The 72,089-nt window shown below is 45.2% G+C and overlaps 1 long non-coding RNA gene across 1 annotated transcript; it reads right to left on the bottom strand.

Annotated features, from left to right (window-relative positions):
* Window positions 1-21,860: 21,860 nt before the first annotated feature.
* On the bottom strand, window positions 21,861-66,290 carry LOC118552142 (uncharacterized). The gene is made up of 5 exons (XR_004925376.2): window positions 65,908-66,290; window positions 65,482-65,550; window positions 51,665-51,910; window positions 36,895-37,003; window positions 21,861-21,985 (listed from the first exon to the last, which is right to left on the bottom strand). It is a non-coding gene; the product is annotated as an uncharacterized LOC118552142 (long non-coding RNA).
* Window positions 66,291-72,089: the final 5,799 nt, after the last annotated feature.

The following is a 72,089-nucleotide window of genomic DNA, read 5'->3' as shown; positions in this document are numbered from 1 at the left end:
AGAGCTAAATTAAGCCTGTGGCACTCATACTTTCCCTAGGGTGGGATGGGAACCCAAGACCCACTTCACAGTGTGGGGTGCCCAGAGTGAGACATTGTAAAGAGACATTCTTCTCTATCTTGATAAAGCTGTTCTGAGATCTAAAGATGCAAAAAACATGAGATGTGAACTAAACACTTGCTATTCATTCATTCATGCATGCATTCATTCATTCATTCGTTCATTCAATCACTTTATTTTATTTTTTATTGTTATGTTAATCACCATACATCATTAGTTTTTGATGTAGTGTTCCACGATTCATTGTTTGTGCATAACACCCAGTGCTCCATGCAGAACATGCCCTCTTTAAAACCCATCACCAGGCTAACCCATCCTCCCACCTCCCTCCCCCTCAGAACCCTCAGTTTGTTTTTCAGAGTCTATCGTCTCTCATGGTTCCTCTCCCCCTCCGATTTCCCCCCTTCATTCTTTCCCTCCTACTATCTTCTTTTTTTTTTTTCTTAACATATACTGCATTATTTGTTTCAGAGGTACAGATCTGTGATTCAACAGTCTTGCACAATTCACAGTGCTCACCATAGCACATACCCTCCCCAGTGTCTATCACCCAGCCACCCCATCCCTCCCACCCCACCCCCCCCTCCAGCAACCCTCAGTTTGTTTCCTGAGATTAAGAATTCCTCATATCAGTGAGGTCATATGATACATGCCTTTCTCTGATTGACTTATTTCGCTCAGCATAATACCCTCCAGTTCCATCCACGTCGTTGCAAATGGCAAGATCTCATTCCTTTTGATGGCTGCATAATATTCCATTGTATATATATACCGCATCTTCTTTATCCATTCATCTGTCGATGGACATCTTGGCTCTTTCCACAGTTTGGTTATTATGGACATTGCTGCTATAAACATCGGGGTGCACGTACCTCTTTGGATCCCTACATTTGTATCTTTGGGGTAAATACCCAGGAGTGCAATTGCTGGATCATATGGTAGCTCTATTTTCAACTTTTTGAGGAACCTCCATACTGTTTTCCAGAGTGGTTGCACCAGCTTGCATTCCCACCAACAGTGTAGGAGGATTCCCCTTTCTCCGCACCCCCGCCAACATCTGTCGTTTCCTGACTTGTTAATTTTAGCCATTCTGACTGGTGTGAGGTGGTATCTCATTGAGGTTTTGATTTGGATTTCCCTGATGCCGAGTGATGTTGAGCACCTTTTCATGTGTCTGTTGGCGACATTCAATCACTTTATTAAATGCCTACTCTGTGCCCCAAACTATTCTATTTTTTTTAAAGATTTTATTTATTTGCGAGACAGAGAGAGAGAGAGAGAACAAGCAGTGGGGAGGGGCAGAGGGAGAGAGAGAGAAGCAGACTCTGCACTGAGCAGGAAGCCCAATGTGGGGCTTAATCCCAGGACCCAGAGATCATGACCTGAGCCGAAGGCAGATGCTTAACTGACTGAGCCACCCAGGCGTCCCCCAAACTATTCTAACTGGTAAAGATGCTGCAATGGAAAGAATAAGTAAAAAATCCTTTTCCTTGTGAGGCCTACTTTCTGGTGAAGGAGACAAGCAATAAGATAAATAAGAAACCTTTATAATTACTTCCTTGAGCTAGCCATTTAACTTTTCTTAACTCATTTTCACCTAGAAGATAGTTTCTTGATTGTGGTTAATGTTATGTGTCCACTTGACTGGGCCATGGTGCCCAAATATTTACTTGGTCAAACAGCATCATGGATGTTGCTGTGAGGGTGATTTTTGGGTAAGATTAATGTTTTAATTGGTTGGTTTTGTGAGCAAAGCAGATTATGCTCTTGAATGTGGGTGGGCCACACCTAATCAGTTGAAAGCCTTACTAGAACAAAGACTGACCTCTTTCAAGGGAGAAGGCATTCTGCCAGCAGACGTTCTGTGGCCTTGAACTGCAACATCAACTCTTCCCTGAGGGCTCCAGCTTGCCAAACCATCCTGCAGATTTGGGGCAGACCCATTTCATAGCATGGAGGTCTGAAGTGAGGCGTGCGTACACATCCTGTTGGTTTTGTTTCTCTCAAGAATCTTGGCTAATATACCAATATACAGACATTGTGCAAAGGACTGCCCAGTAATTGTTTGTATTTCATGCTCATACAGCCCCGTGAGGTAAGTCTTTTTATCTTCATCGCTACTTTGTGGATGAGCCAAGTGGTCTCCAAAAGGTTGAGTAAATCACCAAGGCTACACTGTGGGCAAACAACAAAGTCAGGATAGGAACCCAGAGCTATTTGGCATCACGGTCTATACCTGAAACCCAACACACCCACTAGGGCCCAGTAGCCACATGCTGTGGCCACATCACATGCTCAGCAAGTATTCCCATGTGTGAAAACGTAGATTCCTCCATGCTGACCCCTGGGGAAAATCTCTGGCTATAAGAGTCAGGCCGAACAGAAAGTCAATGAGTCAAAAGCTATTCTGATCTGCTTTGGCAAAAAAGTCCTGTGGTGAGCTTCTACCGAAGGTGTGCACTGTGACAGGCTTCCTACAGTTTTGTGATGAAGCCTTAGGGGTTGTACTGCCCGGCTCCAAATCCCAGCTTCCCCACTTACCGGCTGCCAAGAGGCAAGAAGGTCCTTAAGTACAGTAGTCCCTGTGAAGCTCTGAGTACAGTTCATGGCAAAATGTGTTTCATGAACATCAGCTCTTGTTTTAGGGATAACAGGGATGGATCCAGGTTTTATGGTAGGTGACGCTTACAATGTGTGTGTGTGTGCGTGAGGTAGGGGTCCAGGGTCAGTATGGCCATTGTCTGTGGCAGCCATATCTCTTCAGCATCACCAAGCCCCCAAACAAACAACTGTCTTAGTGTGGGGTCCTTTCATTTCCAAATGCCACCCGATTATTTTCCTGACAGTGGGGCATCTCAGGGGATTAGGCCATGTGTCTTGCAATGAGGCAGTCCTTAAAGAATGAAATTGTTGCCCGCACCTTCTCTGCAAAGAGGCGTCTGTGGCCTCCTCTTTCAAGGCCCCCAGAACAAACAGTACCCATGATCTCACCCAACAGCACCTGTGATCTCTTCACCCAACAGCACCTGTGATCTCCTTACCCAACAGCACCTGTGATCTCCTCTCCCAACTGGGAATTAGACAGGCTTAAGAAATAATTCCTGAAGGGACAGGGCTGGGCTGGGGAGTGGATTTTTTTTTCTTTCTAAGAGTTGGTTGCAGTTTTGTAATATTTTTCTCCTGGGAGTGATGGAGGTGTGTCCTTTTTTAACTGGATTCTTGACAGGGAGTGAGGCAGAGAAAAAAAAAATAAAAGAAAAATGGGAGAACACTTCCACTCCCTGGTGCTCATGGTGATTTTAGTTATACGGGACTGTTCGCCGTTCTTGGCACTTGCATTCCTACCTTCCCAGCTGACCCTTGCCAAAGTCTTGTGACATAAACGAGGCTGGGGTTGGTAGTCCTGTGTGACAGGTGAGGCAGCTGAGGTCCACACGGCTCAGGGGCCTTCTTTCATTTCCACAGAGTGACAAATGAAGCAGAAACCACATCTCTTAGTGACTAATCTTAGGCATATCCCATTAAATCACAGAGATCCTTGAGACGTCTGGGTATTTTTAGCTCCGTTTTACAGATGAGAAAACTGAGCCCCAGAGAAGTAAAGTGACTTGTCTAAGATCACTTCTATCATCATCATCATCATCATCATCATCACTTGAATTATAACAACCACAATAGATATTATTATTATTATTAATAGTAGCTGGGTGGCTACTATTACTATGTCTACTTGCTTGAAGTGCATGAATTAGTTTACTCCTTATAAGAATTCTGTGAGATGGATATTGCCATGATTCCCATTTTATGGATAAGGGAACTCAGGCACAGAGAAGTTACTTGCTATAGAGTGGCAGAGCTGGGATTCCTACCTAGCAGCCGCCTCTGGAACAGCTCTTACCTACTTCATTAAGCTGGTTAAGTACTGAGTTGCTACTTAAAGAGCCTGGGTCTCCAGATTTGTAGCCCAGAAGATTTCCTACCACTTCACTAGGTTCCCCTTCTCCTTCCTTCTGCACCTGACAGAACTCCCTTTCCTGCCCTCTGCCCATTGGACCTCTTGCTAAAGGAGCACCCATTTTGCTAGGGGAACATGTTCCTGCCCATTGGCTTAACAGCCAACCCTACTAACTCACTAGCTGTTTGGCCTTGGGTGAGCTGTTGAACTTGTCTGTAAAATGAGAAAAATGATGGTAACTAGCTCCTTGGGTGTTGTCTGTATCATGAGAAAGGAGGTGTATAACACCAATACTTCAGCACCAGGCATGGAGAAAGTGCTCACTATGTGCTTAATCAAATATCCCGAAATTGGGCTTTAAGAATAAGAATGTGTATCTTTTAGCTTAGGCTATGTTATGTTGCAGTGACAAGCAAGCCCCAAATCTTAGAAGTACGTTACGGTATTCCTCAAATACGCCATGGCTACTATGTGTCAGCTTCAGCTCGGCTCCCTACCATTTTTATTCTGGACCCAGGCTAAAGGGGCAGGGTCTATCTGGGGTAGTATTCATCTTTTGGCATAAGAAATAGGTAGGTGGTGACAGACCATTGAGGGGCTCTGAAAGCTTGTGCTCAGTGTGGAATGCATCACTGATCTTTCATTGGCCAAAGAAAGCCACCTGGATGAACATGGCATCAATGGAACAGACAGTTAGCATTCTCCTATATGGAGGGTCCCTTGGGGAGTGAGATTCCATCAGGAAATATTTTTAATAATGGCAATTCTTCCACAGTGGGATCCAAACAGGTGCTGTGAAGGACCGATGGGGTACCAGCCCCAAGGATCCACAAGAGCAAAGGCAAGGTGGGTGAATGTAACACAGACTGGGGAGCTGTAGGACTAGTCTGGCTGGAGGAGAGGGTTCGTGTGGAGTATTGGACTGTGGGTCAGAGACTACTCATTAGGTGGGGCATATTAAGCAATGATTGAAGGCAGGGACAGTGGGGACATGTCTTAACTAACACAATTTACTACATCTGGAAAGGATCAGCAGTCAAGTTCCCTTAGATTGGATGTTGTAGGCCCCTTGTGTTAAATTCATTCATGGTTCTCAATACTTCTTGGGTGGTCTTCCAATTTAGTTATTCCATTATCACCTTTAAGAATTTTACTGGAGGCCCATGTTTTCTTTTTTTTTTTTTTTAATTTTTTTATTGTTATGTTAATCCCCATACATTACATCATTAGTTTTAGATATAGTGTTCCATGATTCATTGTTTGTGCATAACACCCAGTGCTCCATGCAGAACGTGCCCTCCTCAATACCCATCACCAGGCTAACCCATCCTCCCACCCCCCTCCCCTCTAGAACCCTCAGTTTGTTTTTCAGAGTCCATTGTCTCTCATGGTTCTTCTCCCCCTCCGATTTCCCCCCCTTCATTCTTCCCCTCCTGCTACATTCTTCTTCTTCTTTTTTTCTTTCTTAACATATATTGCATTATTTGTTTCAGAGGTACAGATCTGAGATTCAACAGTCTTGCACAATTCACAGCGCTTACCAGAACACATACCCTCCCCAGTGTCCATCACCCAGTCACCCCATCCCTCCCACCCCACCCCCCACTCCAGCAACCCTGTTTGTTTCCTGAGATTAAGAATTCCTCATATCAGTGAGGTCATATGATACATGTCTTTCTCTGTTTGACTTATTTCGCTCAGCATAATACCCTCCAGTTCCATCCACGTCGTTGCAAATGGCAAGATCTTATTCCTTTTGATGGCTGCATAATATTCCATTGTATATATATACCACATCTTCTTTATCCATTCATCTGTTGATGGACATCTTGTGGAGGCCCATGTTTTCATGTATCCCTCTCATGAGTTTTGCCTCATCCTCATTCCACCAATAAGATGACCTATAACATTAATCATGTAAAGGTGCTCGTTTTCATGACATCAATGAATCTATGTTCTGTATTAGTTTGCTAGGGCCGCTATAACAAAATACTACAGATTGGGTGGCTTAAACATACAGTGATTTTCTCACAGTTCTGGAGAGTAGAAATCCAAGATCAAGTGTCAGCAAGGTTGGTCTCTTCTGTGGCCTCTCTCCCTGGCTTGTGGATGCGGCCTTCTTTCTCCCTGTGTCCTCATGTGGCCTTCCTTCTGCATGTGTCTGTGTTCTAATCTCCTCTTCTTATAAGGACACCAGTCCTATTGGATTGGAACACACCCTAATGATCTTTTATAACTCACTTACCTCTTTAAGGGCATTATTTCCAAGTGCAGTTAGACTCTGAGGTACCTGGGGTTAGTCCTTCAGCATATGACTTTGAAGGGGTGGGGGAGGGACACAGTTCCGATCATAACATGTTCCAAAGAAATATCATACCATAATCATATTATACCATAATACCAGTATCACCATAAGTAGAAGTCACTCTAACTTGCCATAAATAGAAACACCTAGAACAGTGCCTGGTAGACGTTCAATATTGTTGAATAGATGATCTAATGATAGTAAAGTAAGTGCAAGAAGACAAAATCATTTTATAACATTCTGAGTAGATACGGGTGCTTGTTCAAGGCTCTGAGCCTGAGGTTCCTCTCTTTTTTTGCAGAAGGGAGATTGCAGGTTCTAGAAAGGAGTCAAAGACACATTAACAGTGACCGAAACTTCCCGCTCTATTCAATTAGAAGGACTGAAAAAGAAAGAGAACAACTTTCTTTATAGATGATTTAGTTTCGCTCTTTTACCTCCTAAAACCGTCCGCCATCCCACTGATGGCTTATGTTCCACACCTCAGGAAACATTGGCCTGCCCACAGGACAAAGGTATGCTCTGGCTGGGGCACACAGAGTTCTCCTGACCTCTCTTCTACCCCACCTCTCTAGCCACATCCTCTGCCTGTTTTCCCACCACCTTATATTTCAAGTTGTCCCATCCTTGTCCATATCTCACATATCCCTCTACTTCTGCTTCTATCCTGCCAGCCTGATGAAGTCCTCTTCATCCTTCGAGACCCATCCAAGGATGCCCCTGGCAGATGGGTAAGTTAAAAAAGTAGAATACAAGCTAGCATTTATAGTACAATTTCATATTAAAGGGAAAAAATACAAATATTGTTCTGGAAACCATACATATGAACTTAATAAAAAGTGATGGGAGGATGGTGATTTATTTTCTTTTTGCTTATCTGTGGTTTCTGGTATTTTGACAGCCAACATGTATTCTTCTGTAATTGTAATAAAAAGTCACTTTTGATGTTTTAAAAGAGCAAGTGTCTTCATGTTTTCTTTTGGGAACTCTTTTCCAATATTATCCCGCAGGATACATGCGCATGCACACATGCCCAGACACGCCCCAGGCAGGTGAAGATAATAACATTCTGCTACCTTTACATTTTGCACATAATTCTGTCATTTTATTAATCACGTTGATTTGACATTATCTATTTACTTATCTCCTTCCCACCCCAGTCTACGAGGCAGTAACATTTAGACGTTAAGAGCATGGATCCCAGAACCACAATTTCTGGGCTTGAATTCTGGACCCGCCCCCTCACGCATTTCTTTACTGACTGCTGGGCATGGACCCCGTATCAGGTACTGTACTTGGCAGACAATGGCCGTGCATTCCTGGGACTCCCCCCAAGACAGGTACCGGGGAGTATAATAAATCAGCAAACTCAGCAGGAAATTAGAAGGTGTAAGCGCTGAGCAGAAATGATGATGTAGAAGACAGTGAGAGAGACCAAGTGTGGAAGAATGTGTGAGGGGGACAAATACCCTTCACTGGAGTGGTCCGTCGAGGCTTGGCAGAGAAGGGAACTTTTGAGTAAGAACATGCAAACAGTGAAGCTGTGATCCGCACAGATCACTGGTGGAAAGACATTCCAGGTGCAGGGGATAGTCAGTGCAAACAGAACATGAGTATGCCTGGTACTGGGGACTCAGTTGTGGCCCCAAACCCCATATATTGAAGTCCTAACCCCCAATGCAACTGTATATGGTGACAGGAATTAATTAAGTTTCAATGAGGTCATAAGAGTGGGCCCTGAGCTTCTAGGACTCGTTCTTACAGGAGGAGGAAGAGACACTAGGGGTGTGGGTAAGATGGGGAGCAGATCCCTCAGGGTCCAGATTCCTAATGGATGGGCATGGGGGTCGGGGAGAGAGAAAAGCCGGGGGTGAGTCCAGTGTTTAAGGGATGAGCAATCAGAGGAGGTAGCAGCTGTCAACCAAGTCGGGAAGGTGTGGCTCAGTGGTTCCCAACTATGGGCGATGTTGCCCCCAGGGGACACTGGGCAGTGTCAGGAGATGGTTTGCGTTGCCACGAACTGGGAAGTGCTGTGGGCATCTAGTGAGTAGAGGCAGGAAGACTGTTAAACACACTTGCACAGGACAGCCCTCCTTCCGCAACAGTGAAGAATGATCCAGCCCAAATGTCAGCAGTCCTGAGGTTGAGGAACCCTTGTATGGTACGCAGAGCAGGGTTGGGCTGGGCATGAGACAGGTCACAGAAAAGATCAGTGGTTCAGATTTGGACATATTAATTTCCCTTACTGGCTCTCTGTTTACTGGTCGGGTGATATTAGGACATTATTTGACCTCTCTGGACCTCAGTTTTCTTATCTGTAAAATGGGGATAAAATTTTCACTTACCTCCTAAGGGTTTCATGTATAAATGTAAAGCACTTGGAATGGTACCTAACACAGAATAAGTGCTCGATAAATCTTATCCATGATTATTGGAAGGGACAGTGTGCCTTATTCATTGCCAGCACCAAGAACAGCCCTGGCATGCAGTAGCACTCAATGAATGGTTATGGACTGAGGCACCAAACTGATCCCAGGGTTACTGTCCGACTATACATGGCTTTTCTTCAGCACCCACTCAAGCTGGAAATTAAAGGTGAGCGTCAAATGTCAGGTTGGTCAGCTTATTTCCCCAGAACCCGGGTAAGGACATGCAAAGTAAAGTTTCAGTTGAAACTTACTAGCAGAAAAGCATAGAGAACGAGGGGCCAGGTGTAACCAAACCCTCACTGTCAGCTCAGGTAGGCTTTCCAAGAACCTCCCACTGGCTCTCCCTGAAGCCTCGGCTTTGTTTTTTTTAATGCAATTTCACTTATTTACGGTTTTATAATTTATCATTCAAGTGGCTTTACCTGTCAAATTTTGTTAACTTATTAGTTAACAGACAAAAGTTTCATTAGGTCCAACCAAGCAAGAGGTCACACAACCTTTCAATCACGATGCATGCAGCGTTAAGCTGTACTTTTGTTACTGGAGCTCATCGATTCATTTCTGCCCAGTGACCTGAGAGAGTTTCTCTTGGACTCCAATCCATCCTGCTGGGACATCTTCTGGAGCCTGCAATGGCTTCATTGTCCTCCTGTCCCTCTATCTTGTAGCCTATAGGGATGCTTTCACATGGACCAAGCTTCAACCTGATGTGTGACTATATGCCAAACACATGGGGTGTGGGGATCTCTCCATGAGCCAAGCAAGCATGTTGCTCGCATTCCTTGTGTCTACTAGGATGACTTCAGGTGCAAGCAGCAAAGTTAAACTTCATGTCCAATATCAGAATGTTCGTATACATATGCATCTGTAAGATATAAAATCTGGCAGAATAGATCACTCAGCTGTAGAGCAATCCCAACGTTGGTTCATTCAGTGGCTCAAACTCATCATCAAAAGCCTTGGCGTTACTCACCATTGTATTCTTGACAGCTAGCGCCATGCTGGGTAGATAGGAGCTCAAAGAACTTTTGTTAAAAGGATGAGAAAAAAAAGAGTAGATTTGATTCCAGCTTAAGGCCCTCTTATACTCGCATATTTCTTAGCCTCCCACCAGGACACAATAATGTCCAGGTAGAACAGATTATTTTTTCCCCACGTTGGGATTTTTTTCATATTTTTGTTTTAAAGTATTTCCTATAAACAAGTACAGACATACATATATACATATATTATGATTTTATTTAATTATATGTTACTTACACATCATGTACCTAGTAGGTTTCAAGAATAGTAAAATTCATGTCCATGTAACTTACTGATCAGTGTTAGAAACAGGACTTAAACTACTGGATCTTTCTGTGTATCCACCTCCAATCACATTTCTCTCCCTTCTCACTCCAGAGAGCTCATCGTTAATCTGCGTGTTATATCACTGCTTCATTATTGTCCTTTCGGTGTTCCTTTTCAAGAGCAAGACAGCATTCCCATGGACACCCAAGACTTTCCTCATGTTTTATTGGCCAGAACGGGGCCACGTGCCTGTCCACTAATTGATCACAGGAAAGAGGTTGAGGTTGGTTATCATCTGCTTGAGTTAATCAGGATTTTTAGTTTTTTAGTCTTGAGAGGAAAATTCCAAAGGATGTATTAAAGATTAAATCGTAACACATATGTTACCCTGTCATGATGTTAAGTTACTCAATTATCAAGAGCTATTTCTTCCGATCTATAGGTCAGCTTACCCTGCCAACTGCCATCCTGAAGCTACACACACACACACACACACACACACACACACACACACTTACACACAAGTCTGGAATTGGATAGTCCTGAGTATATATGTCCCAGCTCAGTGATCAGGCATATTTTTTTTAACTCTCTTTGCCCTCATTCCGTTGACAGTGATTTTTATATAGCTGTTATGTGCCAGACACTTAGGTGCCCCAAATATAATGATGAGGAAGAAACCGAATCCTGTCCAGGGGAGAGAGTAACCATGATCCAAAGACTCATACAAATAAACACAAAATCATAATTCTAAGGGTCCATGATGGGCGCTCCGTGGAGGGCTTTGCTACAAAGTGATTGCAATGGGATCCGGAGGAAGAAGAAGCATTGGTGAGACTGCAGTCGCCATGGGCTGGACCTGGCCCATATGCTACGTGAGCAGAGAGAGTTCTCGTCTCAGGAATTTTGCAAGCTGCTCATTGAGCACTGTCATTAATAAGAACTAAATTATATATACATAAAATTAAATATGCTATATTAAAAAAAAGTAATACATTCTCAAAACTCATCACTTCCTCAGTATCCTACTACCTCTGTGCTCTCAGGATCATTTGTGAGTGTTATAGTCAGATGGTGGGGATGCTCCTTAATGACCAATTGAGCTGGTGAGGCTTCTCTTCCCGACCCCGTGTTTCGGTGACGTCATGTGTATAGCTGGACATTGGCCACAGTGGCCATATTTACACCACAGAAACTGGCAAATGCTACAGATCAGGTTTTGTTTTTTGTTTTTGCCTCCCTCCCCCGGAGAGCCAGTTATTAATCACCTACCAGCATGCCACGGGGCCAAGGGATCTAGAACATTCTAGGCAGTAGGCTCAGCCTGTGAAAAGACACTGTGATGGAGAATAACACAACACATTTGAGACATTGAAGTAAGGTCACCGAGAATATGAAGAATCTCTACTCCAAAGAGTTTTTGGGACTAAACGAAATAATCTGTGTAAAAAGGCATTTAACACAGTTCCTAGTACATACTAAGTCCTTGATAATCAGAGTTAATTTTTTTAATGCTCCTTGGTGCTCTGTGTCTTCAAATGGTAGTTGTGTATATTTGGGCCCAGCAGTTTGAACAGCACGGTGGTAGGGGCTACTGGCTGCCCACCCCATATCCACCCCCAAACTGCAGGGCAGTGGGGTGCTCAGTTAGTAATATTTGTGATCTCAGGCTCCAGGAAACGAGGGGCATCCATGTCGCTTAGTGCTGACTAATGTGACATAAGCTGAAGGTCTCTGAAATAGCTCGCTGTTTGCTCATACTTCCTGGGATGCTCCCACATACCTGGAATGCGGATGTGAGCTTGAAGGTACAAGAGGTGCTTTGCATGGGGTTACAAGCATGAAAATGAACAGGGAAGGAAAAACAGAAGACCCGGATCACCGATGCTAGCAGTGAGCTATTGGAATTGCCCTAGATTTTTTATGCATTTGCTCTGAAACCCCCTATCCAAGCCACTGAGGCTAGATGTTCTGTTACTTACCGCCAAACACATTCCTCACTGCTGCAAAGTGGATTTTCCAGCCATATGGTATAAAAAGCAATATGGCACCAAGAGGTCGGAAGACTCTAGAAACCTGCTGCAGGAACGGTGGGCGTGAACAAATAGGATCAGCACCACGTGAGAGTTTGCTACCCATGTCCTCAGGCCTCACCGCTGTCTCCTAATCAGATTTACCTTAAACAAGATCTCCAAGCATTTCATTAGGAGATTCTCACAAAGCGGAAGGTTCCCTGAACTTCTTGATTTGCGGACTCCTGCCTGCGGAAGATGCCCTAAGGATGCAAAGCCAGAACCTACCATGTAAGCAGATTTTTTCAATGCTATGTGGACCCCATCCGAGGCCTCATAAGGCAATCAGCGTTTGCTCTGAGCAGCCATCCAAAGTGATTTCCAGATTACCCAACACCCAGAAATGAAGCCTAAATATCCATTCCTTGATAAACACACTCAGGCCCTTGAAAGTTCAAACTCTGTGTTGGGTCCTGACCTCTGAAATATTTATACACAGTGATGCACCTTCCAGATAACATCTCCTGGAATCTGCCTAGCAGCCAGGCTGCAATGGGGCCAGAGTTAATAAATGCTTGCCCTGTCTATAATTCAGCAAGAGAGCTTTCGCCGAGCCCCCAGACGCAGCTAAGAATAGGCAGGTTCCTTCTCGTCTTTGAGAGTGCCAACATCAAAAATAAGTTTCCCGTTTCTCTCCTTCCTCCTCCAGACTACACTTTAGAGGCTCTCGGCGTTGGTGCCACCCTGGCCTATGCCCAAGAAATACCCTTGTTTGTTGGAATGGATTCAGCTCTTGGCTGATTTCTTCCTTGTACTATTCCTTGCCAGACTAGTTCAAGCTTGGGTCATCCCTGTTTGGGTTTCTTGATTAACCCCAAGTCTCCCAGGGAAAGGGAGAGACAAAATGCTTTGTTAGAGGAACAACGCCATGGGCCAAGCCAGCCTGAGCTTGTCTTCTCTCCCCATGCAGACTCTCTAGAACAACTCTCCTCTTTCCTGCACTTGGCCAGTTCTATGCTCTGCCCCTGTTGTGGAGCTGGGTTTCCCTACCTGTCCCCCAGACTGAAGGAAAGCCTGGAGACCAGGAGCCTCAGAATGCAGCAGACTGAAATCAAATCTCAGCTTCGAGGGGCGCCTAGGTGGTTCAGTCGGTTAAGCGTCTGCCTTTGGCTCAGGTCATGATCCCAGAGTCCTGGGATTGAGCCCCGCATCGGGCTCCCTGCTCAGCGGGGAGCCTGCTTCTCCTTCTCCCTCTTCTGTTCACCTTGCTTGTGTGCTCTTTCTCTCTCTCTCTCAAATAAATAAATTTTATTATTTATTTATTAAATCCTTAAAAAAAATAATCTTAGCTTCAACTCTCACCAGCTGCGTGACCAGGAGTAAGTGATGTAAACTTTCTGAACCCCCACGGTCCCTGTCTGTGACATGGGGGAGGATGATGCCTGCAGACGGCTCATGCCAAGAACTTTGTACCCACCCACTAGAATATGTCTGGAGAGGGGCAGGATTGTTGCTTGTGTTGGCTGCCTTTGGGTCTCCAGAACCTAGAACAATGCCTGGCCTGTTGAAGTTACTCGAAAACTGTGTTCTGGATAACCGATCCTCACAACAATCCTATGACGTAGGCTCTATAACTCTTCCATTTTGCAGATGTGGACACTGAGGTTCAGAATGCTTAAGTCTACCGTCCAAGGTCACATGGCCTGCATGGGACAGAGCCAAGATTAGAACACACACCCAACTGGCTCCAAAGCAGCACCGGCCACCCTACTGAGCGGCAGACATTAGACAGTTGAACAAATGTGCATGCATATTTCATAGGCCATGAGGCAGTCAGGAAGGGCTGCTCCCTCTTCCTCTTGACCTCCCTGCCCCACTCTGCTTTCTGCCCCCCCCTTCCCCAAATGCTCCTTCATGTTGGAGAACAATATCATGAAGGGAAAAAAAAATATCCCTTGGCTTGGCTTCTTCAGGTCCCACAGGTGATAGAAAGCAGGCCTTCAGACCCAAGGAAGCGTGGAAATGGGGCATATTCATCTCCAGGACATTCTAAGGACTTGGCATTTTTGCCCAAGACCATAGCCTTCTTTTTCTCAACCTTGACTTTTCCATCACAGGTGAGTTGTGGCCATACGTCTACATAGTATGTATGATCTTCTCAAAGTGTGATCTGTAGACTAGCTGCTTGTTAGAATTCAGATCCCTGGGCCCTGCCCCCAACCCACTGAATCCAAATCTCCAGGGGGCGGCGTGGGGTGGCGCCAGAGTGTGCATTTTCCACAACCTCCACAAGATCCCCGTACTCTTTCCCTCTGAGTCTAGATGCAGGTCCAATACTTGTGACAATGCTTCCAACCCAAGGAAGCATGGAAATGGGGGCATATTCATGACTTGTGGTCCCTATCTTTTACTCATCAACTCTCAGTTGAGGGTCTCAAATGTGCCAGGCACTATTCTAAGGGTCGTACAATATGGCGTTGGATAAAAAGCAAACTCTACCCTCTAGCTGCTTACATTCTACTGGAGCTAGCAGAAGAAACGAAACCCATTTGCCACCTGGGTCTCCCTGGACTGCCAGAGTAGGGGTCTGGTCTGAAATACCTCCTCCCCAGAGGTCAAGCATTGCTGTTTTATCTCTCAAATGGGCACATCACTCTCTGTTCACGCCCCATGTCTGAGTGTCTGATCAATTGCTAAGTCCTATCATGCTTACATCCTACCATATTTTGAATCTGGTCACCTGTCTGCATCGTCACTGCATGGTCCAGAACACCATGAACGCTCACTGGGCAACAGCAACAGCCCCGCTCCCACCAGCCCCTCTATCACCAGCCCTCACCTTGTGATCCACACAATGGCCCTAGCACAGGGCACTGGAAAGTCCTGCTTAGTGCTTTCATTTGGACAGCAGAGAGCCAATACAAGGTAGCCCAGTGCCATCATTTCTGCAACAACCACTGAGACCAGTATATGCAGACCCTGGAGTCAGATCGCCAACATCCAAATGTTGGTTTTTGCCACTTTCTTGTGCATTTTTAACCTTGACCTTGACCTGTCTGAGCCTCAGTTTCCCCATCTGCCAGACAGAAATAAAAGTTACACTCACCTATTTATAGGCTTATTGAAAAGTTTATGCACATGAATATATGTAAAAGGTTTAGAACCGTGTGAAGCATGGAGCAGTGAGCCCGCTAGAAGTGTTATCCATTATTGATTTGTTCATCTGGCAAAGTGTTGTGGGGGCAATTAAAAGACACAAAGTACCTTAAGTGCGGTACAGAGTGCTCTTGCATCTGAACAGATAGAACTGTTATTTTCCCTGATCAAGCCAGTTAGCATTTTTTTTAAAGATTTTACTTATTTATTTATCAGAGAGAGAGGGCGTGGGAGAGTGAGAGAGCACAAGCAGGGGGAGCGGCAGGTTCCCTGCTGAGCAAGGAGCCCAATGTGGGGCTTGATCCCAGGACCCTGGGATCATGACCTGAGCCGAAGACAGGTGCTTAACCGACTGAGCCACCCAAGCATCCCCAGTTAGCATTTTTTTAATGAACTACTCACACACAGGACAGTGGGCACAATGAGCCAACTCTGCAGGGACATGGACTTCCAGATGCCCACCCTTCCTATCTGTGTACCTAAACCAATGTATATCTCTGGAGTTCTCTCCCGATTAACTGCAGGAAGGATGTGGCTTCATGCTCACCCACTCCAAGCCTGACAAATCTTTAAGCTCCCTCTCTCTGCTCACGAGCGTCCTGGCCCCTGACCATTGTCCGTGCAATGGGAGAAGGCCCCTGGTTGCTGATCTCTACCTGTGGCTCCTGGCCCAGAAAGTCGGGCACCTCATCCCCTCCCCTACCAACCTTCCCCCCCACCCTCCTGACTATTCCTAAGTCCTCTGTCAGTGTCTGTTAGATTTTTCACTGAAGGGGAAAAAAAAAAAACCTACTTCCTAAAATGTTCAAAAGTCTTTCCTCAGTTTGTTATTAAAGCAATTATGTAGCATAACACACCGAAATCGCAAAAGGTATTCTAATGGAAAACAAATGCTCCAGACAGGCAACCGACTGGACTCAGAATCTTTATTGAAAAATGAGGGGAAGGCGATTAGTGGGGGAAAGGCAGGGGAGGAAAGATTTTCCACCTGGCCTTGGACAGTACATCAAACGGCCGTCAAAAGGATGCTATTTATAATCATTATTGCTCTGTCTTTGGAGCCCTGTTGGTCTGACCATTCCTCCTGCCTGTTCCTTCCTTCCCTATCCGTTCCCCACTCCCCACCTTTGCACGCAGCCTGGTTCACATGGCCACCATCTTTTAGAGCTGGGTCACTAGGGGCCACATCCTGGAGGAAGCTTATATGGTTTGAGGTCCACGTGCCAGCCAGCCAGCTTCCCATGTGTCTCCATGGGGTCCCGACATCTTTACAAACTCATTTCAACTTCCCTAGACGTAACTGCCAACAACACAGCTCAACACCTAGGAGAGAAGCCGGCCCGCCCGAATGTCCCATGGAAGCTAAGTGTTCTGGGGATATGGGCCCAAGTAGAGTGAATGCCACAGGAAGAAAAAAAAAGCCAAGGGGAAGGTACATTCATTGCACAAACATTTATCAGGCCCCTGTGACATACCCAATGCTATGCTCGGCACTGGAAAGATGTGGGTGAAAATAAAAGTGGCACAGAGCTCCCTTTGAGGGTTGACATTAATGGAGACGGTAGATTTAAGCTTGAGCCAGTGCTGCTTGGAACCACGACTTGGGAGGATTCTGAACTCAGAAGAGAACAACTCTGTGATGGATTATGGATGCCATAGACACAGCAGGGAGGCATGGCAGCACTGTACGTGTTTGACAAAGCGGTCTGCTCTTCTTCAACTTGAACGTGCATGCAAATGAACGGAGATCTTGTTAAACTGCAGATTCGGATTCAGTAGACCTGGGGCGAGACCTGAAAGTCTGCATTTGCAAGCTCCTCCCAGGTGACGTGGATGCTTCTGGTCTGTGAACCACACTTGGAATGGCGAATGTCTTGTGGAGCTTACGGATGAAACGACCACGTTCCAGATCAGTCATTCTCGGGGTCAAATAACTTTGTCTAAATCGTTGAACTGGGGAACAAGAGATTGCAAGGTAGATTCTGAAAGAGCAATTTGGCATCTGCTCTCCCAGGGTCCCCAAATTGAAGGCAGGGGTCCAGCCAGCTCAGACCTTGAACAGGCGGCTTCCGTTGGTCGGTTGAGAACAAATGAAGGCTCCCAGAGGGCGGCAGCCTCGGCTCAGATCCCCAACCAGGAGTTCAGATGTTTTTCCAAACCAACTCCAAAGCTTCCACATGTCTCTGGGGGCCTCCTAGGCGCTCCAGCTAAAGCTCCAGAAGGTTACATTCCTGGGTGAGCCCTTGGGCAACACAACCTCCCCCTTGGCTGAACAGACGATCACTTCAAAGGTCTTCTTTCTTGTGGTATTTTAGTACCTCTGACCTTGGCCAAGAACCACCAGCCCAGAGGCGTATGAAAGTGAAAAAGAAAAGGGGAAACATCGTTCATCGACTTCCCCACTCCCAGCCAAGCAAACTCTGCCAAAGCTTTTTGCTTGGACTAAGTTTGAGTTTGCATGAAGATCCAGTGGGACCTTACAAGGTCAGTTACCCCTCAACTTAATTCCGCACCTGAACCCTCTTTTTCTCAGAGGAGCAGAAGGCCCCCACCAGGTAGATGATGTGGTATTTTGTTTTATTTTGAAAGATTTATTTATTTACTAGAGAGAGAACATGAGTGGGGGGGAGGGGCAGAGGGAGAGGGAGGATCTCAAGCAGACTCCCCACTGAGTGTGGAGCCTGATGCAGGGTTCGATCCCACGACCCTGAGATCATGACCTAGCTGAAACCAAGAGAAGGACGCTCCACCAACCGAACGACCGGGGTGCCCCTGATGTGGTGTTTTACTTTTTATTTATTTTTATTTTTTATTTATTTATTTTTTTAAAGATTTTATTTATTTGACAGAGAGAGAGACACAGTGAGAGCGGGAACAAAAGCAGGCAGAGTGGGAGAGGGAGAAGCAGGCTTTCCGCCGAGGAGGGAGCCCGATTCGGGGCTCGATTCCCGGACCCCAGGGTCAAGACCTGAGCCGAAGGCAGATGCTTAACGACTGAGCCACCCAGGCGCCCCCTGATGTGGTATTTTAAATACTGCAGTTGCTCAAAGAAAATCTTGTAACCATGCAGTGAGAGGAGTGACACAGTGTACAGGAAATCTGTCCTTGGTGACCAGCTACTCCTCCGCTGAGCATGGGTGGATAGAGAAGAGGTAAAGAGCAGAGGACTTAGAAATCCAACTCTTGGGGTTGAGATCCTAGCTTCACCACTTACATGCTATTATCTCATACTCTTTCCTGCTCATGTGCTGTGGCCTGGCTATACTGCCAGTTTCCTGTTCCTCTAAGCTCATTCCTACCCCAGTGCCTTTGCACCTGCTATTTCTGCTTAGAAGCATCTTCCACAAATCTTCATGTGGCTGCTTCCCTCTCATCATTTGAATTACACCTCCTATATCACCTCTTCAGAGAGGCCTTAACTGATCATACTGGATAAAGGAGCCCTCACCCCACTCTGGCCATTCTTTAGCACATTGCCCCAATTCATTTGTTTCATGGCACTCATCTCGATCTGAAGTGGAATTGTAGCTTTTCATCTGTTTATATGTTAATTGTACATATTTTCCTTTAGAATAGAAGCTCTGTGAGTTTAGGAATTTGTCTTCTGTTCACTGATGTATTTCCATACACTTTGAAGAGTTCCTGACACATAGAATGTATTCAGTATGTATTTATTATTACTATTGAATAAACAATCTCTCGGCCATAGCGATTGGCTCAGGGGTAATTTTGTGATTCAGACTAGGCCAATAAGAGTGTTCAGGGCTGTTAATAGAAATGTTCTCAGCTCTTGAGTTAATGAAAAGGAATGCTATTTTCCACTGGAAGGGTGTGGGTGTTGACTGTCAGAAGTTATCTTGCCTATTGGGTAGAGAAAGCCTGTCCAAGGGATAGGTTAAGCCCTGACCACAAAGCATGAGCCATGCTTGAAACCCAGGAAGATCTACCTTTGGCCTTTTCAGTTACAGGGACAAGACGTCACCTACTTCCTCCCCATAATCAAAGCTTAAACTGAGCTCGGTTTCCGTCATGCAAAATTGACAGAATCCTGAGCAATACATGCTGGACTAGGGTAGGATGGGGGTTATGTAACCTCTCTACCGCTCCCGAGCTATGGGACATTATCATAGGTCAAATGATGGTTCCCCCCCGCAAAAATATGTTCACCCAGAATCTGAAAATGTGACATTTGGTAAAAGGTCTTTGCAGATGTAATTAAGTTAGGATCTTGCAATAAGATCATCCTGGATTATCCAGGTGGGCCCTAATTCCAATGACAAGAGCCCAGTAAGAGATGGGCAGGGGAGGTTTGAGAAGAAGGAGAAGGCCACACGAGACAGAAGCACAGATCGAAAGGATGCTGTCACCAGCCATGGAATGCCCAGAACCCTCAGAAGTTGGTAGAAGCAAGGAACAGATCCTCCGCTAGAGCCTTCTGAGATGTGTGACCCTGCCAACATGTCCATGTGGGCCCAGGGATACTGATCTCAGACTTCTGGCCTCCAAAAACTGCGAGCAAACAAATTTCTATTGCTTGAAGCCATCAAGTTGGTGGTGAGTTGTTCCAGCAGCCACAGGAAACTACTAGAGACCTCCTATAGCCCTTTTTTAGTCTCAGTTCCCTTTTATAGGAAAATAATAATTCCTGCCCCATTCCTATCAAAGAAGGGATCAAGTGATGCCAAATTAGCCTGGCCCCAAATCCCAGCTCTGTCACCTGCCGGCTGTGTGTGTGATCTCGGGCAGCCCTTGTTTCCCGAGAGCCACAGTGATTTTATTTGTGAAACGAGAGCATTTGCGACACTCTTCCCATACATTTGTTAAAGGATTAAATGAAGTAACACATCTGAGGTTCTTTGTGCCTCGCCTGGCACATAGCTAGTGCTCATTGAATGACAATTTTCGATGAAAGCATGCTTGTATTTGCTCGCAGTGATGTTGCCCCCTTACGGGGTTCACTGTCAAAGAAAACCTTGCATTATTATTGCAGGAGGCTCCGTGAAACGCCGATGAACAGTACCATCATTATTGTTAGACCCGTGATTTTCGAATGTCATGATTAGTTACCAAGGTGGCTGAATAGGAATTATTTGGAGAGATGACTGAAGGCACCGATGACTGGATTCTGCTAGACGCTCCTTAATTGAGAGTCAGGAAGCAGGGCCAGGAACGTGGGTTTCAAATAAGCCACGCAACATGTGGGAGCCCCTCTTTTAGATCAACATGTGTATGATTATTACTTAGGAAACAGTTGCTGAAAAGTGCCAGATACAAGCTACCCGGTGCGCCCTTCTGAGAGTCCACGCCTGGATCTCCTCCTCACTCCGGCGTCCAGGGCCAAGGGCACCGCAGGGGTCAGCCGGAGACAGCCGCTCCCCGAGGGTGCGTCCCACCAGGACCATTTTCAGGAAGTCAGTGAGAGTTTTCTTCAACTCCCACAAACCCTGTGATGTGGTGTTCCCTGTCGGGCAGGGCCGAGGGAACACATGCGAGGAATCAACAGCATAAAAAGCAATGGAATCCATAAATCTCGGGCATGTTGTCTGCTTCCTTAATTCCAGTTGCAGAACACCAGCCAGGACCTGAAATCACAGCCAGACCCGCAAGCCGCCCCATCTGCCTTCGAAGGCCATTTGCTGGAAGGGGAGGCTAACGTTTGGAAAAGCTTTGTATCTCTCTGTTATTTATCATCTTCTTTAACCTTTGTTGTTGTTGTCGTTTTTTAACGGAAGAAGCAAAAACTTGAGAAGTTAAAAGACAGTGTCTAACGTTCTTGCCTATGACCTTGAGAACTACAGGTCATGGGCGATGCTGAGCATGGTGGTGGAAACCCCAAGTGTTTCCCAGAGGCACACTGTTTGGGAGGGGAGCTGCCCCCTGAATTCAAATTCTGCCTCTGTGTCATCCACATGGGATTCCGGGCTCACTCAGAGCCAAATTAAGAAGAGAATAAAATATTTCTTGTATCCACGTCTTTAACTGATAAAGAACAACTGAAAGAACACTGAACAGGCCCCCTGTCTCAGGGACAATAGAAAGTTTCCATTCTCTTAGCCCCTTGTCACTCATTTACATGCCAGATCTCTGGAAAGTTTTGAGTTTGTAAAAACTGTTCAACTGTGCTCCAAGCACAGGGCCTAAAAGGGGCCAGTTGGGGCTGATTCAAGCCCCAGCCTCAGGACTGGATTAAGTTCGTGGGCTCCGGCGCCGACTGACCGACTTTGAATCCTGGCTATATCACCGCCTGGATCACTGCCCCTCTGTTTCTCCATCTGTACAATGGGCACGGCGGCAAGACTTCTGACTTTGCATTGGTAGTTGGTAACTGGTAAGTCAGCCCAGAAAAGCATTTGAAAAGGAGCAGCCCAGCATGCAATCAGTTCTCCCTGTGTGTTAGCTTGTAGGATCCTTTTGCGAAGCTAAAATGGGGCTAAATCTGTCTGATTCAGAGGCATGGAGGAGACGGAACACCTGCATGCATGATAAGGTGACTGGACCAGAGCACAGGTGCTCGGTCAAAGCCAGGTGTCCATTTTCCTGTGGGTGGGTGTAAGTTTCACTTGCAAGCTTTTTTTTTTTTTTGCACGGAACGGTGGGTATCACTGGGCTGCTAGCACATAGAAGGACAAGGACTCTCTGCCCCTAGACAGAGAGACACATCACTCAGTCATCAGTGCTTGGGGGCAGCCATGTGGCCGTGATGGCAGAAGCACATGACAGAATGGAATTTGCCAGAGTCTTGGGCCACACTCTCCATGCCTGGCGCTGTCCTCCCGGGCTGCAGGGACACGAGACGTTGCTGTCATGGAACCAGGTTGCAATTCTCCCCGGACGGGAGGTCCGTCAGCACTGTGTACTCGTTCTCTCCTCATAGGCTGTCCTCAGCCTCCTCGAGTGATGATTTAACACTTCAAGCCTCTAAGACCAGAGCCACAGATGGCAGGGGCATTGGGCTCGGGACTAGACACGGCAATGTGTTAGGTGAACAAGAACATTCGTTCTGCCCATTTTAAGAGTTCCCTCGGCTTTTTTAGGGGCCTGGTGCCAACGGCTGGCTGGGAAATAGAAGCTTCTGAGCATTGCCAGGGTGGCAGCAAGGTGTAACACTGTAAGTGATTCTTCCCGCATGTGGAGCACCTCCTGCGGACAGACGGGAGCACAGCCGTGAATGAAACAGACAAACCACCCCGCCCTCTTGGAGTTGGAGAGGAGGATCAGGAAAAAGATGAAATGACATTTGTCACCCCTCCTGGTCCCAGCTTTTCTCTAATGAGAGGCACTGAGCAGAGGGTCTGTGAATGGTTGTTTCAGTTGTGCACTGCACAAGCCCGGCAGGGGTGGGGGTGGTGGTGGCAAATCACTCTGAAAACTATCAGGGGCCCTGCCTAGAGTCCTTCACTGCCCAACCTGTTGGACAATAACCTGCAGCCCTGGGGAATGGGGAGGGTCACAGTGTTGGGTTATATTTACACGGAAACCAAATGTGTCAAGCGGGAAAAAAATGCATACAAGAAAGCTGTTACTAGTGGGTCTAGTTACGAGTTACTAGTGGATCTAGTTACTAGTTACTGGTGGGTCTAGTTACTAGTTACTAGTTACTAGTGGGTCTAGTTACTAGTAGAGTAGCTCTTCTGCCTGAGTTGGTCTGAATATCTAACACCTACGAGAACAACATCCATCTACGGAGAAGTGACAATGTGTCATATTTGGCATTAGTTTAAAATATATTATCTCACTTAAGGTCACCACATGAGGTGTGGCTGTGCCAGATGCTATAACAAATACCATCCCTTAGTCTGAGCGGCCCCACACAACGCATATTTGTTTCTCACTCATACAAGTGTCGGATCAGGTATTCCTGGCAGTTTTTATCCACCCAGACTCCATCCAGATTGTGGCTCTGCCCTGGTGTGAGGCCTCACCACACCCTGAGTCTATTCAGCAGAAAGGGAATAAGAACACCAAGATGCAATACACGCGCTATTATAAGAGCCTCGTTCTGGAAATGGCGCGCATCAGCGCTGCTCACATTCCATTGGCTAGACTTCAGTCACATGACACATCTTACTACAAGGGAAGCTGGGAAATGTAGTCCAGCCATGTGCCCAGGAAGCCAAGGAGAGCATGCGCTGCAGTCTCTGCCTCAGCTGGCTTCCTTATTCCCATTGTGCAGGCTGGAAAGAGAGGTTCAGAGATGTTAAGTGACTTGAGTGAGGTCACACAGATTACAGGAATTGGCAGTAAGATCCACATGATTTAGCAACCAAGAAGACTCTTCTATTAAATAAGGACGTGAAATATTGAAACTGAGAAAAGTGCTTTTCCATTCATGTCCTCCGGTCTTACTGTTAACTCTCCACGGAGCACTATTTCCTGTCCTACTTCCTCTCTCCCAGTTTCTCTCTCTCTCTGTCTGAGATTCTCCCCATACTCATGTCGATTTCAAATGTTATTTCCTCTTTGAAGCCGAAAGCCTCCTCTGATGCATGAAACAAATCCTTATGCATTTACCTCATCCCCCAAATTTTTTAAAGGGGAGGGGTCCTGCATTTCACTCATCCCTGGATTTTTGTAACATTCAGCAGGTACCTGACTCCCCATGGAGGCTCAGAGACTTTCCTCAGTGTGAGGTCAAAACAAGCAGAAAACTTTTAGGAACACATCTTCCTTATCTATATATCTTTCCAAAAGTGATGCTTGATCCTAATCTTTGTAAAAAAAAATTCCTGGGGCGCCTGGGTGGTTCAGTCGTTAAGCGTCTGCCTTCAGCTCAGGTCATGATCCCAGGGTCCTGGGATTGAGCCCCGCATCGGGCTCCCTGCCCCGCAGGAAGCCTGCTTCTCCCTCTCCCACTCCCCCTGCTTGTGTTCCCTCTCTCGCTGTGTCTCTCTCTGTCCAATAAATAAATAAAATCTTAAAAAAAATATTCCTAGTCTTCTGTATGCTTTAGAATTAAGTTTAGTTGTAACAGAATCCAAAACTCACAGTGACTTATACTAAGTAGAAATGTATTTTTCCTTCACATACAAATCTGAAAGTAAGGAGCCCAGAGCTAATACGAATCTTCTGCATCTCAATGTCCCAAGGGGCTTAGGCTCCTTCCAGATTTTTCCTCTGCCTTCCCTAGGAGGTGGCCTGTGTTTGCATAATCTCAGTCGGCTGCCAGGATGGCAGTTATTTTATTCACCCTCCAGCCAGCAAGAAGGTGAAAGGGACAAAATAAGGAAACAAACAAACAAAGGTCTGGGCTTTGGGAGAAGGTTCTCATGACTGATTGGCCAAAACTTAAGACTCAAGGCCAAACCTCGTAGCGAGAGAGGCTGGAGTGTTTATTCTTGGTGAGTGAGTATGTCTGAGGAAAATGGTGTAGATGTATGCTTGGGGAGGAGGGAGCTGCTGATGGGAATGACAGAGATGAGAAGGCATGTGGAAGGGAGGTAGCAGTCTCCGACACCTGCCCAGCTGGCCTTATAGGAGAGGCCACCCTCTTGTTCTAGGTATCTTTCTCTGACTCTTAGGGCAAGAGCTTCACTCCTTCTCCTCACTTCTTACCCTCATTAACTCCTCTGTACCACTCACCTTAACTATATGTGTGAATTTCTCATCTGAATAATCTAATCGCCAGATCTTTTCATTGGGTGATATTTACTGGAGTATGGTGCTACCCCACCTGCATGAGCCCCCTCTTGTACCTCCTTGTCTCCATATGATAAGACTATCATATTCTATCATGATAAGAAGAAGAGGGTCAGCTTCTACAAGGTGGCCTTAGCTAGATCTCTTCCTTTTTAAAAAAATTCTTATTCTGATTCTTCCTTATCCAAGAGGAGGAAGCAAGTCCGATGGGGACTTGTTATTAGGGTATAGGATCAGGAAGCTCATTTACATCCGAAGCCCCAGTCAAGCTCTACCAGAAAGCTCAGTGTTTGGTGTCCTTGAGTGCTGGCTCAGTTATTAATTACTACTGTGTATTAATAAAGCAGCACGCTATTTCCTCCTTGCTGTGTGAACAGCCTCCTCTGGAAGGAACCTTTCTGGGAGGAGAGGTGAATGTCAATGCATTGTGGTCTCAGGCTTGGTACCATTCGCCTCCGGTGGAAACTTCACCCTCACCTTTACTAAGCACCTATAATGGGGAAGGTATTTCATGGTGCTGCTCTCATGCACTCATCACAAAATCCCCATGCACTTTTTCTTAGCTCCATTTTATAGATAAGGAAGCAGCGATGCAGAAAGGTAGACCCTTTGGCCCAAGCTCATGAGTTCGGAAGAGGCAGAGGTTCCAAAGCTAGCCTCCTGATTCCAGCCACTCATTTCACCTCCTGGCTACATCTTACCCCTTCTACTCTCCTTTCCCCCTTGTTTCATCCTCTTGGTGCCTTTATATATTTTCTAGCTCATTTAATCTTACTTCATTGTTCATGTTACTTAATTGTTCTTTTTTTTAATAATCCCATCAAATTCTTACCAGAACAATAAACAAATTAATAGTTTTATTTAATTGTCTGTGGATTTTAATTTCTTCCTCCACTAGACGTCCAGTTCTTTGAATTCCGTGACTGGATCTCCATTTCTGCAACCTTGGGACGCTCTTCCCTTGACACATTGCCAGTCCTCAATGCATGTTGAAGGAAAGAACACAGTTCCACCTCCTCCCTCTCCAGAGCTAACCAGCAAATTGGAATTCTGTTCCCTGGTGGAACAGTCACTGGCCTCTTGAGCAATCTCTGTCTGGATGAGGATGGGTTTTCTTTGATCTGTCTGGGTGATCTTGGGGGACTAATGAAGTCAAGCTGGGCCAGCAGATTTGGTCAGCATCTGGGTCTATGGTCCCAAGTGGTATTTGGAACATGATTCCAAAGGAGATGTGTCTGCCATCCCTGAGCCCAACATATCATGATGGCAGCTGAGCTTCTAGAATATCACAAGCCCTGACATCTTACCATCACTCATGTGGGACAGTCTCAAGTCATTGTCTTTCCTTGTGTTTGGTTTGGGTAGAGCAAAATAACTTACCTTTATTGAATATTGTTCAATAAGTCTTTTAAACATGTATTAATTTGGAGCACCTGGGTGGCTCAGTCGGTGAAGCGTCTGCATTCGGCCCAGGTCATGACCCTAGGGTCCTCGGATCGAGCCCTGTATCAGGCTCCCTGCTCAGCGGGGAGCCTGCTTCTCCCTCTCCTTCTGCCCCTCCGCCTTGCTCATGCTCATTCTCTCTGTCTCTGTCTCTCTCTCAAATAAATAAATAAAATCTTTAAAAAATAACCCATGTATTAATTCATTTGATCCTCACAATAACCCCTTGAGCTAGAAACTACTATTATCTGCATATCTACAGATGAGAAAACTCAGACACTTAACTAGGGTGGTTAGCTTTCTCAGGGTCACACTGTGATGGTGTTGGGGCTCCGATCCAGATATTCTGACTCCAGAGCCTGTCCTCTTAACCATTCCACTATATGAAGACAACCAAAATGTGGTAGCAACATGGAGCATCCACCCCCTGCTTAGTGGGCTTCCTGGAAATGCAGAGTTGACCACATGGAAGGCACAAATCACCAAGTCCACGGGTTCCCTTGGCCAATCTTGTGCTACTTTGAAATGATACAGGGTGAGAAGGTGGTTGCCACTGTAGTGTTATGAGTTAGGCTCACTGGGGTCTGATTTCTGCAACTATTTCTGGGTGAGACAGCATCTTTCTAGCTATATCTGTCCCCCTTCTAAAGGCCAACTGAGTCATTCCCCCACAGGGTTGGATGCCGAGAGAAGACATATTATATAATATGAGTACACCCACCCCCAGGCCCTGGTGTTTGCTCAGAGTTAAACACTTGACTCCAGCTAAGCCAAAAGTATTTCTTGCCTAGGAATCTGGACTTGAGGTTGAGAGAGAGAGAGAGTTACTCTATTTCAGTGTCTTAATCTCAATGTAAGAGTTTACTGATGGTCATCTTTGGTCACTGTACTGTGGGGGGGGGGGGCGGCGGGGAAGCCATTCAACTAAAGGGTAGAGAAGAGGAAAAATGTAAGTCACATTTTTCCAGCTCCTCATTCCTACCCCTTTCCCAAACCCACCTGCATCCTTGCCTTTGGGGTGTGATGTAGAACTTTATTCTTCCTGTAAGGTAGCTTCTGGATTCCATTACTTGCAACCCAAACACACACACTCTGTTCCCTCCACTGGAACATCATATCAATAACTTTCTGAGAGGGTGGCTCTTCCTTTAACTCATCTTCTAAAATGTTGTCTTTAATTTATCATGTACACGGTGTCCTTGGCACACTGAAGGGCATGCTAAGTGAACGAATAAATGAAAAGACATCTGATGACTCCCTAGCGTCACTTTGAGAAAATTGGTTCCCATCTTCGAGCCTCACTTTCCCCAACTGTGAAATGAAAACCAGAGGGCAAGGGGGCCACGGAAGACTAAAGGTAAGAAGGGCAAAGTGTCTGGCACAGAGGAGGTGCTCCATGAATGGCGGCCACTTTGGGTGGTGGCAGTGGATGCGGACATCCATCTCTTGAGCATCTCCAATGATAGGCATTGGATTTCTGCCTCAGGTCACGTCCCCTTCCTAGGTTTTGACTCAAACCCCCAGCAGGGTGAGACTGTGGAAAAGGAGTAATCTGAAATTAGATTTGCCACTACGATTCCCAAATCAGAATCCATTTTCATTGACTGTGTCTCTATGCCCTGAGCCGTGCAGCTGTGCTGGAGATTAAACAAAGGAGCACAGATCTGTCTCCTAAAGAAGGGAGAATTTCCTGTGCTGATCTGTCAAGATATTTGCTTTCCCACCATTTGTCTGGGTTGGATCCCAGATGCCTCCTCTCACTGGCCTCCTCCCTTGCAATAACCAGAGATAATATTAAGCATCAACTCATGGAATTGAGAAGAGAGATAGAAACGCATGAATGTCAAAATCTCCAGGGTGCATCAAAAATAAATATAATTCCTCTGTCCCCACTCCCCGTTCCACATGCCGGGGATGCCCAGCATTTATTTGTCAGCTGTGCCGGCAGGTCTGGGAGGGGAGACCATTGAAGAAAACAGATCAGGGACATGGAACATATCCCTGGGGTGGGGCGGGGGGAGGGGCAGTTGAGGGTCCATAGCTCAAAAAATAACAAGTGAGCAAAGCCTGTCTCTTGAATGTCCCCTGTGAAGGCTTTATCCCTGTTTCATAATAATTTTAATGCAACTGTATACATTCAACAAGTTCCCATGGTTTGTGAAAGACCGATACCAAGTGTCCCATTAAAATAATGGAGGCATTGAGGCCATTTGCAAAGAAAATGAAATGGGGGGCTTGGCTTTAAGATGAACCGCATTGTGTAAGTCACCAATATGTCAGATATTGGTGGAAGCAATAAAACAGAACCCATATTGTGACCATGTACACAATCTTTTTCTTCTTGAATCAGCTTGCTCTTCTCTCACGGGTAATGGGAGCTGAATCTTAAAGCAGTGTGGTGGACAAGACACCAGACTGGAGCTAATGTAGCATGTTACATAACTTGGGGCAAGTAACTGTTACAGTAGCAAGTAGCATGTTACATAACTTGGGGCAAGTAACTTTTACTTGGGACTCAGTTTATCCATCTGGAAAAGGAGCTAATAGCACCGTAGGTCGGGAAGTGCACCTTTGGCTTACAGGTCAGAACTCTTGACTGTCCCACCCATAGCAGATGCCATTAATCCATCCTGTTATTCTTTCCTGTTGATTCCAGATGGGTCTCAAGATCCATCTCAACCCAGAGATTCAGGAAGCCATCGCCAGTTGATCAAAGATAAACTCTAAGTTTCTCCGTCATTCCTACACCAGGAGATTTTAAAGATCTACATATTGGGCAAGCACTATATTCATGTAGGGCAATTGTATACATCGCCACCACCCTAAGTAAGTTTGTAGAGTTAATTTTTACTCTCTTACCTTCTGCCAAACTCTAAGCTGTCTTCAAAAGAATATCATTAGGGGTTAACATTTCCAATGGGTTGAATCCTTCATCCCATAAAAGCTTCACAAGAATATGGAAGAACGAACTGGGGATGACCTCAAAGTGATTCAGAGGACAGTTCCAAATTATCAGTAAAATCTGCCCTAGAACCATAAGACAAGGATGCTTCATTGGACTCATATGTGAGGTTTCTCCACAGACCCAAGCTCAGTCCTACCCACTGGGTAATGACTCATTTTTCTTTCAGATTATGCCTGATAAAAACATTTATCTGCCTCTCGGAAGTCCTTGGAAGGAACATGTGAAATTATGGCTTGATCTGAGAAGGTTTTTACACAACATCTTAGGAGCAATAAGTCCATCCTGAAGCTTGCTCATCTGCTGAGGCTGACGCTTCCCCAAAGTACTTGCACTGTGGACAAAGAGAAATTGGTCCAATGAGGAAAAACCATGAGCCTCACCCACATTCATGTGTGCATGCTCGTGGACATGACTATGCCTGGCCTCAGGGGTATTAAAATATACATATGAGTTTTTTCTCCACCAACCCCAGTATTAAAGGTAATGAAACTAGAATCCCATAGAAGGAAGCTGTCTGGCACTATTCCTTGGGGACACAGGCCATGAAACTCACAGTGGCCCATCATCCAAGTTCCCATAGTGCAGAATCTTCTCTGGTTTGGGCAAATGTCCAGCAAAGTAGGGGTATCAGAATAAGGCTCAAGATAGCAATGGAAGCAGGGTTTGGGTTGGAGTGGGGGAAACTATTTTGAATTCTGCTTGCTTTCACTTTCATCTGATGTACCTACGTCTCCGAGTAGGATGTCACCTGAGATATTGCACACCCAGCACTTAGCACAGCGCCTGGCAGGTGGAAGGAGCTCAGTAAAGGAAGGTACTCAGCAGATAATTACAATAGCATCGTAATAGGCTCCCTGCTCCTGACTTTATCTTCTCTGGTCCTCTCTCCACATCTCAAGAGTGATGGTGACAGTGAAGATGACAATGATGATGATGATGATGATGGGGCAGATAAAAGGAGCAAGGGTTTTCCCATTACCAAGCGCCCACTGCGTGCCAAGTAATGCCTACATCACCTCACTCAATCCTTTTAGTGGTTATAAATACCATTATGCCAATTTTAAAGTTATGGGAAATGATTTGCTAAAATCTTAACAGCTAGCCACTGTGAGAGTCAGGATTTGAGCCCCAACCCCTTCTCTTAGTCACTCACTTGGCTATACTATCCTGCATTCACTCACCCAATTATGAGTTACTGGGGACTTACTGCTATAGTCTAGGTGCACCATTTCTGATTCTGGGGACACAGCAAGGGATGAATGAGACAAAGAAGGTCCCTACTCTCATACAACTTACTCGATTTTCATCAAGGAAGACAGACAATAAAGAAGAAGAGTGAACTAGATGATTTCAGATAGCAGTAAGGACTCCAGAATAAAGAAAAGAGTGAGATATAATACAGTGATGGAAGGAGGAAGGACAATTAGATTGGGTGCCAAGGAAGGCCCCTCTGAGGAGGATACATTGAGAGCTGAACATAGGAAGTTGGTCTCATATATGGGTCTCAGGGCAGATCATACCAGATGTGTGCAAAGGCCCTGAGGCAGAAATGACCTTGGCATGTTTAGGGAAAATCAAGGCAACCAGAGTGGCTGAAGATGAAGGAAGTGATCATTCCAGCAGTAGATGAAATTGAAGAGGGAGGCACGGGTTAGTTCCCTTGACTATCCCTAGCATTCGACACAGCACTTGGTACATACAAGATGGTCAATAACTGGGTAACGTCTCCTTTTCATTAAACTGGTTCCTGACCAGACTTCCTTTCTCTTTACTGTGAGGATTGCTTTTCCATATTTCTTCTTGTTCAAAAAGCAGTTTGGGCTAAGAAAATTCAACAGTTATGGTTAAGCAAAGAGGACTGGAAAGAACTTTCCAAGCAGGGCTCAGATGACCTCCTTCACGCAACGAACATTTCTTGAATGCACACTTGGTTTCTGCCCAAGTAACTACAGCTCCCATTTGGAAGGTAAAGTTGGTCCTGTTCTTCCTCAGAGCTGAGGAAGCAGAGTCCTATCCATGGGTCACCCTGGGCTCAGGCAAGATCAAAGTTCCAGATGGATGATAAACAAACATGAGTCAGAAACCCCCAGAGTCACTAGATTAGTAGTTGAGGAGGTCAGTTTAAAAGTCTCCCAGACCTTGGCTGGAATCCTGCGTCTGCCGCTTTCTAGCTAAATTATCCTGATCCAGCCACTATACTTTTCTCAGCCTCAATTTCTTCATCTGTATGATGGGGATAATAATAATACCTTACTCATGAAAGGATACATGCCCTCTTAGTTTATGTGTGGTCTACTCTGCCTAAGCCTGGCATAGAGTGGATGTCACTAAGACAGGAAATATTACTGTTACTCATTGTTACTATTATGTAGATAATTTTTCCTCACAATCCTTTGTGGAGTAACTATTTGTCCTGTAAAGTGTAGCCAGAGTGTGATTTGAAAGAACAATACATTAGAAGCCATGAGTCCCAGCTTTGCTTGCTGCCTTATCTTAGGCAAGTCATTTCTCCCATCGGAGCTTGGAGGTACCATGCTTTGCCTCTCAGATCTTTCGAGACCTCTCACACCTAGAGCAGAACATGAAAGCAAGCAAAGGCTGTGCTTCGCCAAACCTACAGTGCCTTTCCTGGTAGAGCGAAGATCCGTGCAGCAAACCTCACACATTGATCCTGTGTATATTGGCATATGTACAGTCTCCACGTGGGGATGACTATGTCAAAACAAGCTTTTTCCTCTGCCCCACGGGGTCAGCCTCACTTCTGAAAAATCAAGCAGCTGACCGATCCTGGGTGCAAGCATCGTGGGAGTCAGAGCCTGGAACAAAGCACGCACTCACATTCCATGATGATTATGTCCAGTGATGAATGAACCAGCTTCTCGACAGGGAGGAAGTTTCTACAGGTTGGGGTGACCTTCTCAGCAATGTGTTTATTTGACAGCCCAAGGCAACAAATTCGCAGAGAGGAAGGGAAGGGAAAGAAAGGTTATTTAAGCACAAGAGCATCATGTCAAGTCTGCCAAAAATGTGTAAAACCGTAACAACAGGAGATCCTATGTGCACGTTGAGAAAGAAAAAGAAGACAGTCAGAGATGTAAGGTCCAAAAGAGGAACCGAAGCCAAGAAGCTCGTATTTTGTCCATCTTAGCACTTAGATGTATTAATTGTTATTGAATCCCCGCGGCATATAATAAATAGTCGAGAATGATTTGTGAAATGAATTATAGACAGGAAGTCATCCTTGTTGGCTGGAGCTACTAGGGAAGGTGTTACAGGTTAGATGGGTTGTGGGAGATGGGTAGGATTTGAATTGCTGGGGGCGGGAAGTAACTCAGGAAAGACGTTAGCTTTAGCAAAGATCCTCACGAGAGATGGAGCTAGAGAGTGTTGGAGGATGTATTAGTCAGATGGGGCTAGGCTAAGCTGCTGCGGTCAATTTCCCTGGAATCTCAGCAACTCAGTGTAATAAAGGTTGATTTCTCCCTCATGTTGGATGCCCAGTGCAAGCTAGCCATGGGCTCTGCTCCACACAGTACTCCAGGACCCAGGCTGATGTCAGCACTGACATCTGTTCCCTGCATCATCCGCAGCATGAGTTCTCTAAGGTCCCCAGAGTAGGGGAAGAGATCTCATGGAGAACTCACACCTGCTCTTTGGTGCTTCGGCATGGCAGTGACATAGGGCTCCTATGTGCACATCCTACTGGACAGAACTAGAGACCTGGCTCCACCTGATTCAAGGGGGCTGGGAAATGTAATAAGCTCATGGGTATCTGTGAGCCATAACTCGTTCTGCCCATGGTTGGAACAGCTTACCGAAGTGGCAAGCTTATTCTAAGCGAGGTAGAGAAGAGTTAAATATCTGTAGCTTTGCTATGGCCAATGTATATCCTGGAAGTCTCTCCAATCACATAGGAAATCTCTTTCTGCAGTGTCCTGAAATTTGTCAAGACATTAGGAAAAGATGTCTCCATTTTTTTTAACCTTACGATGCCAGAAGTATTGGAAAACAACTCCACCATTTTGTCTCTTGGACTCTTCTCAACAATATAGGAATGAATTCAGATGCCTGCAGAATGGAATTCTTAAGAAGGGCAGACATTCTAAACTTACTTAGAACTGAGGCCAAGTCCTAGCACCACCATATTTGTCAAGGTCCTCAATCTTCATTTCTGTGTTCATTCCTTCAGTTAATAATTACTGAGTATCTACTACACACCAGCCCATTAGGCGGGAAAGATTCAAAGGGAATTCATTGATATGGTTCTTGTTATCAGTAAGCTTTCAGACTAGTGGATGAAGCTTGCATTAAATGGGCTGACAATAAAGCAAGAAAGACAGACTTTAGGGAAAAATTCCTTGGTCATTGTAATTGCAAAGATCCCTGAAATGGGGGAAGGCAGTGAGTCTCCCTCCTTAAAGCCATCAAAGCACAATAAGACTATTTCCCTGTGTCCCTCAAATTTTTCCAAAATATGTGGGGATGGGAGTGACTGGGGACAGTTAATAAAACATCCAGTCTCTTTGCCATTGGTCAGATTCCCCATTTCTAGAAAGATACCTGCTCCTCTTAAAACACCCATGAGTCACCCTAAAGATCTTTGATAGCACCCAAGTTCAAGACCATTGATCTCAAGAAAAAAAAAATGACTCTAAAATTACTAGAAAACCACTGGGTGTGATAATCATACTTAGGGAATAAGAATAAAGAAAATATAACATATCTCACTGAACAGAGATGAGCATTAAGGGTAATCATGAGTCTCCCAGACTTTCCAACATATGACAGCTACTATGGCAGACTGTATTTTCCAAAAATAGTTCCAACACCATCCCTAGTCTCGTCAGTTATTCTTACAATATGACTTTGGCCATCCTCCCATTGGAAGGAGGTAGTGAGATCCCTCTGTGTGAATCTGGGTAAGCTCGTGACAGTAGTGAAATGACATGGTATGACTTCTGAGAATAGGTCACAAAAGGCAACAAAGCTTTGCCTGCTCCTCTTGGGATGTCCACTTTTGGAACCCAGCTGCCATGCTGTGAGGAAGCCCAAGGAGCTTTGTGGGAAGCCCAAGTCCCACGCAGGCTTCCCAAGCTCCTGGAATGAGCTGCTATGCTGTGAGGAAGCCCATACTCTATCCCCACCCAGACAGATTGTATGGAGAAGCCATATGCATGTGTTCTGGCCAATAGTCCAGCAGAGGTCCCTGACAATAGCCTGCACCAACCACCAGATATGTGAATAAAGATCTTCTAGATTCTTCCAGTCCCCAGCTGTCAAGTCACCCTTAACCTTCGAGTCTTCCCTGATGAAGCCCAGGCATCCTAGAACTGAGACAACTAATTCCGTATCGCCCTGTCTGAATCCCTGACCTCCAGAATGACAAAATGGCTGCTTGACACCACTCAGATTGGGGGCAGTTGGTTCTACAGCAATAGTAACCAGAACAGCTACTCAATATAGTTGAATCATCTAAATATTTAGCCCAATAATAACACTCTGGTTACAAGAGCATTCTAGTTAGGTGACTGACTCTTGGCTAAGACACTCCCAGGCCAGGATTTCAGAGTCAGGTTGAAAGTTTATCGGTTCTCAGTAGTGAAGTCTTCCCAGGTTTGCTACATCCAAGGGTAACATTCCCTGAAAGATCACCGCATAATGTTTTGTGGCCTGAGTTTCCCCAAGACGCTGCAATGCAGGATAGAGCTTAGGTCCTATTCGGAGCGATATGCCTAATTTCAGTAGGTGGAGTCACTGTTTGCGTAACATCAGATCTTCCATTAACTGGTCTTATTGTTCCTGGGAGTCTCTGGGAATGTCTTGCATCTATTTACAAAGAGTCTTCTTGACTTCTTCCAGAGCTAAGCTTCCTTATTAATACTGGCACTGAATTATTACTCATACTATTGGCTGTCCTTCATTTCAGATCCCACTCTCTGGGAGAATTATACCTTCCTGTCCTGAGGATGTCAGCCTCAGGCTTGTGACTTGCTTGGCCAATGGTATATAGACAGAAGTGCCATAGCTCTAAGATCCTCGAAGAGCCTTTGACTGGTTTCACAATGTTCTTTTTCTCCCCCTCTACCATTAGGCCATGAAGGCCCAGGATATTATTTATTTCACAACCTTCAGTCCCCAAATAAGGAAGACATGCAGCCAACACAACACATGTGAGCAAGAAATAAATCTTTGTTGTTATAAAGCCCTGGGGTCGGGGGTATTTCTCACTGCAGCGTAACTTAACCCAAATCAATTGATACACCATCAGTGCCTCACTCCTGAGACAACAGTGATGCTAATATCAAGAGTTAGCTTTCTGGCACTTCCAAAGCTGATACTTGGCTAGTGTCAACAGGGGTCCTTTGTTCCTTGCTATCTCCCTCAAGCCAGGTCCATGTTGAGTTCCAGAAACGATAAGGAGAATACCCTTCACCTAGGCCTACATACGGCCACATCTTGTCACCTAGGACCCAAATCACATTGTGCCTCACAGATTACAAAACCTTCATGATATCAGTTGCCACAGCTTTGCTTCTGTCCCCTTTGCTCCAAGGAGGCAGAAATAGATTCCAAGGAGCTGTTCTGAGAAACAGACTCTCTGCCATCTTTGACAGTCTTTCAACTTTTCCCCAACACGCACTACTTCCTAATCAAAGTTCCTTTTCTCCCATGCACATCAAGCTATGCAAAATCACTCCTGTGGGCCGATGCCCTATCACTTTATCAGATACCCCCAGACACATCTGAGTCTCAGGTTAGTTGAGACAAGACCCTATCTCCCCTTCAAGAGCAGTCTAGAGCTCTCTTGCCACGTATCCTCATGGGTGGCGCCCTGGCTTTCATTGATAAGTTTCCCATATCAAGGAGATGGCGATCTCTCCATTATCCTTTATAAGTAGTAAAGTTCATGCCTCTTTCAGTCCATTCCACTCCTTTGTTTTCCTTCTTCTTAACATTTACCATAGGCTGACATTATTCATCTGTTAACGTTGTGTCCCCCGCCAAAATGTGTCTATGTTTGTTTCTTTCTCTGTTACTAGCAATCTAGGATAGTCCTTGGTATACAGTGTGTGTTCAATAGATATTTTTGAATAAAATAATGAAACCCCAGTAGATTTAAAATAATATTGTTGGGTGAAGCCTGGGGTTTTCAAAGAGGAACTGTGGAGGACCACGGTCCCATGTGGAGAGAGTGTTTCACTGCTTTGGAGCAACTCGGATTCTATTTGCTCTGTAGGGTCGGGGTTAGAGGGAAGATTTTGTAAGAAAAACAGGTTCAACCTAAGAGGAGTTTGGAAATCACTGGTACAGGCCAAATCGGTCAGGTCATTGAATGGAGGCATAAACTGAATTCTTGCAAGGTGAAGACTGTTTACCAGAGTATTCAGCCAACAAATGATACAGTCAGGCCTGGAACATAGCTCCTGTGTTGGTTTACTTTACATTGTTGGCATATAAAGATTGGGCAAGATTACTCATTAGGTGCTGCTTCTTCCATGAACTATGAGTCAGAACACTGATAGGAAACTGAGTTCAAGGACAGGAGTGGCCCCTTGTTAATAAGCCCTCCCTTGTGAAACCAAGGCATTGTTCCAAGATCTGACCCTTGACAGCTGATTTCATACACACGTGTGTGTACTTACATGATCTGTAAGTATTGTAGATGGCGGAATCCATCCAATCATGACCACCTCTTGTTAGACAGTCGGCCACTTGTGGTGTGGGTCCTTGTATCAGTGAGGGTTGCTTCTGCTACAAATGAGAACCACCCAAAAGGATATTTATTAGCTCACAAAGGGGAACTGGAAAAGGAAACTCCCGGGGCTGGTAGATTCAGCAGTTCAAGGGCATTATCAAATGCCCAGGTGCTATTTATCTCTGCCGACATTTCTCGGCAAGTTAGTCCTCATGGCCCCAAGATGACTCCTAGCTTGTAAAGAGGCCAGTGAGTAGAGGCATAAAAGGGAACATCTCTTTCTTTGTGCCCCCCCCCCACCGCCTTATGAGCAAGGCACGGTTACCTAGAAACCCCACTCTGAACTTCTCTCCACGTGCACATGCTGGAACCAATTTGCATGACTCACTTCCTGACGGTCATACTGCTGGAGGGCGGGTGAACAAAATCAAAATTCTGTTGGTGTGATGATTAGTTTTTCATGTGAACTTGGCTAATAAACACTAATCTAGGTGTGCTGTGAAGGTATTTTGTAGATGGGGCTAATACGTACAATCAGTTGCTTCAAGGAAGAAGGCTGATCCTTGATAATCTGGGTGGGCCTCATCCAATCAGTTGAAAGGCCTTCTGAATAAGAAGGTTATTTTGGAGATTTTCCTGAAAAAGAAGGGATTCCGCCTCTAGACTGCATCATTGGCTCATGCCTGAGAGTAAACTGGTCTGCCCTAGAGATTTGGACCTATAATCCCTATAGGGGGATCCCTATAATCTCATGAGCCAACTCCTTAAGCACCCTCCTTCTCTCTCTCCCCTATTTCTCTCTCTAATAATGGATCTATTTAATATACACTATATATATAATCATATATATGTGCATGTATCATATATGTTATATTACATATACAGTTGACCCTTTAACAATGTGGGATTTAGGAACACCAAGTCCACACAGCTGAAAATCCACCTATAACTTTTGACCTCCCCCCAAAACTCAACTACTAATAGCCTACTGTGGACCAGAATCATTATGTATAAAATAAACAGTAGATTAGCACATATTTTTTGTTATAGGTATTATATACTGTATTCTCACAACAAAGTAAGCTAGAGAAAAGAAAACGTTACTAAGAAAATCATAAGGAAGAGAAAATACATTACAGTCCTGTCTTGAATTTATCAAAAAAATCTGTGTATAAGTGGACCCGTGTGGTTCAAACCCCTGTTGTTTAAGGGCCAACTGTATATTTCACGTATTATATGACATTTATGAATATTATATAACATATCACATACACGTAGAATATATATAGTCTACTGATTCTGTTCCCTCTTTTAGAACCCTGACTGATACAGTCAGCTAGGAAGAAACTGGGGAATGGCTATTACGTAGATCATCAACATCCTTTTTTTTAAAACAAAAGGTGAGATTTTCAAGAACACACCATTGATTCAGTTACTTATTTAACAAGCACTTTGAGCACTCACTTTTACATTTATTCACAGATATTTTGAGTACTTTCTAGGTACTTGAGAGATATTACTGAACAAAATGGATAAAAAAAATCCTGCTCTATTCTAAATTTTTTTTTTTAAATTTTATTATGTTATGTTAGTCACCATACAATACATCATTGGTTTTTGATGTGGTAATCCACGATCCATTGTTTTCGTATAACACCCAGTGCTCCATGGCAGTACATGCCCTCCTTAATACCCATCACCGGGCTAACCCGTCCCCCCTCCACCCTCCCCTCTAAAACCCTGTTTGTTTCTCAGAGTCCATAGTCTCTCATGGTTCATCTCTCCCTCCAATTCCCCCCCCCCCCCAATTTTTCCCTTCCTTCTCCTAATGTCCTCCATGCTATTCCTTATGTTCCACAAATAAGTGAAACCATATGATAATTGACTTTCTCTGCTTGACTTATTTCACTTAGCATAATCTCCTCCAGTCCCATCCATGTTGATGTAAAAGTTGGGTATTCATCCTTTCTGATGGCTGAGTAATATTCCATTGTATATATGGACCACATCTTCTTTATCCATTCATCAGTTGAAGGGCATCTCGGCTCTTTCCACAGTTTGGCTATTGCAGACATTGCTGCTATGAACATTGGGGTGCATATGGCCCTTCTTTTCACTACATCTGTGTCTTTGGGGTAAATACCCAGTAGTGCAATTGCTGGGTCATAGGGTAGCTCTAGTTTTAAATTTTTGAGGAACCTCCACACTGTTTTCCAAAGTGGCTGTACCAACTTGCATTCCCACCAACAGTGTAAGAGGGTTCCCCTTTCTCCACAACCTCTCCAACATTTGTTGTTTCTTGCCCTGTCCATTTTTGCCATTCTAACTGGTGTAAGATGGTATCTCAATGTGGTTTTGATTTGAATTTCCCTGATGACTAATGATGATGAACATTTTTTCATGTGTCTGTTAGCCATTTGTATGTCTTCTTCAGAGAAGTGTCTTTTCATATCTTCTGCCCACTTTTTGACTTATTTGTTTTTTGGGTGTTGAGTTTGAGAAGTTCTTTATAGATCTTGGATACCAGCCCTTTATCTGTAGAGTCATTTGCAAATATCTTCTCCCATCCTGTGGGTTGCCTCTTTGTTTTGTTGACTGCTTCCTTTGCTGTGCAAAAGCTTTTTATCTTGATGAAGTCCCAAAAGTTCATTTTTGCTTTTGTTTCACTAGCTTTTGGAGATGTATCTTGAAAGAAGTTGCTGTGGGCGATGTCAAAGAGGTTACTGCCTATGTTCTCCTCTAGGATTTTGATGGATTCCTGTCTCACATTGAGGTCTTTCATCCACTTTGAGTTTATCTTTCCTATTCTAAATTGACATCCTCTGATATATGCTTTCATGCCATCATAAAATTTTCCTTTATAGCACTTACCAAATACATTCATAAAGTATTTCCTTTTTTTAAAAAATTTTTTATTTAAATTCAATTAAGTTAACATATACTGTATTACTTAGTTTCAGGGGTAGAATTTAGTGATTCATCAGTTGCATACAACACCCAGTGCTCATTACATCCCATGCCCTCCTTAATGTCCATCACCCAGTTACCCCATCCCCCCACCCACCGCCCCTCCAGCAACCTTGTCTGTTTCCTAGAGTTTGGTGTCTCTTATGGTTTGCCTCTCTATTTTCACTTTATTTTATTTTTCCTTCCCTTCCCCTATATTCATCTGTTTTGTTTCTTACATTCCACATATGAGTGAAATCATATGGTATTATGTCTTTCTCTGACTGACTTATTTCACTTAGCATAATACCCTCTGGTTCCAGCCACGTCATTGCAAATGGCAAGATTCCATTCTTTTTGATAGCTGAGTAATATTCCACTGTATATGTATACCATAGCTTCTTCTTTTTTTTTTATTAAAAAAATAAATGTATGGCTTTATCACTAGACCTTAAGCTTTGTTTTGAAAAAGAGCAAACTTTAAGAAGCATCTGGAAAATTAAACACCAGAGTAGAAGTGATAGACTCCTAGTGCTCACACATCCTTGTCTCTCCTCTTTTTCCTGAACACATGGGAGGATGGTACTTTCTAATCCCCTTTAAGTAGGTGGGGCCTTTTGACTAGTTCCATCCTATGTTCATCAGATGGAAGGAACCTGGATCAATGAGTCACTTCATGGACAGCAGCTGGCCTGGAAAGTTGTCCAACCTGATAGAGGAGTTGCCTGAATGAGAAGTAAACTTTTCTTGTGTTATGGAACCAAGGTTCTGGGGTTTGTGTGTTACTGCAGCATAGCATAACCCATCCTGACTAACATGTTAGAGTTACAGCTCCAGACCAGAGGCCAATAGGGCCCATCTTGTTCTCATTCACCTTATGTATCCCCACTGCCTGGCTTATTACCTGGAACAAAGTAAAAGCTCAGTAAGTACTTTGAAAAATAACATTGTTGAACCCCATTCATGAAAAGATACATAGGATAATTTACAACTTAATGGGTAAGTGATCTTGTAAGTGAGCTTGATTTAAAAAACAAAACCAAACAAACCCTTTTTGACTCTCCTGTCAACCTAAATAAATTCCATGAATGAAGACAATATAATTCATGCAGACGTGATTCATCAGCCAGCAACCTGTTGTCCTTGTCATTCAAATCCACACGAATAAAATCCTAACTTCCTCCAAGTGCAAGAGAATGCATGGGGCCCCATAAGCCATTTTAAATTGTTCTGTAAAGTGTGGGTTTCTTATAATTTAGTTATAAGACAAAAAAACACAAAAGTTCAATAGAAGAGGTCTATCGTAGTTCATGGAACCATCCTAAGGCCATCTGCTGGCATGGGAGGACAACACCCCAAGTCTGATGCAGAAGAAGGGAGAGGCCTATGCTGGATGGAATTTAGATCAGAAAAGAAATGAAAGAGCCATATTATAGATAGAGGGACTAGCATGAGAAAAACTTAGAGAGACAAGACAATTGTGCGAGGATAGCAAGAGGGACAACCCAGGGATGATAGTTTGGCTAGACTGAACCAAGTATCAGTTCAATCTCTTTTGTCAGAGAGAACCTGAAGATGAGACCACAGAGGAGTGTCGGTGCGTGGGGTCCCTGAGAAGCTGACTCTGAGGCAGAGACTCATGTTCAGGAAGTTTATTGGAGGGCGTCCAGACCACAGATCTCCCATCATTCATTCCACAGCTTTTTATGGAGCACCTACTATGTGCTGGGTATTTGCTAGGTGGTGAGTATACAGACGCGACCACGGACCTCCAAGTTTGGGAAGATAAATACGTACACAGGCAACCTCAATATGCAAGATGTTTTAAAGAAGCATCTCGTGCTAATAATAATAACAATAATACCAATAATGGCACAGTGGAATGAGGGCTTATTCTCTGCTAGGCACTCTTTTTAGGTTCCACATGTCTTGCTTTACTTGATCCTTTATAACAAACCTGCGAGGCACATACTAATCTTATTCCCATTTTACAGGTCAGAAAAAAAAAATGAGTCTCAGAGAATAAAATGGTCTGCCCTACTTAAAAAGCTAGAAAGCCTAGGCTGGGATTCATAACACAACTTCCGTATTTAAAGTCCTTGCTGCAAATAGCTACATAGCACTGCCCCGTACTGCGTGGCTCATACAGACCCAGAGCCAGGCGAGTGCCCTCAGCAAAGGATGGTCGACTGAAGAAGGAACTGTTACAATAATGTCCGTACAGGAAATGTGGGAGGCCGGTAAGGGGGCACTATTGAAGCAGTCCAGGCCGGCACCTCTCAAAATGTGGTCTCCCGACCAGCCGGGAAGGGATTGCCTGGGAAATTGTTAGAAAAGCAAAATCTCAGCTTCCCAATCCAGATCCCTTGTAGCAGAGAGTCTCAGGATGAAGCTCAAGAATCTGCCTTTTTAAAAAATATTTTATTTATTTATTTGAGAGAGAGAGCACATGAGCAGTGGTAGAGGGAGAGGGAGAAGCAGACTCCCCTGCTGAGCAGGGAGCCTGATGTGGGGTTTGATCCCAGGACCCTGAGATCATGACCTGAGCCACAGGCAGATGCTTAACCAACTGAGCCACCCAGGCGCTCTCAAGAATCTGCATTTTAACAAGCGTTTCCAGATGATTCGGACACACAACAACGTTTTGAGAACACTTCCTCTAAGACCTTGTTTATCAAAGTGTGGTGGGTGGGCCCGAGGCATCCTTGTTATCTGGGAGCAAATGAGGAACCCATGGAGCTTGGATCCCCTCCCTGATGGATCTACAGAATGAGAACCGCCATTTTAACAACGTCCCCAGAGGATTCAGTGGCAAGTGAAAGTTTGAGAATCACTGGTCCAGACCACTGGTTTTCAAACTTAGCTGCTCCATCAGCTGGAGAGTTCTAAAACTGGCCATGGCCTGGGTTCTACCTCCAGGGACTCTAGCTTAGTTGGAATGGAGCATGGCTTGGACATTGGAATTCTTTAAATTTCCCAGATGATCCCCATGTGCAGGGAAATTTGAGAACCAAGGGTCTCCAGGACTCTAAGAAGGCTTCCCAGAAAGGCAGCATCTAAGCTCAGCCCTGGGCTCCCAAGGTGGGGTGCTTCCCGGAGAGGAACAGAGAAAGCCAGAGTGTTTTTGGTTCGGCAGCCGCCACTGTGGTTACCTGTCTTCAGTCAAAGAGGGAGGCCTCCTGAATCAAGGGCTGTCAATCCACTCCCTGTCAACAGCCTCAAATTCACTAAAACACTCAAGGCCCGGGTTCAGAGGCAGGGCAGAATGAGGGAGAGGTTTTATTGCAGAAAGCCTGCATTCTCCGCGCTTGTGCATTAATTAATTTCAAAGTAGGCCAAGTGATGAGGGAGATTTGGGGCAGCAGCATGGGTAATAAAAAGACCTTCAAAAAGTCCCTCCTTGCCTCTTGGAATGCCTCCCACCGGGACCCACCCCATCACCACGGGAGAGGGAGGCCAGCCTGTGAGCATCCCGAGCCTGCTGAGGCTGGCCAGGGATGCCGCTAGGAAGGAGGCAAACCATCCCCTCTTCTGTTTGGAAAAAAAGAGACGGGGGTCGGGCCAGACTTGGTGGGGCAGGGGAGTTCAGTGGGGGGGTGCCCGAGAGGGCAAAGGTGAGAAGGACACGGAGGCAGTCTTTTTTAAGAAAGAAGGATCTAGAGTCTTCAGAGTTGGCCTTCTGGTCTCCAACTCGGGGACTGTTTCCGTTCCATCCACTTCCCCACCTCCTCCCCCTATCATCTATGACTAATGATTCTGACCCTTCCCCAACCCGATCTGCAATATCTCAGGCCTCTGTCATAGTCGGCTTCCGGCCATCCGCAGGTCAGATGGCTCCGAGCACGGGAGGGCCAGCCTTGCAGCAGCCAAATGGCAGCGGAACTCGGCCAAAGGCAGGTCCCCCAAATATCCCCAGGGCTCCTTTTTTTTTTTTTTTTTTTTTTTGCTGCCTTTCCTTCCTTTCCCTTCCCCCTATCTTATTACAATTAATTAACTTAATTGAAGATTCTTCTGTCACTCTTTGGGGTCTCTGGTCCAGGCACTAGCCCAGGGGGCCCTCCGAGGCAATGACAAAGTGACAACGTAGGTTCTTACTTACATTACCTGAATGAGCTCATCACGTGACGACTCTGAGAGAGAGAGAGAGAAGAGAGAGGGAGAGAGAGACCCCTGCGGCACATTTTTGCAGAATAAATATGGTGCCATCAGCCCAGATGCTCCTTGAATTCCTCTCAGGGAATGGCCTTTGGGAATGTCTACAGGGGCATTTCAAAGTGAAGTAGCAGAAGCATTATTATTATGCTATTCGTTCATTTTTCTTTTATAAAAAAAATCATGCTTGCGTCTCAGTCTTTTGGCCCCAAATCAGTGTAACCAAGTGAATCACCCATTTTATGCCTAATGATTATCCCTGAGTAATATTCGACTCTTTGCCCAAGTTAAAACTACCCTCCAAGTTTGCAGACCTGGCCACCGATAAAGAAATTGCTCAAAAAAAAAAAAAAAAATGCAAGCAAGAATCTGAAGATGACACTCTCTTGCCATCCCCGCCTTGGCCCCAAAAAGAACTTCTAAAAATACTCTAAATAAAGACAGAATCTTCAGGAGAAGTGTCCAGCCTCTGGAAGAGACCTTTTGGCAGGGCAACACTGACTTGAGGGGATGCTCTCTAAAATCACAAACTGAAAAAAGCATGAACGGTTTTTAGTCACGATTAATGAACTCAGTCCCACTTCCCTTTTTATCTGCTAATAGTATCTGGGACAATCCCAGCTCCTAGCAACTCAAATTTTCCAGGCATCTCTCCTCCTCGGGGTAAGCAACAAAAGGAACAAGCACATACTTGACTCAATATTATAGGATGTGGTTTTCTCCTCTGTTTTATTTTTCCTCTTTGACTCCTCTCCTCTCCTACCTTGAAAGGAAAGACAATTTTAATGCCAAGTGAAATCAATTCGACAAGTATTTTCAGCATGCAAGGCCCTGTTTCACATGGTGTGTGGGAATCCCTGGCCATGTGAGATGTGCTTTCTCATTCATATCCTCCAGCATGCCTGTTAGGGAGAAAAGGATTTAGGCTGTCCAGGAAGCTGTGTTGAGAAGGATTCTGAGGTCCAGATTCAGTGGAAAAGTACACATATGGCTTCTTTCTCTTTACACTTAATGCACATTCAAATATTTTGAATGAATAACTGAAAAAAAAAAAAAAAGAGTGAGTGAATGCATCCATGAGCGATGAGACCCACCACTTGGGCAAGAGGAAATGAATCACATTATGTCCATGCATTCAAGTGAACTTTTAGAGTAATATCCATCCCAGATGGTTGCCAGAACACACTCCCTGCCTATTTCCACCCAGTGTTGAGAGTCACAGTGTAGGTGGGATCCCCACTGAAATCATTTATTTCTGCTGAAAGAGATTGGCTACACATGAAAGTCAAGGAAAGACAGAAGAATTGCTCCAGACTGAAGGACAATGAAAGACACATGAAGAAAAGTAACCAGTGACTCTAAACTGGATCCTCTGGCTATGAACACATCACTGTATGGAATTTGAATGGGACCTGAGAACTATCTGGTAACAATTTACCAATGTTAGTTTCCCGATATTGATGGTTATATTGGCCATTGCCTTTGATTTTAGGAAATAAACATTAAGTAGTCAGGGCTAAAAAAAAATTTTACCTTGTCCACAAATATAAATGTATATCTTCCCCTCTTGTCCCCATGATGAAGACAGGATTTACCTCCAGCAAATATACTCAGAGTTTCCTAATAAACACTGGCCAAAAAAAAGAAAAGAAAATAGTACACACAAATATGTAGGAGAACTGAACGACTGTATTTAGGTCCAGCTTGAAGTTCTTTGTGGTTTGTGCTAAAAAGAAATTTTCCAGCTCCCATGAAAAATGCGCCAAAAGGAGAGTGTACTTTCTAGATGCCCATCAAACAGCAAAAGAATGGATTTAGAGTCTTACGAGGTCTTAGGTCTTAGAATATTATGAGTTGCCACATCCTGGGGCAGTCAGAGAAATTTCATGGCTTTTACCCCTAGAAGAGCAAGAATTCCAGGCATGTTTCTAAAATAGTATCTGACCATGGGATACACCTGTCAAAGTTCCTGATTCTTTGAAAGATGTGCTTTAAAAAAAAAAAAAAAAATACCCCAATGGAAGAAATGTTATCAACTCCGAGTTCTCAGGGTCAGGTTTGTGTAAGAAGGTTCTGGTGTACAAATAACTGAACAGATGCCGGAAAACCTAAGACTTTCATTTGAGTAGAAGAGAGGGATTTATTAGACCGCTAGATTAAAATTCCTGTATTTAAGACATATTTCACAAACACTTAATGGGGTTTTCCCACCCGTTAAGAGCAAACCAAGGGCACAATGTTCCATTTTAATAGGGGCAGTAACTTCATTTCATTTACAGACTAAGCTGACAGGAAAAAATATACATATACTGGTAGTTCTCGCCAGAGAAAACACGACTTAATACAAGTGTTCAGGCAACATATTAGAAATAAACGTCTGTCTGTAGCTTTGGCAATTTCTGTTCCTTTTTCTATTTCTGGGAGGGGGTGATGATGTGGAAGAAAAAAATCCCGTGGTTGGTATCCAATGAAGTTAACACTTCTGGGGCAGGACCTCTATTACATGCAAACATCATGAATTATAATTAGAGAACAGCCTATTTACACATGAAGGTACAAAGGGTCAAACAGAAAACTCTGCCAAGAATCTCGGCGTTTGGCCAGGAACTATTGGCGATTGGCATAAAGCAATGGTCCAGGAATAGGGCAGAGCCAGGAGGCACACTGAGGTCTGGTTTTAAATCCACGTGACATTGAGCAAACACACATCAAGAGATGCATCATAAAAATCCATGAAGATTTATCATTTTGAGAGAGAGGCCTCAGCAGAGGGCCGCATCTATTTCATAGAATTCAGCACACTCCTATGGCTGGTGTGGATATAAAGTGAGTCAAACACTTTCTCAGGGAAATTTGGAAAAATCTGTATTAAAACCTTTAACAATCTAAGTACCCATGTGCAGTAGTACATCCTAAAGAAAGAACTAAAAAATATCCCAAAACAATACCTATTTAAGTGCAAGGATGTGTATCACAGAGCTGTCTACTGAGTGTAAAATATTGATCTAAATGTTCATTGATAGGAAATTGGGTAAATCAATTACAGCAAATCCATAAATGGGACACCATAGAGCCTCTGAGGAGGATGACATATATTTATATGTATTGACTTGGAAAGATGTTCCCAATATATTAAATTAAAGTGGCACGATATTAAGAAACGCACAGTATGATTTTATTTATTGTTAAGAAAAAAAATGAAGGTAGGTGTATGTGTGTATCTAAAAAATCAGACTAATACGGAACTACCAAAAACAGTTATTCTTGGTGGGTAGAATTACCAGAAAATGTCCAGTTGCCATAAATGTCATATTTCTATATTGTTTGGATTTGTAAACAAATATAGATCACATTTTTTATTTAAATTCAATTAATTAACATATAGTGTATTATTAGTCAGAGGTAGATTTCAGTGATTCATCAGTCATATATAATACTCGTGCTCATTACGTCACGTGCCCTCCTTAATGTCCATCACCCAGTTACCCCATCCCCCCAGCCCCCTCCCCTTAATCTTAATGGTTTGTCTCCCTCTCTGACTTCATCTGGTTTTATTTTCCCCTCCCTTCCCCTATGCTCCTCTGTTTTGTATGATGTGGATGGAACTAGAGGGTATCATGCTAAGCAAAATAAGTCAATCAGAGGAAGACAATTATCATATGATTTCCCATTTTTTATTAGAAAAGGCTATCAAAGTATTTCCAGTAAAAGAAAAGATGGTTGGGATGCCTGGGTGGCTCATTCGGTTAAGCATCTGCCTTCCGCTCAGGTCAGGATCCCAGAGTCCTAGGATCAAGTCTCACACCGGGCCCCCTGCTCAGCGGGGAGTCTGCTTCTCCCCCTGCTTGTGCTCGCTCTCTCTCTGACAAATAAATAAATAAAATCTTAAAAAAAAAGAAAAGAAAAGAAAGGAAGGTATATTCCAGAGACTGGGTCTCTTCCCTAGAGGAAAACTGGATGTTGAATTCAGGACACGGCTTCTTCTTAACCCGGTTCTGCCATTTGCCAGCTGATGACTCTGGGGAAGTCGCTGAGCATCTCTGTGGCTAGCCTCCGCTGTTATGTAAGGACATTCCTTTCTTCTAGGCTGATGATGAGCATCAGGTGAGGTAATGTTTGTACAAGGCCCGGCCCAATGCTTGGCTCACAGAGGTGTTCCATTAAAGAAAACGGGTGCTTTGTCTATTGAACGGGTACAAAGAACATCATCCACACTTGAGCCACGAATGGCCATGATCTAGGGGAGGCAGAGGGATGCTTACTCGGTATCCCCCCTGCTGCATGGCACTGTCTGGATGAAAAGCACCCCAGACGATGTGTTATCTCTACCTACAGCACTTGCCCTCCAGCTGGGAGACAAGTAACTGATTAGTAACACGGCTAGAGCACCTACTATGTGCCGGGCACTGGTCAGGCTCTTGAAGGTGTTAAGTCATGGAATCATTAAAATCCCTGCTGATGGTGGACTAATCTTATGATTCCCATTTTGCAGGTTCAGAAATCAAGATACACCTAAGGTATGTGACCAGGATCAGGCCACTTAGATGCTTAGGAATGAAGCCAAAACTAGAAATCAGAACCACCAAGGCACACTTGGTGTCAAATAATTTAGGGTGAGGTCAAGCTAGAGAGTGGAGTTCAGAGAAAAGGGGGTGCTTTTGTGGCAAAGAGTCAGCCACCGAAACCTTAGAAAAGACCAGATGCTCAGGATATCGTTGGAATGTGGACAACTGCACTCTGCACCAGAGCTTCTGATTCAGTAGGTCCAAGGTGGGGCCTGAGCATCTGCATTTCTAACAAGCTCCCAGGCGATGCTGACGATCCCAGGACCCCACCTGGAGCCACGGGGCCCTTGGGGAGCGAGGACAAGGCATGCCAGAAACAGAGCAGCATCTAAATATGCAGCCCCCTCCCTATTTTCCATTTAACAAAATGTCATATCACAAAGCATTTGAAAAGAAGTGTTGTTAAAAACACTTGCTCACAGATCCAACCCTACTGCCCTCTGATCTCCACCTCTGAGTGACTTGGCATTCAAGAAGTGTCCTTCAAGGGCTGATGGATGAAATGAAAAGGAATTTCCTTCTTTATCCGAGTCTTTCAAAGGACATCACTGAGGCCCCGACTCAGCACTCGCCCGACCTTCCCGTAGACCCTGTCCCCTCCTTCTGACTGTCCTCCTCACTGTACCCGTGCAGGGACCTCTCTCCTCCAGACCCTCCCCCAAACCTCTCTCTTCAGCCCTTGGGGAGGCACGCATCCTGCTGCCTTCCGATTTCCCTCCCCAATTCTGTATCCATAAAACTCAAAGGACCAGGGCAGCAAGAGAAACACCACCGAAGTCTCAATCCTCATGATTTTGCTTGTTATTACTGCCAAAAAGACTGCTCCTAATGAACCCAGGACGTACATGCTTCCTGTTTTTGTCAGTTGATTTTGTCAGATAATCCTACCCTGGTCATTTATTTCTGCAAGACCTACTGTAAGACTTTTTTCTTTTTTTAAAAGATTTTATTTATTTGACAGAGAGAGAGACAGCGAGAGAGGGAACACAAGCAGGGAGAGTGGGAGAGGGAGAAGCAGGCTTCCCGCGGAGCAGGGAGCCCGATGAAGGGCTCGATCCCAGAACCCTGGGATCATGACCTGAGCTGAGGCAGACACTTAACAACTGAGCCACCCAGGCACCCCCTAAGACTTTTTTCTTTTGGTTGCTGCAGTCTTTCGAGACTGGGACAGGGAAGCATGAACTCTACCAAATTCCAGAATAAAAGAATTAACAAGTCTCTGTAGCAGTGTAAATGATGCCACTTAAAGAGAATTAAAAAAAAAAAAGAAGATGAAAGAGAATTTTTAAACGCAACTTGTAATTCCAATTCATTAAAATAAATGTAGTCTGAGATTTACTATCATGTTGAAAAATGTGAACGCTGCCGCCATGTGACTAATCAAATCTTCTCGAATAATAACATTCTGGAAGGGGGAAGGTAGTGCCAATCTTCTCATTAACTTTTTTGAGAGGTCCAGAAAGTAGGTTCATAGTCTCCCTCTCTGTTCCCAAGGAATGCTTTTACTGCTTTCAACTATCAATGGGAAAATGACCCCCTTACTTAAGCTTTAGCTCTTCCATGCTCTTTAGCCAGAGTGACCTTTCTTTAATATGTTATACATTAGAGTTTGGATATAAGACTTCCCTTGAGAAAAGAGTTCTGCTGCTAAAAACAGACTGAAGACCCCTGACAGAGGTCATTTCAATTGTAAAAACAGTTGTTTCTCTTTGTGGGACTCAATAAAACTATTTTCAATTTTAATGAAAAAGCTAGGTCATAAACATTTTTATTTTTCCTGAATTATCTCCTGTAAAGTTTTTAAAAAAAATGATCACTGTCGCTGCACTACACCTTGGTTTTGTATCTTTGGGGTTTATAGGAAAATAAGAAGCTCTCTCACCGGCCCTACCTCCATATCAGCACCCCTGACAAATCCCCTGTTGGGGGCCCCAAGGATGATGTTACTGCAGAAAAGACTACTCCTTCCTAGGAGCTGCTTGTCTGTCTTCCCCGATGTCTATTTCAAAGCTGATAGACAAAGCCCTGGTTTCCATATTTCTCTGAATACACCGTGACATAAACACCGTGAACGAATTCAGGTAAATCAGTCGCTCTCCATCTTCATTGTACATCCGAAGCTCCCAGGAACTTCTAAAAAAATTTAGATTCCCAGCATTCAGGCCAGATCTACTACGTCAGAAGCTCCTGGGGTGAGTTCTGGGCATATTTAAGGAATAGCAGCCGCATGAACACAGCTTTGTCGCCCTTTATCCTGAAATCGGACCACAGTCAGTATCACAGAGTGAAGTGGGGTTCCCCGGGGTCTGAAAACTAAAGGCTGCTCGTCGTCCGTTTAGACCCCAACCAGGAGGCATGTTGGGAGGGCCCAGGACCTTTCTCCCCAGGAGCCTCCTCTGAACTGGGCAGCATATATCATAAAGTGAAGAAGCCAAGATGATGCTCTGTAGACAACATTGACCCTGAAGGGACCTATGCATGAAGGGGGAGCGCCTTCCCAGTAGCTCCCGGGCAGTATTCCCAGGTGAGCTCATCCTCTGCAACGCCCGCTAGAAAATGCATTTCTGTGGTCGAGTTCGGGACATGCTACCAGCATGCACTCAGGTTCTGAAAAGTCCTGTGATAAAGAAATCTGTTCCCTCCGCATTCTCCACTTCTCCCATATTCCAGACTGCAACCCTTTTCCTAGCAACATCCCTCTCAACATCAGAGGAATTTGGCAGATGCTGATCCAGACTGTGACCTGCTGGACAAAGAATCCAATGTCCCCTGCTCTCTGTACCCCTTAAAGTATCCAGAGAGCGAGAGGAGTCTAGGCTAAGTGCAGGGACAGGAAAGATGTGGGTTGGCAGAAGGGATTTAGAAGCATGATAGTAATCAGAGAACTTGAACGTGATTGCTTATATTGCTCCTGAAAGCATCTCAACCAGGCTGGTGGTCCAACGTCCTAATTAGCTAATGGGTACAGGAGGGTTTTACTTAGAAAGGAGGCTTATTGGATCAGCATTCAAAGACACTCGAGTTTGGGCTTTTTGTTTGTTTTTTCTAACTTACCATTTTCCTCGAAGACTGTGATTCTCAAACTTCAGGGTGCACGAAATCCCCTGGAGGGTTTATGACAACCCAGATTGCTGCCGCCCCTCCCCGAGTGTCTGATGCAGCAGGTCTGGGGTGTGATCTGAGAACCAGCATTTCCAGTGAGTTCCCAGGTGATGCTGCTGCTGGTCTGGGGACCACACACTGAGAAGCACTGTTCTCGAAGGTGGAGAAGGACACCAGAAGAGAAGACGAGGATGGGGCCTGTTGGAGGAACAGGGGGCAGAAGAGAAAGAAGGGAGAAGATGTAAATAGAAGAGAGGGAGGGAGGATGGAGAGAATGACAGGTGAGCGGGGAGAGGGGAAAGAGACTGAGGGCACAGAGCTAGGCAAAGGGAGGTCGGCAAGAAGGGAGACGAGCAAAAAACAGAGGAAGAGACGGAGAGAGACACACATGGGGCTGTTTGAAAAAATGCGTAACACTTGCCAAGGTGTCAGAGCTGGAATCTGGGCAAAGGACCAGCGGCGGCTGAGCATCGGGTGTTTGTGGGACTACCCGCTGTATGCACAGCTAGACTTGGCCGTCCGCACCTGCACGGATAACCCTGGGTTGCCAGCTTCCCGGTCTCAGCTTGGTGACACCGGCTGATCTTGAAGCAAACCTGGCTCCAGCTAAAGGGGAAAGCCATGAGAAAGGAGGACAGAGTTCTCCAGGGGCCTCCTCTCCCCCTCCTGTGTTCTTGTTGGATCCTGGATCTCCTTCCCAATTCTCCCTCTGACCCAGAAGCACTGCCAACTCAAGCTAGAACCGACTCTTGTGCTCCACGCTCCCTGCTGCTGGCCTGGACACGTCCTCCAGCTGTCCTGGGCCCAAGACTTCTCAGGGTTCCACATTGAGGCCAGGCTGGTCCCCATCCCCCCCCCCCGCCCCCGATCAGGCAAACACATGGGACCTGGAAGGTCAGAGGAGGACCCGCCAGGGGCTGCCGGTGAAATTCGCATGTTATTCCCGGGGCCGCCTTCCCAGCAAGGAAAGGTGCATCACCAGAACCAGGGGCCACCTCCATGTGAGGAAATCCAAGTGGGTGGAGAGGTCCCAGGGCTTGGCTCTGTCACCTCGTTCAAAAAAGGCACACAAGGGCCCCTGGAGATGGACCGTGTTGTAGCGACGGTGGGGTAAACAGGCTCAGGAATTGCGGGCTCAGCCCGCGAAGCCAGCAGGCTGGCAGTGCCTCTCCCCCCTAGAGGTGCGAGAAATCCTCGCTATAAATCAAGGAAATTAAATAGAGTGCAGGGCTTAAGGGCATTGCTCAAACCCCTAATCCGGATCCCAGGGTTGCTGAAAAGGCCGCCACGCCCAGCAGTTCAGAAAGAGGAAAACTGTTTCACAGGCTTTGCTCTCCCGGGAGCCCAGTGGGGAGACCTTAGAGCTGCCCTGCAGTCCCAATGCAGACGAGTGTCAGAGTTGGAAAGGAGCTCGGAGAGCCTTCCCCCTTGCTGCCTCCTTACAGGCAGAGAACCTGAGGCCAGATGAAGAGAAGGAACTTGTATGAAGGCATATAGGGATCAGTTATTAATGGAACCCACAGGCAAATACAATCTCAACTTGGGGGGGGGCGACTGGCAACAGTGTCAGGGAACCATTCCCAAGTGGTTTGCTTTTAGCATCATGAGACCCTGCGAACGATACATGGTGGCAAAGGAAAGTTCCCACACGTGGCAGGATGCATCTTGAAAACATGTAGGCAATCAACAAGTGCACTTCCTTTTACAGCGTCGAGTTTCGCAAACTCGAGCGTCATGTTTTGTACAATTTTGCAAAACCTTTAGAAGAAGAGGGCAAGCGAAGTGGAGAGAAGGAAAACCCTGCCACACAGTGACAAGAAGCATGGCTTCGGAGTTTTGATCGGTTATGATGCATCCGACAGCAAGCAAGCCCTTGACTTGTCAACTCCCCTAATCCTTACAAATGCCCAGAGGAAGTGTTTTGGTTGCAGCCGTTTTTCAGATAAGGAGAACGAGGCTCAGAGAAGTTAAGACAATTGTTCGAGATGGAAATCTGGCCTTTCTGTGTTTTTCACTTAATTCTCCAGTATAAGTCCTTTTTAGAGGCAGGAATGACTCTTCTATGATCTCGCTTGTCATGGCTGCTTACAGTTCCACTGTAAGGGCACCAAATCTCTGCTGGCAGGGGCTGTGGCTCACCCTTATGGCAGAGGTCTATAAGTTTTCTGTTAAACAGCCAAAGAGTCAATACCCTCTACTTTGCTGACCCTGTGATGGTGCACTAACTAGTCAACTCTACCTCTGTAGCCCATGAAAGTAGCAGCAAGCAAGGCATAAGCCAATGGGCGTGGCTGTGTTCCAATAAAACTTTATTTATAAAAACAGGAGGTGAGCTGGCTTTGGCCCGCAGGCTGCAGTTTGCTGACCCGAGCCCTGCAGTGTTGCCAGCACCTTGCTATAAATGCTTACTGATAACAGTCACTCTTGTTATATATCCAAAGAGCTGTAACAAGATCTGGTGGCAGGTTTGTGAACCTACTCACCAGGCACAGACAGTAAATCCAGGACAGCGGTGATTCTCAAACTTTACTGTGTATGAGAATCCATGGAGCTTATTAAAAATGCAGAAGTGGGGGCGCCTGGGTGGTTCAGTCAGTGAAGCGTCTGCCTTTGGCTCAGGTCATGATCCCAGGGTTGTGGGATCAAGTCCCATGTTGGGCTCCTTGCTCAGCGGGGAGTCTGCTTCTCTGCCCCTCCTCTGGCTTGTGCTCTCTCGCTCACTCTCTCTTTCTCTCTCAAATAAACAGAATTTTTTTAAAAAATTGCAGAAGTGGGACCCCACACTAGAGAATCTCACTCAGACAGATCTGAGTTAGGGCCCGAAAATCTGCAATTTTAATGAGCGCTTTCAGGTATTCCCTAATGAACATGCTGGGGATGTGGTTAGAAAAGCACAGTTGGGTGGCCCCTGGGCTGGGAAGGAAGAAATTGTGAGGAGGCTGGCAGCCATCTTGTCATAGGAGAGCAGCCAGGGACGCCCCCAGCACGACAGCCCTTGGAGCCACGTGAGGATGCCCCAGGAAGGGACAGTGACTGGATAAGCGAGAAGGAGTGGTAAGGACAACAGACCTCATTAGAAGATCACCTACAACCCAACAACTCTTAGGTCCCTGTTCTCCATATTCAAATGGCGACAAGGGGGGCAGAACTTGCCTACAGATGCTTAGCTTGGTGGCATCCATCTGTAATCTTGCCATACAATCGCAGAACCTGGACAAAGACCTGAGGATTTGAGAGACTGGAAAACCGGGACAAGGAGGAAGAACCAGGCTCGGGTTGGAGGAGAGTCTTCCCAGGGGGTTTGAAGTTCAAATAGACCCGTAGGGGGAAATGAGGGGCTGCCGAAAGAGCTCCTGATTCTGGTGACTGGCTGCTTTCCCAAGAGCCTCTAGGGCAGGTCCTAGGATTTCCAGTTCCATGCAAGGGAGTAATGGTTCACAGAATTAAGGTCCCATGACTCACTCTACCCATGCGCACCTGCACCAGAATTCAGGCTCCTGACCCCTAGCTTTCCTGCTATAGTTGGACAAAAAGAACCCAGCTACCTCCTATCCCAGGGAGTGGCCAACCTTCAGTCCACAGGCAGCATGAGTAAATGTTTGCTGCATTCTCTTGGTGCCTAAATAATTTTCTTTTCTCTCTTACAGTATTTTAGCACAGATAGTAATTAAAGCATATACATTTGACCCTTGAACAACACAAGGGTCAGGGACACCAACACATCAAGCAGTTGAAGATTTGCATGTAACTTTTGACTCCCCCAAAACTTAATTACTGGCAGCCTGCCTTTGATCAGAAGCCTTACTGATAACATACACAGTCGATGAACGTATATTTTGTGTTACACGTATTACATGCTGTATTCTTACAATCAACTAAGCTAAAGAAAAAATGTTAAGAAAATCATAAGGAAGAGAATACATGTATAGTACAGTCCTGTATTTATTAAAAAGAAATCCATGTAGAAGTGGACACGCACAGTTCAAACCCATGTTGTTCAAAGGTCAACTGGATCTACGGTAGGTCTACCACTCATGGACAGCTTCTGTACTCAACAGGCCGCATTCATTGGAAATAATATTCACGGCGTCCCCGTGGTACCCACTGAATAATCTGTGTGTATTTCACAGATGCCCCACATCTGTAAAATGCTATACCCATTTTAGAGATGTGGAAACAAAGGCTCAAGAAGGGGGAGTGATTTTTTTTTCTCCCCCAAATTGTAGAGTTTTTAAGTAGAAGAAGTAGGATTTGATGTTTAACCACCATGCCACAACCCTCTCTAGCTTCAGAACGCTCTCTTATGTAAGGTCTCCTTTGCTCTTCAGAGCAATCTGTGGTTTGTTTTGGTAAGATGGTGGTTCTCAAAATGTGGCAAATTAAAATAAATAAATAAATAAATAAATAAATAAATAAATAAATAAATAATAAAAGAAAATTGAAAAAGTGTGGCTCATAGCCCAGCAGCTTCAGCAACCATGAACCTGTTAGAAATGCAAATTCTCAGGCTCTCCCTGAATCCGATGACTCAGAACTATCTGTGAGGAGGAAGACCTGTGTCCTAACAAGCTCTCCGGGCAGTTTCAATGGACACTCAAGTTTCAGAACTAGCACATAAGGAATCTTATTCTCTGATTATAAATGAGGGAACAAAGGAACAGAGAGGTTTGGCAGCTTGTGCAAGGATGCACAGAAAGTGGTTGGAGGGCTGGGCCTATCTCTGGGGCTGGAGCCCCCAGATCTGCATTTTAACGAACTCCCAGGTGACTCCAGAGTTTGAGAACTTCCCCCAGAGAATCACATAGCTCTTGCCTCTTCCCACACCCCTAGACAGGGTACCAGAAACCAGCAGAACTCAGGTGCCCTGCCTTATACCTCTCAGTTGTTAAGCTGTTTAATTTTTTAAAAATCGCAAGTCAACCACAAATATGTTTATTGTAAGACTTCAAATACTACAGAACTTTATAGATTTTTAAAAAATGAAAGCTGATTCTCTTCTGACCCTCCCCCCAAATCCAGACCACCCCCAATTACCGTTAACAGTTTGGTGTGTAACTTTGCAGACATTTAAAATTCTTATTTAAATACATATATGCACACATACACTCAGATGATAATTCAAACCAGAAATGGGACTGTACTATTATTACACTCTGGCGTGACCCACTTAATGGGCTATACTATACATCTCTGTGTGTGGTGTGTTTTTCAGGACACGGAAATATAGCTCATTCTTGCTAATGGTTATAGAGTATTCTGCTTCTGAAAATATCTTGACTGACTTAATTAGTCACCAATGCATAGAGATTTTTGTAGCCTCTTATTTTTCACTACTACAAACAGTAATAAAATCCTTATAGGTATACTTTTTGGAACATGTGTCTGTCTAAAAGGTTGACCACCTTGAATAGGAAATACGGGGATCCTTGCCTTCGGTCCTCTCGACTGTTCTACTCTATCCCTCTCCAGCCAGTCTTTTCTATGCCTCATGGGGAGGTTTGGCACAGAATGACTGCTACTCACTACTGCTGTTCATTTCGCTTTTGACTGGCTTCTGGGGGGAACGGGAGCGTTGAAAAAGGAAAAAAAAGTTTTTCTTTCTTTCCTTCTTCCTTTATTTCCCAAGGTGGGAAGATTATCCTGAATGCCAATTTGAGCTTTAAGATGGAAACTACGGGATGATGCTCTCCTAGAGACATTCCTAGAGGGACAGAAGGAGTGGCCGTTCCCAGGACCCGGGGAAAGTTCGTGACTTTTCCCAGGTTGAACGTGCATCATGACAGAGCTCGGGTCAGCTGTGCTCTGACTCGCTGTGGCTGGGGACGATTTTCTGAGGTCTCTCAACCCCGGGTGATTTCAGTATAAGCCCCACACGGCCATCCGCACCCCACCCCCCACCACTTCCCCAGCTCTCTGTGACTCAGTCACATACTCATCCCGAGTCATCAGAGAATGGAAATCATGAGCAAAGCCTGGCTCGCACCCAGGGAGTGACAGAGCACATCCAGAAAATCAGGGATTCCCTACTCTGCCAAGGAAGCATGAGTGGAGACAGCTGATTCTCCACGGTCAGGAGGGAGATACTTCAAAGCGCCAGGCCACTGTGCTTGGCAGAGAAGCCTGTTGTTTTGGAAAACTGGGCATTGAAGCAATTGCGAATTGCTTTAAAGCAAGAGGAACATGAAATATGGCACGCCACAGGGAGGAACTATTATCTCTAGTCTCCTTGGGGTCATCCTCTTAAGCATAAATAGTATTTAAAACCCATTTTCTCCCTGGCTAATTATAATAGCTAATTTTGTTGTTGTTGTTGTTGTGAAAAAGCCACTCTGTTTGGGATACTGCGCTAGGCACTTAGAATACTTTATTCCCTCTAATCCTTAGGACAGCCCTTTTGATAGGCAGGATTATGATCTGTATTGTTCAAAGAAACAGAGACCCTAAATAGGCACCTTGCTGCCCAGTTACAAGAATCTGGACCCCAGGCCTGGTGAATGATTGTGATTAGAACAGAATAAAAGGTCCCAATGCACATTAACAATCATTATCATAAAGCAGCGAAGTTTGTATTTACTGATTGCCGCTGTGTTATGGAGAAGCCCCCCCCCTCCCCCCCCCCCGCCCAAATTAGTGGCTAAAACTAGAAACATCTCTTATCTCACAGGTTCTGAAGGTCAACAATCTGGGAGCAGTTTAGCAGGATGGTTTGGGCTCCAGGTCTTCTGAGAAGTTACTCTCAATTGCCTGCAAGGCTGCAGTCTCATCTGATGACCCAACAGGGAAATCCATTTCCGAGCTCACTCATGTGGCTGTTGGCAGGAGGTTTAGGGAGTGAGAGAGAGAGAAGTTGCAACCTCCTTTATTATCTAGTCTCTGGAGTTACAGACCGTCACTTCTGCCGCATGCCATTGGTCACACAGAGCAATCCTAGTCCAGTGTGGGAGGGGACTATAGAAGGGGAGGATCACTGGCGGACATCCCAGAGGCTGGCTGCCATATTAGGATGCATCTCTTAGCTAGAAAATCTTCAAGCAACTCTGGTCATACAACACACCAAAGACCCAGTATCCTTTGTTTATTTTTCCTCTCCATCTACCACTCAGACCAAACTCAGATGCGTGACGTAGAAAGAAGCACTTCTCACCAAAGTGCAGGGAGATTCTATCTCAATTCTGCACAAGCATACCACCCAACAAACCAGACGCCCATCAACTGTCTGTTCGACAAATGAGCAGGTTGCTCTATCCTGTCCCTTATCTTCTTGAAAGCAGGATGCTGCTTATTCCAACTTTGCCCCTACCTCAAAATCAACTCTCCACCCTGCTTGACCTCTTTGTGTCCCAGAGGCTGGAGCATGCAGGCTATACGAACTATGTCCCTTGTCACTCACTTCCAGTTGAGTTTGGCTAATGGGAAGCACCAGCAGGAGACTGGGGGATGTCGAGAGAGAGGTGTCAGAGTGTTAGTGCCCCCATGTCTTCTTTGCTTCGGCATCATGGTGCTGAGAGAGATCCTGGTCCTCCAGGTCTGCACTGCTTCTGGGTGGCCACACCCCCCATGGCTCCTGAGAGCTCCACTTCCTCTCATCACCCCTGCATTCCAGGGTTAGATACAACTTCCTGCCATTAGAAGTTTCTGCATGCTTTAGCATCCCTTTCTGGTTCTGTTAGTTTGGCTCACACCTCTGTAAATAACTCCTCTAGAAACACCTCTGACTTCAACCATTGGAATGGTATTTTTTCTTCTAAGATCCAGACTCCAAAGAGAATGAAATGGTCTCTGACTTGCATGCCTTGGTTTCTTCACACTTTGAGACAATTCTTTAGGCATGTGTAAATGTAGAGGAGGGAAGAGGGCTCATTTTAGTCAACACAGAATTTGAGCAATCCCGTGAGACACATTAGGGAAGATGAATATTTTAGATTTATATGGCCGTGACTACTACCTCACAACACTGGTGCCCATTTGAGTCATCAAGAATTTTATACATTTTTAATGCAGAATGCATGACTGTATATAGGCTTTCACAGGATTCCCAGGGGATGGTCACCGGGACACTGAGATTTGGGGAACTTGAGAAAGTCTTTCCTCAAAATACCCTACCAAATCAATCACAGTTTGCTACTTGGGTTATTTAATGCTGTGTATGATCTCCACTTTATTGCATTTTTTTTCATAAAGACCTTTATTGGGTTTTTTTAGGGGGGTGGGTTTTTTTTCCTGGGGAAAGACAGAAGAGTCAATCCAGGTTTTAAAAGTTCCTTCCCTCCAAAGCAGAATTGCGACGGTCCCCTATTACTACATGTATGTGAAAGAGAAGAAAGCCAGCAAAGCTGGAAAAGATTTTGCAAACTACCTACTCATGCATTCATTCATCCATTCACGCATTCATTCTGAAACCCTCGCCTCGTGTCATGGAAGGTTCTGAGGGTGCAGAAATAAATCAGACAGGGTTGCTTTCCTCAAGAAGCTCACAACCTAAGGAAAATCAGCTGATAAAAGCAAAAACAGCCCACAGAGGGTCATGCTGAGGGAGCATCGCCCATACGCTGTGTTCTGCAGTGACAGATTAATCGATTGGGATAAATCTGTTTGTTCACATTTGAGAACAAGGTTTTTCTCAGGCAGGCTCTTCGGAGGAGGAGGGGGGAATGAGGAAGGGTAAAGCCTGGAGAAGAACCTTCTAATTAAACTATACCTCCAAGCTAAAGGAAAAAAAATGTCTTTAATGAAAGGAGAAAAAAGATCTTCTCACTTGCCCACAATGAAGACCCCTCGCTCGAGAGCGGCTCCTAAAGTTGCCACGGTGCCTGGACCATTAGTCCGATCACCAGCTATCAGGTCAAGTCCGAGAGAGACAAATGAAGTTCGCCCCTGCAGGTCCCATACACCTGTAGCACCGTAATTACACACACACACACACACACACACACACACACACACACGCATGCATGAGCGTGTGGAGGTAGAAAGACTCTTGGATTGTGGTTGTTTGTGTTTGGGGGGGAGGCTCTGCTATTTTTTTCTTGTCATTTGCAAGATCTAAAGACGTCGACCTGGAAAGATGTTTGCACTTTATTATTATTATTTTTTTTTTTTTTAAAGATTTTATTTATTTATTTGAGAGAGAGAGAATGAGAGACAGAGAGCATGAGAGGGAGGAGGGTCAGAGGGAGAAGCAGACTCCCTGCCGAGCAGGGAGCCTGATGCGGGACTCGATCCCGGGACTCCAGGATCATGACCTGAGCCGAAGGCAGTCGCTTAACCAACTGAGCCACCCAGGCGTCCCTGCACTTTATTATTGAGTGGAAACATTTGGTGTTAGCTACCGAAAGGTATATACAGTTTCATCTCTCTCTCTCTCTCTTTCACACATACACACATATTTTTATACATATATACACATATATGTTTAGGAAAAAAATTGAAAAGATAGAAGAAGATAAACATTTTAAATCTAAGTTACAAATTACAGGTCATTTTTACTTTCTTCATTGTCTTTTTATGTATTTTTCTTCAAATTTGTTTCCTTCTTTTTTTTTCCCCTCCCCAGTGATCCAAACTTCCCATGGTGGGGCGGGAAAAGGAATACTGGATTAAAGGGATTTAAATAAATTATTTTTTCTTACAGGATTTATCAGAGCCTTTACTGTCCTAACATTCACCGAAACTCCAGATTATCCATTAATATATAATAATGTAGCTGCCATTTATTGAGTATGCCAGGCACTGTTTGGAGACTTTTTCCAATTTTGAACCATTTATTTTTTGCTGCCATTTATGGAATGCTTTCTATGTGCCAGGGTCTCTCATCAGGGCTCTTTACCTCCCCTTTCATAATCATAATTTTCTTTACATAATCCTTTCAGTTACCTCCCAGAGAAGGTGCTGCTATGGTTCCCATTACACAGATCAAGACAGTGAGGTCTAGAAAGTTTGCCTTAGTTCTTGCCTTAGTTCACATAACCAGTAAGTTGTGAATTCAAGATTTAATCAGGATTTGCATGTAAATACATTTTTTAAATTGTCCAGAAAAAAGGACTAGGGAATTAATGCCCAATAAACTTATTTGTAGGGTTAAAGGGATGGGTAAAACTCACAAGAATTTGAGTTAGTTACCTACCTACCACATATTCTGGAAGCCAAGTTCCTTAGCCAAAGTGGCCAGGTATTGGTGTGGTTGAAGGTAAGTGGAAAAAAAGAAAAAAAATCAGACCCAGAGCCAAGAGTATGAAGTTATTTTTGTAAGTGTATGTGTTTATGTGTGTAACTCTGTTATACTTTTTAAATTCTAAGATGATTTTCCTTCTAAGATTCAGTATTAGTTTGATGTCAGCTCTCAGGGGGTGTGGGATAGGTGCTGTGAAATATTACATACATGTATTATTATCTATCTTAATATGCACCATGATCTCAGAAATCAGGAGAGTGTGTGTGCACCTTACAATCAAGGAAATACTTACGACAGGGGATCGTTGCAAAAACAAGGAGCGAAATATTCCTCATTTCCTCTGCCTTCCCCATGTTTCCTATACTGAGTACTTAGTCCTTGGTAATAATTAAAAAGAAAATTAGTACATCTTTAAAAACAAAGTAGTTGCCCTTGAAAACATCTTTTTGCATTATACCCTTTCTTTCCTTGTACCCTGTGTGAACCCACGGGGGTGGAGATCCGGAGACCCCCATGCCTCACAGGGAGGCATTACCATATTACCTACAGATGACCCATTTTACAGATGAGAAAAAGAGGAATCAAGTCAAATCCAATTTAGAATCCCCAACCCGTTTGTTTCAGCAAGGGTTTCTGGTTGCCTAACAACTGCTTCCTGACCCCAAAGGGGCAGTGGATGGAGAGAGAGATACAAGAGAGAGAGAATCTCGAAGAAATCCCCAGACAAGAAGGGGGTAGGGCAAAACACAAGGAGGAGATGCGAAACACAAGGTAACTTGAAGGAATACCCATGGCCAGCGGTTTGGGATTTTTCCTCTCTTCTTAACATCACTCAGCCCCACTTGCTTCCCACTTCGGATCGTCTTCCTTACTTCCTTGCCTGCACTGTGGCTGCCACCATGACCGACAGACCGCGGACACTCTGGATACTCCCCAGTCCACCACTCGCCCTGAGTCCATACTCATCCTATTTCCTTGCATATTGACTCCATTCATTTGTATATTTCTTCCTCATTCATTCATTCATTCATTCATTCATTCAACAATTGATGGAGCACCAGTTCTCTGAGAGTTCTAAGCACTGGGCACATAACAATAGACAAAACAGCCAGCAACAACATGATAGTGACTCTAAATAAAATATACAAGTAAGTCATGTAGCATGTCCGATGGGATTGAACAAAGTAGGGTGAGTGCCGTGGGAGGGTTGGGGAGGTTGCAATTTTAAATGGGGTGGTTAGAATAGGCCTCCATGAGGGGCCATTTGAGCAGAGTTAGGAGTGAGGGAGCATCCCCTGCTGCTATCCTGGGGAAGAGTATCCCAGGCAGAACAGCCAGTGCAAAGGCTCTGGGGTAGGAACCATGCCTGATATGTCTGAAGACCAGCAAAGAGTCCTATGTGTCTGGAGGGAAGTGAGGGAAGGGGACACATCAGAGACGAAATAATGGAGAGAGCACCAGGTGTAAGGTGAATGATGATGTAGAGCCTTCGGGTCCTAGTAAGGCCTTTGGTGTTTACACTCTGGTCTAAGGAAAAAGAATATTTCACCAAAACACTCAGAGACGGTCTTTGTACATTATGGCTGTGCTGAAAGCAGAAAGAGCTATGGCAACTTTTCATTCGGGGGAGAAGAGCTGAAAGCACAATGCAGATAAAACAAATAGGAAGGCTCAGCGTGCACGTGCACATGCGTGTGCACACATATGCACACGTCCGAATGCACACGCATGCATGCACGCACGGGCGTGCACACACACACACACACACACACACAGGAGTGATATAAATAGAGGAATGGTGACCATGGCAGCCTGGAGCCTTGGGCTGATGTCGAGGAGAGCCTCGGCACTAATGCTAATGAATTCTGATGATTTGGAGCGGTCATTAAACTAATAAGCCCATCTCCAAATTAGCACAGTGGCTGCAGCCAGCGAACATTTAATCAAGCCGCCTTCATTATTTTCGACACGGCACACTTGGTGAAAGTGACTGTGGGAGACGGGATGGGGGACCCTCATCTGATGGTTTTATCACTTGCCTGCCGGAGCGTGAAGCAATCGGTGTGATGAAGTTGCTCTGTTGGTTTTTTCCCTGCCAGAAGGGGATGCCAGCGAAGGGCGAGCCTTCTTTTCCTCCCTAATTACCGGATGCCCCTCTTTTTAAAAAATATCTTGGGGTGGATTCATTATTTACTCTTTTGAGCTTATTTGTTCAAGGTTTATTATTTGATGCCCATCTTCTAGAGAAGGGAAGGTTCTCTCTCTGCTTTGGTTCCTCCCATTTTTTTCCCCACTGCTCTCTCCTCCAAAAAAATGGACCACCATCCTCCTCCCCTTCTCAGCAACCCAAACCTTGGAAACCTCCGCTCAGGCGGTTCTGCGTGAGGAGGGAGGACCGTGAGTGCCCTCAGGAGCTTCCTGATTCTTTCTCTTGAAACATCCAGCTGAATCCTTCTTTGTCGCCTGTCCCTTTGGCCCTGAAGCATCCCCCTTTCTGGACAGTTAGTATTATTAGCTGTGGCCTCATCAGATCAGGGCGACCAACTGGTCCCAGGTTTCTCAGGACTTGGCTAGTTTTAGCCCTGAAAGTCCCACCGCCGGGGGGAAAAACTCTTAGTCCCTGAGAAATGGGATAGCTTGTTCCCATGGCAGAGACCCACCATCATTGTGTCTCCTGTTGGGCTTCTGTTTCCCACATATGACTTGGCTCTAGGTGTAATTTCCATTGTTGGTAAAGGATGACATGCTAACAGTTCCTGGGAAGCAGTGCTTTCTCTCCCTCTCCTTCTCTCTCTTTCCCTCTCTCCCTCCCTCCCCCTCTCTCTCTCTTTCTGTTTCTGTGTCTCTGTCTCTCTGTCTCCTCCTTTGACCTTTTCTCTTCTCTCTGACTCTCTCTGTATCTGTTTCTCTGATCAGGAGGATTAAATGAGCTATGTGTAATGCCTGTTTCTGCAATATCCAATGAAGTGTCATTGTTCCTGGAAGGTTCCACAAGGACTGCTGCATCCAACACTCTGATTTTTAAGATTCCAATCGGCTTTCCCGAGTGCATGGTGGTGGGGGGCGGGGGGGACGGGTTCCCAGCTGGAGTAGCTTCGGGCCTTGGTTTGCATGTGGAAACTGGGTTTGGAGAGATGAATAGCACGTTCAGGATGCTGCAGGGCTCGTCTTTGGTGGTCCCTGGCCTGGTACCCTATCCTGCCCAGCCCCAAATGCTACCTTCTGAGCCACTACCCCTTATGGCCTTAGGGGAGCCACTCAACTTCGGTTTCTCCCTATTACAAAAAGACAAATAATCCCTGCATTTTCGTCCTCACAGGAAGACTTAGGCTGGAATGAACAAACATACCACGGAACGTTCTCGAGAGGGAAAGAAAGTATGAAGTCTGACGATCCTTGTCTTGCCCTCAGGTATTTCCTTTGCTCTGTCTTGGACAGAAAGGGGAAGGGTGTGTGAATGCATGTGCGTGTTCCTTCTGCTGAACGATCCCCCACCAGAGTTCTCAGAGGTGGTGGCCCCATGGAGTCATGGGAAGGGTAGCTGGCGAGGGAGTATTAATCCTACCCCAAAGAATTCCACGCTAACCAATGTTCTTACCTTTGCAAACACTTAGGTCAGGCCTGGGGAGGTCTCCTGGTTGGAGAGGCAAGGCATCAGTCCGCAGAGCTGCAGAAACAGAGCAGGAAAGGAATTAGGTAAATAAACACATCATTTGAAGGTGACGAGGTGGTTGACAGGAGCCCCGTTGTGGGTGGTTCCATTGATCAACATTTGCGGAATTCTCATATTAGATGCCATCCCGAGTCTTTAGAAGATGTCACTCTTGTTGCAGAGGTAAAGGAAAATGTCTTTAGAAAGCAGAGCTTCCAGTCTGGGCATGTGGCAATTCATTCCCTTTCTGGAGTGCTAATGCCAGCTCTCGATGAGTGAGCATCCACAGGCACCGGCCATGGGCTGTGCATTAGCTCAGGGTCACATCGGTCCCCAGTGACCAAAGAGACTCGCCGATGCCAGGTGGCTTACCTGCTAGAAGCCAGGCTTCCGTGCACATGGTCTTGACCGCTAAGCTATGCTTCCTCCCTCCCCTGAGCGTTAGTCGGGATGCGCTACCTGTGCGATCCTTAACATGCACGCAGATCATAGTTAATATGGACACAGATCAAAATGCAGATTCTGATTCAGGAGGTCTGAGGGGGGCCCAAGATTCTGCATTTCTCACAAGCTCCCAGGTGGGGCTGATACAGCTGGTCTGCAGGTCACCCTTTAAGTGTGAAGGGGTTCCATTATGCCACAGTCACAAACATTCCCCCAAATCTCGGCAGGTTAAAATAACAAGGGCTCCTTTCTGAGTCAGGCCACGTGTTCATCACAGGTCAGCCGAAGGCCCTGCTCCACGCCACGGTCCTTTTAAGAACAAGGATAATGGAGAAGCTCTCATTTAGGATACGGAGGCTCACAAGAGGGGTGGAAAAGACCTTCGGTGGACGGGGGGAGGGTCACACCAGCTGTTAAATGCTCCAGGCAGGAAGTGACGCAGCTCACTTCTGCTCACAACTCATTGGCTAGAACTGGTCACATGATCCCATCTACTCACAAGGGGGGCGGGGATAACCTAAGGCGTGGGGAGAGCCAGAGAGCCAGGAATACCTGGTGAGCATCAGTGGGATTACCACAACCTGCCTACAAAACCATCCGTCAAGTGTTTCACTAGCGCTTCCTGAGCGGCCAGTGCTGAATGAGCTATATGGGGCTCTTCCAAGCTGGTTGCCCTCCCTTTCCCGCGGACCCTGGCTACTTCAACGATGAAAAGGAAAATATTTGAGGGGCAGTTCATGATGCAGGCACACAAAAGGCACATTGAAAGTTTTGCAACTTTAAAACATGCAGTGATTACAAACAAGCTTTTCTGAGTTATGCAAAATTTAAATTGCACAAGACTTTCCAGAATAAAACTATTGAGTAAGCCAGGAGCGTCAGTGCGTTTCAAACAGAGATCATTCTGGGTGCGTGGTTTTGCATACTGCTTTTTCTTAGTTTATGCTAACAGTTGTCTGTATCTTGGGTTTGACCCTCTGTATCTTTTTCTCAGGCTACAATATCCTACAATGTATCTAACCAATCAATATTGTTGAATATTTCTTTTGTTTCTGACTTTTTTTTTTTGCTATTATTTCAGCAGTACAATGAATAAGCTGGTGACCAAATTTTGCTGCACATCCACATTTATTTCTTTAGAAAAAAAATTCCTGGAAGGGGAAGCATTTAAAGAAAATGAATACTTTTCAGGGTTTTGATGCATAGTGTCAAATGCAATCATAAAGTTGTATCAATTCAGAATCCCATCAACATTGTATGAATGTGCATTACAGCTGACTCTCACAAGAATGGTAAATAGGCTTTGATTGTAAACTTGAGAGTGAAATATGTTATTGTGATTATAGTTTGTGTTTCTTTGGTCACCAATATGTGTGAATATTTTTTTAAAAAATATTCATTAGTGAGTTTTTCATTCTCTACCATATATTAGTCCATGACCCTGTTCCATTTCATTTTCCTTTTGGGTTTTAGAACTTTGCTTATTCTATGATGATTCTATTACAGAATTCTATTCTTTACATAGAAGAGCACATAACCCTTTGTTTAACACATATGGAGGTAAAATTCTCTCCAATTTTTCTCTTGTGTTTTAGCTGTCTTTTGAAAAATAAATAAACATGACCGAGGGAGGTCTGAAATGGTGTTCCTTTTATGGGAACAATTTGACAATAAGTTATCAAAAACTTCGAAAACTTAATACTTCTTGACTAAGCCCTTCTACTTCCCGGAATTTTTCCTAAGGAAACCCACATGAATGTTGAATGATATTTAGGTACTTGCTTATTCACTGTAGTGTCGTGAGTGATCACAAAATGAGGTCTTTATTTCCTTGGGTGAGACTTACCTATTCTTTTTTCCTCTATTGTTTTTGTAAATGTTAAGTCTTAGCTGCTATACTAAGAGAGACAAATATGTCATTTTAATATTCTTCCTGGATTTTTTTTGCTTGATTAAAAATGGATAAATAAATAGGTAAGTAGATGGATAGATGGATGGATAGATAGATGGAGCATGGATAGGTAGATAGACAGACAGATAGACAGATATAGAGATAGATTGATCTCTTTGATCCGATGGTTCTCTACATTAAATGTGCATCAGAATGACTTGCAAGGCTTTCACTCACACAAGTCTGGGCTCCTCCCCTAGAGGGAATGACTCAGTTGAGCTGGGTGGGGTCCAGGTGTGAGGGAAAGATCGTGAGAGGTGGTATTGGGAACAGAAGCCAAGAACCAGAGAGAAAAAACAAGGGGCTGCTGAGTCACCAGAGGCAAGAGCTAGAATGCAAAATTACCAAGTTCCTGCCTAACTCAGAAAAAGCCCACACTCTCAGCACGGCCTTGAGGCTCCTTCCGACTCAGCCTGGAGCATGGCTCCCAGCTCACCTTGTCCCAAGCTCCCCAGCCTCAAGGCACCAGATCTGTTGGCCTTTTTTTCTGTCCCCCACCTTGCCAGGCCAGATCCCTCCCTAGGGCCTTTGCTCTCACTGTTTCCTCGACTGGGACACTTTCATCTGACAAAGAGCTGCCTCTCCTTATTTAACACTTCGTTCAAAAGCCACATCCCCCGAGAGGCCCAGCCAGGGGCCTGTAGGGTACAACACTGCTCAAGGTCCCTGTCCCCAGGTGTGTCTCAGGCACCTTTGGGATCTCTCCTCCATCCCTCTCCATGGCTCAGTCCTCTCCATGCCTTTCTCAGCTCACCAAGACCCCCCTGCTTCTCCTCATCCCCTACTGTGGATTGTCAGCAATCCTTGTCCCCTGGATGGGATATGGGGGTGGTGAAGCATCACCTCCAAGCATGGCCGGTTCCTCAACCCCATCCCTTCCGCATTATGCTGAAAGGATGTCTGTCTCTCTTCACCTTTAGCTGTGTTACCAAGCACCCCTTCTTTTCCCGAACATAGGGGGCAAACACAGGGAACATACTGTACCCTACACGTGAACTATTACACCAACCCCTTGGAAACCAAGTGAGACTTCGTTCCTTGCCATAAAAAGAAAGAGGCCTATGTGGTGGCGACCAGGGTTAACTAGACTCACTGGGGTCATCATTTCCTAATATGGACAAATACCGAATCGTTATGTTGTACACCTGAAACTAATATAATGTTATATGTCAGTTATATCTCAATAAAACAATAGGAAGTAGTGGTCAGGAAGTAATGGTCAGACTTAAGGAGAAAAAAAAAAAGAAAGCAAAGAAGAAGGTAGCATCTATGTTTAAAGGGGACTGACCATGTTCCAGGTCCTGTGAGGATGATGAGGACGAAGACCCTCTCCTCCCCCTACAAGGGTCTCTCAGGCTCCCTCCTGCTCTCTGCATCCAACAGCTCCTTGTCGTACCCTTAGCTTACCGCACCCAGTGTCCCTCCCATGACCCCTCTAAGCATTTGCGGTTCTAATGTCTGTTGTTGAAACCATTCAAGAGTTGGGTGCAGGTTTTAAGCAGGGGAGTGACAGCAATCTGTTTGGCTCCTTATGGGGGCGACAGCGATGCAGATATAATTGATGTAGAGTTACATCGGTGGTATTTCTTCATTCACGAAGCATGTATTGAACACCTTCTATGTGCCTGGTCCTGTTTAGGTAATGGGCACTGCAGCGGGTGCCATGAGAGGGGTAAGGCAGAATGCCCTAGAAATGTACTGGGGCATCCCTTGACTCACTTTGAGGATTCAGATGAGCTTCTGGACACGAGGTAGTGACTGAGTAGGAGCTAAAGGATGTACAAGGGATAAAATATTCCAGGCAGAAGGAATAGGGAAAACAAAGCCCAGGGAGGAGGGCATGGGGGTGTTTAAGGAACCTCGAACAGTTCAGCATGGGGTGTAGCTCAGAATGCATTAGGAACAGTGAAGAGTCCAGGGAGGTAAGGAAGGGCCAGGGGTTCGGGCTTGCTGATCCAGAGGCCAGATGCTACCCAAACACATGTATTTTTTTCCACTCGTGTCATTACATTAAAGACCATTTTGGAAATGGCCAACATTTAAAGAAAAAAAATTATTTTAATTCCAGTGTAGTTAGCATACAGTGTTATATAAGTGTCAGGTGTCCCATAGAGTGATTCAACACTTCCATATATTACTCAGGGCTCAGTACTCTTGATGCCCTTTACTTAGTTCACCCATCCCCTCACCCACCTCCCCAGAAATGGTCAACATTTCAAAATTGGCAGATTTCACATAAAAAAATAAAAGCTTCCAACTTTTTTAAAATGGGGCCAATCTGGCTACACTGGGTCCCCATTTGTGTGCATCAACCATCAGCTGGGCCCAGTGACCACTGTTCCTGGTCTCTCCAGTATGCCACAGTCCCCACCCCTCCTCGTTGTCTCCCACTCCACTCACCTATATCCCGACTGTGTCCCTGCACACATTGTGCTTCTGACACCTGTTGCCGGGATGGAGAAACCAGCAGAGGTTTGATTCCTTAGGCTTTTGAAGGCCGTGGTAAGGAATTGGGCTTTTACCTTAAAGGCAATGAAGATCTGCTGAAGCACCGGAAAGAGAGGTGCAGTCAGGTTTTTGTGATTTAAAGTACTTTCTAGTGCACACATACGTTCACAGAAAGGTATGACCTGGACACTTCATAGCACTTGGTAGTACTTATAAAAGTCCCAAACGAAAACTTCCCACATGCCCATTCTTGGTAGAATGGAGGAATAATTGTGAAATAGTCACACAATGAATAGGAAAGCAGGGATTAAAAAGAATGATGATCTACAACTCCCCCCACAATAACACGGAGGACGCTCACAAAAATAATACTGTGTGAAAGAAGCAGACAAAAAGGAGTGGGGACCTTCACATTCCATTTAGGTCAAGTATGGAAAGAGTCTAAGCAAACTGCTGGGGTTAGAAGTCCAGCTGTTGTTTGCCTTAGGGAAAGGGGGACACAAGGCTGCCAATGATGCTGGGTGCTGGTTATGCTACGTGTGTTCAGTTTGTGACAGCTGATCAGGCTGAGCCTTTACAACCCAGCCCTTTTCTGGTCATATACTTTCACTTAAAAAAAAAAAAATCATCCATTTCGGCACCATTTTAGAGATGACGGTGGTGGATGGTCCCGGGTGGTGGCTATCCATCTTACAATGGGTAGCGTTAAGAGACACCGAATAAGAGAAAAAACCCTACAGGACGTGGCTCTGCAGAGATGAATGGAGGAGAGCTTTGGGGGTAGGAGGAAGATCACAAGAACACACAGATGAGCAGGCACGCTCAGAGGAAAGCAGAGACTCTCTCCTCTCGACCCTACAAGACGTGGAGTGGAAATGGCAGCAAGCCCCACGGATGCCCCCCGCCCCCAGTCAGGGCTTTGGAGGAGCTACAAGCAAAAGGAAAGGTGAGATGTGCCGATGAAACATTTATTTGCTTAAGAAATATCACACGATTCAAAGACACGTGTAATGGGAACGGAGCCGGGCCACGGAGAGCCGTCCCCCCATAAATTACCAGGAAAGGTGTCTAGAGCATCCCTCCCGTTCCTCCAGGTACCATCTGCTCTGGGACTCTCCCTGCTTCCTCCTCGCCTCTCCCACCCCACCGACATCTTTATCAAGTTCTTGCTGAAACCAGGAAAGGCAAACTAGTTCCAGCAGTGAAAGCTTTAACTTGTCACCTCCTGTTCTTCTTGGGTTTCCAAAGCGCAGAGGCCTGCGGAATATGTTTCCAATATCCTCTGTCTCTCCATTCGAGTGTGCTCCCTTCCATGCCAGGGAGGTTCTGACCCCTGGCGTCTCTGGGGAAGAGGGGTTTGGAGTGGGGTCAGGCTTGTCAGAAAGCGAGAGGCCACGCCGCCTTGAGCAGCCCACTCCCCCCGCTCCTTTAATGCATTTAACCTGGAAGAGGCACTGCTCCAGCCGAGATTAGATTACGGGGTTGGTGAAGGTGGTCTAACAAATGGCAAATGGCGGCGGGTAGGGCTGAGCTAATCTCTGTTGACACGCATCTAATGCAAGGCCCGTGTTGAAGGCAGCGGGTCCCGTCTGCAGCCCGGGTTTGCCTTGATGACCGAAGGGGGAGGTGAGGCCCAGGGAAAGCCACGGGGATGCCTGTCTCTTTCAATCTTAGAGAGCCTGGAGTGTGCACGTCATTATTTAAAGGTCTC

Source organism: Halichoerus grypus, chromosome 13, assembly GCF_964656455.1.
Source record: "Halichoerus grypus chromosome 13, mHalGry1.hap1.1, whole genome shotgun sequence".
Taxonomy (NCBI): Eukaryota; Metazoa; Chordata; class Mammalia; order Carnivora; family Phocidae; genus Halichoerus; species Halichoerus grypus.
Note: the sequence above shows the minus strand (reverse complement) of the source record. Positions and strands in the feature narration are given on the sequence as shown.